General features: G+C 40.2%; 1 protein-coding gene and 1 long non-coding RNA gene across 9 annotated transcripts; both read right to left on the reverse strand.

Annotated features, from left to right (window-relative positions):
* Window positions 1-25,228: 25,228 nt before the first annotated feature.
* LOC107808986 (uncharacterized) lies at window positions 25,229-26,778 on the reverse strand. Of its 2 annotated transcripts, none has more exons than XR_012710441.1 (2): window positions 25,944-26,778; window positions 25,229-25,820 (listed from the first exon to the last, which is right to left on the reverse strand). It is a non-coding gene; the product is annotated as an uncharacterized LOC107808986 (long non-coding RNA). The 2 variants fall into 2 exon arrangements; XR_012710440.1 differs by having other exon boundaries at window positions 25,901-26,778.
* A 1,409-nt stretch (window positions 26,779-28,187) lies between these two features.
* LOC107808987 (uncharacterized) lies at window positions 28,188-33,513 on the reverse strand. Of its 7 annotated transcripts, XR_012710444.1 has the most exons (7): window positions 33,187-33,513; window positions 30,754-31,209; window positions 30,477-30,675; window positions 30,299-30,385; window positions 30,083-30,212; window positions 29,507-29,978; window positions 28,188-28,389 (listed from the first exon to the last, which is right to left on the reverse strand). XR_012710444.1 is itself a non-coding variant. In XM_016633561.2 (6 exons), the coding sequence occupies exons 5-6, from the start codon at window positions 29,970-29,972 to the stop codon at window positions 28,331-28,333; spliced, it is 525 nt and encodes a 174-aa protein (XP_016489047.1). In that variant the 5' UTR covers window positions 29,973-29,978; window positions 30,083-30,212; window positions 30,299-30,675; window positions 30,754-31,209; window positions 33,187-33,513; the 3' UTR covers window positions 28,188-28,330. The 7 variants fall into 5 exon arrangements, 4 of the variants coding, with proteins under 4 accessions (XP_016489047.1, XP_075110994.1, XP_016489046.1 ...); XR_012710442.1 differs by having other exon boundaries at window positions 30,299-30,675; XR_012710443.1 differs by lacking the exon at window positions 30,083-30,212 and having other exon boundaries at window positions 30,299-30,675.
* Window positions 33,514-72,089: the final 38,576 nt, after the last annotated feature.

The following is a 72,089-nucleotide window of genomic DNA, read 5'->3' on the forward strand; positions in this document are numbered from 1 at the left end:
GTCAACCGGATGTTGACTTATGTGTTAGAGAGCTCGGATGTGAGTTCCGATGGTTTGGTTAACTTTGGGAGGTGATTTATGGCTTAGGAGCGTAATCGGAATTGGTTTTGAAGGTTCGGAGTAGAATTAGGCTTGAATTGGCGAAGTTGATATTTTGGCGATTTCCGGCTGATAGGTGAGATTTTGATATAAGAGTCGGAATAGAATTCCGAGAGTTTCAATAGCTTCGTTGTGTCATTTGAGATGTGTGTGAAAAATTTCAGGTCATTCGGACGTGGTTTGGTTGGGTTTCTGATCAAAAGAGTGTTTCGGAAGATTTTAGAAACTTAGGCTTGAATTCAATGAGTTTTGAATAATTTGATATTGTTTGAGGTGTTTTGATGATTGGAACAAGTTTGAATAAGGTATTGGGTCATGTTTGTACTTTTGGTTGAGGTCCCGGGGTCCTCAGGGTGATTTCGGATGGTTAACTATAAAGCCACAGAAAATTTTGCTTAGTAATTTAAGATTTCGTGGTACCAAGGTAGGCCAAATATTTTATCTTGCATGCAAATGAGGATTAAGGAGATTATGGATATCAATTGGATATGTTAATAAGTGTATAAGTCATAGTAGAAGTGAATTGGGGTCTAAGGAGAGTCCTAAGTCTAAGCCAAGTTGGAAAATTTCATAAGAGACGAAAGTTGCAAATGAGTGCGCACAAGACCTCACTTTGGACAATCATATCTATAAGGATTTGTGTGATGCACAACCTATCAAATAAAAGGACTTTGAGTCTAGTTTCCAACGCTTCAAACCGTTCGTCATTCGGGCATTCCTACCAAATTTTATGACCAAATTACCAAAAGCAGCGCAGAATTTTACACTATCGCGTTGCCCCATGCGGCGCGGCTGTGTAAATTATCAGAGCACCTTCAGTTTCGTTTCTAAACACATTTTTCATTATCATGCCGCCCCATGCGGCGCGTCTGTACAAAAATCGGGATTTTTGTTATAAAACGACCTCATTTCGTCAAATAGATTTAAAGGACCATTTCTTGAGCAAAAATCAGATACTTTTAGAGTGAGAGAGTGCCCTAGAGTGAGAAAGTATCCCTCATCAATTCTTCTACAACTCTTGATCAAATCTTAAAGGATTAACAAGGAAAACCACACTAGGCCTTCATCCTTGAGGTAAGATTTTATACCCTAACCTTTAATTTCGAATCTAGCTAAAGATGGTAATTATAAAGAATGTTTATGGGTATTGGAGTTGTTATCTTGCTTGCATGTGTTGTCAAAGGTTATAGAAACATTGTTGAGCTAAAGATGGTAAAGTATGGGTTGTAGGTTGATAAAATCCTCTATAAAAGGACCATAAAGATTTAACGCACATATGGTGTCTGATAAAATGCTCGAATGAGCTAGAATTATAAATATCTTCCTAATTTGTGTTCAATTATGTTATGTCTCGAAGTAGATTGGCATTGCTAGAATTTTTGGAACGTTGTAGTAACTTAAGAAAAAGCTCTTTGAGGTATGTATGGCTAACTTTAACTCTTGTAGAATCCCCTTGTTATGACGAGCATACGGTATGTGTACCTTGTATGAAAATATGTGTATTGATTGTCTTAGTTGATTTCCACACCACCGTGTTATATGTGATTGTGAAAAGTGATTTGATGTGTCTACCTTATTATGTGCTAAGCTTGTAAATGCTTGAGGATGACAATATGGGAGTATGTGTTAACGAATGAAAGAACGTTAATGTGTCCAAATGTGGGAATGTGTATAATGGCTAAAACCCTGCGTGGTAAGTAATGAAAGATGGTATTGTAAAATGACGTAAATGAGTTGAACGATTACGACAACACCTTGTACATGAATTACTGCTTGGTGACATCTATGGTGTCTTGGGCCCAAATGTATGAATTGTTGATATGAACTTGTGCTTCCTTGAAATGAGGATTCTTGTGATTAATATGCTTTGAACGTTGTTGGTTAAGTCTCGCGATATAATGGTGTAAGTAAATGGCAACAAACCAAGTGTGTGTGTGTGTGAATGTGTGAATGTGTGAATGTGGTAAGAACTGTGTAACAAATGATGGAAAGAAATCGTAGTTGATGCAATTGAAACAACTGTGGTAATATCATACGTGACTTGTCGCGGACAATTATCGTTGTGACTTAAATTATATACGGGCTGTTGCATATGATGGAAATGGTATTGATGTTATGAAAATTCTTTGTGAATTATTGTTGTTGTCATGTGAAATTTGATTGTCCGGTGGGATCGGGTTGCGCGCCGCAACACGAAGTTATAAGGTGTGGGTTGTGGTGATAAGGGTGGCCGAGGTAATAAGGGTGGACGAGGTAATAAGGGTGGAAAATTGATCGAAATCACTATTGAAATAAAAATATGTGAAAGTTGTGAAACCATTGATGTGATGAAATAATGTTGAAAGGCGAAAATGAGAGATTGTGGAACTCGTTTGGCTTTGGTTGTTCCTTTCATGTGCATTGGATTGTTGATTCTATTACTGTTTGTTACCTATATATTTCTTGATTTTACTTGGGGTAAAGTTTGTTCATACATACCAGTACAATTCAAATGTACTGACGTCCCTTTTGCCGGGGGCGCTACATTCGTGTTATGATTATAGGTGGTTCTATAGCAGGTACTCCAGTCCACCAACAGTAGCACTCCTTCACTTTCCGTCAGCTGTATTGGTGAGCCCCTTTTTCCTCTCGAGGCCCTGCGTGGCTCATGCCGCTTTTCCTCCCGGAAATATTATTTTGGTATTTGCGTAAGGTATAGCCGGAGCCTTAATACCGGCAAGTATTGTAACATTCTTTTGTATCCCTAGAGGCTCCGTAGATAGGAAATGTGGGTTATGTACTTATGTATTTTGTATTTGGGCAGTGTAACATGTAAATCACGCTAAGTAACTATGTATGTTATGTAAATCTCGTAAGAATGTGTTCAAATTTACAAATGGCTATTTCACTTGGTTGACGGATAAAGGAAAACGCGGGGTAACACGTGGGATAGGAAAGGCACCCAGGTCCGCTTGACTGGGGCTACCCGGTCGAGCGCCGGTCGTGCCCCTCGGATTTTGGGGCGTGACAAACTTGGTATCAAAGCCTAATGTTTTAAAGTGTCCTAGGATGTCTTGGAGCCGTGTCTAGTAGTGTCCTTCTTATCGGTGTGTTGTCGACCACATCTATAAGTTGGAGGCTACATGGATCTTCAACACTCCAGATCGTGCGATAAAGCTTTACTATAAGATTGTCTTATAACTCGTGCGTTGAGATTCAAGGTAAGTTTAGACGCTCTTTCGTCTATTTCAAGTAATGTTGTCATACAAAATGACCAGTGGGCAAAGGCCTGAATATTAAGGAGATGGCATATGTGTTATGTTGAACGAATGGTACAAATATATGAGGTACGTACATAGTACCAGAAGCATACTTTATTCGAGAAAGTGTTAAAAATGATTGTAACCTCCAAAGAAACATTGAATTGATAAGTGCTATATAAGCTTGAATAGCACAGGTGGGTAGTGTGAGAAGTATGTAAATGATCCTAAGGTGTGAAAGAAAACTGGTTATATAAGCACGTGATATATGGGAAACATGACCAGGAGATTGATGATGACAGTGCAAGTCTCTCCTAGGAGACAAGAAGTTATGAAATAAGAGTCAATTGTACCCATAATGAGAAGACCCTTATGCTACGAATGTTATAAGAACCCCATAAGTGTATGAATTTTTGTTACACTCCTAAAAGATATTGGTATGAGGAATTGGAATCTCAAGCTCGTGTGGTTGAATAAGAGCAAAGGACTTATGAGGTTAATACCATTGTGACTTAAATCTTCCTAATACTCGAACATATATGTGAGGGATAGAGAAATGAAACATATGTCCATGAAGTTGCTAAATTCAAGACTTATGTCAAAATCCGGGACATTCGCCCTATGTGGGGGAGGAAGGGTCATAACCAGGCCAATTAAATACAATGAAACAAGAGTAAGACCATGTAGCTTTGATGTTTGAATATTTTTGTTGAAGATAGGCGTAGTCTAGAAAGGTGATAATGGATAATGTGATTATCTGAAAGGATATGCTAATGATAGACCACTAGTACCTCCAAAAAGGTGGAAGGTTAAGGAAGGTAAATTCTTCATACATGGCAATGTGAATGATAGGGTCAACGATCCTAGAAACTAAGAGTAGGTTTGTAAAGGGGTTCTATACTTGTTAGAGGGCTTGGGACAATGCATCCCAAGGAAGTACTATAGATCAAAGGTGAAAGTTTTGCGAGTTTTTAGAATGGGTTAATTATGGAATTGCGATTCAACTAAAGTTCCAAGATGTTAAGAAAGGTGGAACGAGTGGGAGAAATAAATGTGATGCTATAATAACCCAAGAGAGTATTTGGGCTTGATGGAAACCTTACAAGCAAATAAGTGTTAAGTGATATGTGGATGAACACATTTTCCCACGAATATCCTAACAAGAATTAAGAGGTGAGCAGGTTAAAAAAATTAAGGAAAAAGACCATGTAACATGTGGAAGAGTGCGTGGCTATTCACTAGCTAGGAATAATGAGGCGAGAAGAAATAAGAAGAAAATCTATAAATTGAGATGTCCATGGTTATCGCAAAACAGTTCATATCAGAATGGTGGACTCGCCTGGAGCACAAGTGTTAATAGAAAGTATAAAGGACTAACTGTAATGCTATCGATTTGGGTGACATTGAATGGTAACTAAAGGAGCTAGAGATAGTTCATGTCTACATATAATGGAAAGTAAGACTACTGGTGCTGAAGTTGCGATATGATAAACTCATTAAACCAGGCACAATGTTATTACGAGTTCACGGGAGGTAGACAAGTGTGTGGCAAAATAAGGCTATCAATTATGCACTATGAGCAAAATAGAATGGGAATGAATATTCCATTTAGAAAGAAAAGAGGGTACCAATATATTGTTCGGGCCAGTGGCGCTTTCTGAATTGAATATGTACGAAGGGTGTTGATATGGGTTTTGGGTGGTGTTGAACAGTAAAGAGAGGTCACGAGAATGTTTCCAAGGGAAAGTGGAGTGGTTTCTTAAATCCTATAAGGCACACAAGGAGGAAAGAGGTTGACCAGGAAAGGTCTAAGCACAATGTTACATTACACTTGATACAATGTCATGCATGTTAATGATATTAAGGTGTGTGCGCAGGCTAGGAGATGTTATTCCTTTGAAATAGAAAGTTCTATAAGAAAACTCATCCAGTAATGTCTTTTGTTGAGAATTTGGAAGAGCAAGTTGCAAGAGAAATGTGATATAAATGGTTCACTATTGATGGAACATGGCCAGGTGATCACTTATGCCTCTAGGCAACCCAAGAATCATGGAAAGAACTATCCGGCACATGGTTTAGAACTTGTGGCGGTAGTTTTTGTATAAATATTTGGCGACATTATGTGTATGGGGTCCACGTTGATGTATTTATGAACCACAAGAGCCTTCAATATATTTTTAAACAAAAGGAGTTGAATCTGGGACATAGAGGATGGCTCGGGCTACTCAAGGACTATGATATTGAGATTCTCTATCACTCGGGAAAGGCCAATGTTGTGGCGGATGATCTTAGACGGAAATTTATGGGTAGCTAGCTCACTTGGAGATATATCAAAGGCCGTTGGCCAGGGAAGTTCACCAGTTGGCTAGTCTAGGAGTTTGTCTTGCGGACTCTAGTGAAGGGAGAGTAATTGTGTAGAATAAGGCTGAATCGTCGCTTGTAGCGGAGGTCAAAGAAAAGCAATACAACGATCCATTATTGGTACAGCTGAAGGAGGTAATTTATAAACACAATATCACATCTTTTCTTTTGGCATTGATGATGGTACCCTACGGTGCCAAGAGCGCCTATGTGTTCTAGATATTGATAGTCTTCGGGAAAGTATTTTGGCAAAAGCTCACACTTCTAGGTATTCCGTACACCCAGGTTCTACTAAAATGTATCATGATCTCAAAGAAGTTTATTGGTGGAATAACATGAAAAGAGATGTGGCGGACTTTGTGGCAAAATGTCCGAACTGTCAGCAAGTGAAGGCTAAACATCAAAGGCTTGGAGGATTGTTACAAAGCATAGAAGTTCTAATGTATAAATGGAAAATGATCAATATGGATTTTGTGGTAGGATTACCTTGCACTATGCACAAGTTTGACTCAATTTGGGTGATTGTGGACACACTCACGAAATCAGCGCACTTCTTGCCAGTCAAGTCCACCGATACTGCAGAACAGTATGCTCAGTTGTACATCAAGGAAGTAGTTAGACTTCATAGCACTCCAGTTTCTATTATCTTGGATTGAGGGGCTCAGTTCATAGCAAACTTTCGGACGAAATTTCAGCAAGGTTTAGGTACTCAAGTAAATCTCAGTACGGCCTTCCATCCGTAGACTGACGGTCAGGCAGAGCGGACTATTCAGGCGCTTGAAGATATGTTGCAAGCTTTTGTTCTAGCTTTCAAAGGTATTTGGGATGACCATTTGCCTCTTGTTGAGTTTGCTTACAATAACAGCTTTCACGCTAGTATTTAGATGGCCCCATTTGAGGCATTGTATGGAAGGAGGTGTAGATCTCCGATTGGGTGGTTTGAGGTTGGTAAAGCCGAATTGTTAGGGCTAGATCTTGTGCATCATGCTATGGAAAAAGTTAAAGTCATTCAGGAGAGGATGAAAACTGCTCAGAGTCGTCAGAAATCCTATGCAAACGTGCGTCGAAGAGAATTGGAATTCCAAGTAGATGATTGGGTGTTCTTGAAAGTATCTCCCATGAAGGGAGTCATACGATTCGGTAAGAAAGGGAAGTTAAGTCCGAGGCATGTCGGACCGTATAGAATCATTCAGAGGATCGGTAATGTGGCATACAAGCTTGAGCTGCCACCCGAGATGTCGTTAGTACATCCGGTCTTCCATGTGTCTCTGTTGAAAAAGGTAGTGGGAGATCTGTCCGTTATTGTGCCAATTGGAGCTATTGAGGTTAATGAAGAACTATCTTATGAAGAAATTCCAGTTGCCATTCTTGATAGGCAAGTCCGGAAATTGAGAACTAAGGAAATTGCCTCTGTAAAAGTGTTATGGCGGAATCAGCAGGTTGAGGAAGCCACTTGGGAAACCAAGGAAGAAATGAGAAAGAAGTACCCACATTTGTTTGAATAGTTATGTAATAGCTTTCATACATTTGGTTCCTGTAAACTTTTATCTTTTGGATTTGATCTATGTTAAACTATTCCATTTTGACTATGTATGTTGCCTATGCGGCTATGGTTGGTGTTGAACAAGTTATCTTATGTCTATGGAACATGTATATGCTGTTAGGATATGTATCTGGGGCCCTCTGACAGGTGGATAGTCCTAGTTACAAAGGAAACTCTGGCAAAATTTTTGGAAATTTAAGGAGTTAGCCAAATCCGGGACTGATGATATATTTCATAATGTGAAAAAGCAGAAGTTAAATAAGGATGGCTAATGAATTAAACTTGATCCTCATTCAAGGACGAATGATCTTAAGCGGGGGAGAATGTATAGCCCCAGAAAATTTTGCTTAGTAATTTAAGATTTCGTGGTGCCAAGGTAGGCCAAATATTTTATCTTGCGTGCAAATGAGGATTAAGGAGATTATGGATATCAATTGGTATGTTAATAAGTGTATAAGTCATAGTAGAAGTGAATTGGGTTCTAAGGAGAGGCCTAAGTCTAAGCCAAGTTGGAAAATTTCATAAGAGACGAAAGTTGCAAATGAGTGCGCACAAGACCTCACTTTGGACAATAATATCTCCAGTTATATAAGGATTTGTGTGATGCACAACCTATCAAATAATATTTATTTGAGTCTAGCTTCTAACGCTTCAAACCGTTCGTCATTCGGACACTCCTACCAAAAGTTATGACCAAATTACCAAAAGAAGCGCAAAATTTTACACTACCACGCTGCCCCATGCGGCGCGGCTGTGTAAATTATCAGAGCACCTCCAGTTTCGTTTCTAAACACATTTTTCATTACCACGCCGCCCTATGCGGCACGGCTATGCAAAAATTGGGATTTTTGTTATAAAACGACCTCATTTCGTCAAATAGATTCAAGGGACCATTTCTTGAGCAAAAATTAGATATTTTTAGAGTGAGAGAGTGCCCTAGAGTGAGAAAGTATCCCTCATCAATTCTTCTACAACTCTTGATCAAATCCTAAAGGATTAACAAGGAAAACCACACTAGGCCTTCATCCTTGAGGTAAGATTCTATACCCTAACCTTTAATTTCGAATCTAGATAAAGATGGGTAATTATAAAGAATGTTTGTGGGTATTGGAGTTGTTATTTTGCTTGCATGTGTTGTCAAAGGTTGTAGAAATATTGTTGAGCTAAAGATGGTAAAGTATGGGTTGTGGGTTGATGAAATCCTCTATAAAAGGACCATAAAGATTTAACGCACATATGGTGTTTGATAAAATGCTCGAATGAGCTAGAATTATGAATATCTTCCTAATTTGTGTTCAATTTTGTTATGTCTCGAAGTAGATCGGCATTGCTAGAATTTCTGGAACATTGTAGTAACTTAAGGAAAAGCTCTTTGAGGTTTGTATGGCTAACTTTAACTCTTGTAGAATCCCCTTGTTGTGACGAGCATACGGTATGTGTACCTTGTATGAAAATATGTGTATTGATTGTCTTAGTTGATTTCCACACCACCGTGTTATATGTGATTGTGAAAAGTGATTTGATGTGCCTACCTTATTATGTGCTAAGCTTGTAAATGCTTGAGGATGACAATATAGGAGTATGTGTTAACGAATGAAAGAACGTTAATGTGTCCAAATGTGGGAATGTGTATAATGGCTAAAACCCTGCGTGGTAAGTAATGAAAGATGGTATTGTGAAATGACGTAAATGAGTTGAACGATTACGACAACACCTTGTACATGAATTACTGCTTGGTGACATCTATGGTGTCTTGGGCCCAAATGTATGAATTGTTGATATGAACTTGTGCTTCCTTGAAATGAGGATTCTTGTGATTAATATGCTTTAAACATTGTTGGTTAAGTCTCGCGATATAATGGGGTAAGTAAATGGCAACAAACCAAGTGTGTGTGTGTGAATGTGTGAATGTGGTAAGAACTGTGTAACAAATGATGGAAAGAAATCGTAATTGATGCAATTGAAACAACTGTGGTAATATCATACGTGACTTGTCGCGGGTAATTATCGTTGTGACTTAAATTGTATACGAGTTGTTGCATATGATGGAAATGGTATTGATGTTATGAAAATTCTTTGTGAATTATTGTTGTTGTCGTGTGAAATTTTATTGTCCGGTGGGATCGGGTTGCGCGCCGCAACACGAAGTTATAAGGTGTGGGTTGTGGTGATAAGGGTGGCCGAGGTAATAAGGGTGGACGAGGTAATAAGGGTGAAAAAGTGATCGAAATCACTATTGAAATGAAAATATGTGAAAGTTGTGAAACCATTGATGTGATGAAATAATGTTGAAAGGGGAAAAGGAGAGATTGTGGAACTTGTTTGGCTTTGGTTGTTCCTTTCATGTGCATTGGATTGTTGATTCTATTATTGTTTGTTACCTGTGTATTTCTTGATTTTACTTGGGGTAAAGTTTGTTCATACATACCAGTACAATTCAAATGTACTGACGTCCTTTTTGCCGGGGGCGCTACATTCGTGTTATGATTGTAGGTGGTTCTATAGCAGGTACTCCAGTCCACCGACAGTAGCACTCCTTCACTTCCCGTCAACTGTATTGGTGAGCCCCTTTTTCCTCTCGGGGCTCTACGTGGCTCATGCCGTTTTTCCTCCCGGAAATTTTATTTTGGTATTTGCATAAGGTATAGCCGGAGCCTTGTTACCGGTAGGTATTGTAACACTCTTTTGTATCCCTAAAGGCTCCGTAGACAGGAAATGTGGGTTATGCACTTATGTATTTTGTATTTGGGCAGTGTAACATGTAAACCACGCTAAGTAAATCTCGTAAGAATGTGTTCAAATTTACAAATGGGCATTTCACATGGTTGACGGATAAAGGAAAATGCGGGGTAACACGTGGGATAGGAAAGGCACCCAGGTCCGCTTGACTGGGGCTACCCGGTCGAGCGATGGTCGCGCCCCTCGGTTTTGGGGCGTGACAACGGGAAGAATTGGGACTTAAGAGATTTCAGAAAATTGCTGCTTTTGGTGTTTTCGCACCTAAGGCTTGGGGACCGCAGGTGCGGTGCCACACGTGTAAGTGAGAAGACCACAGATGCAAGATTAGGGCTGAGGTCAGGAACCGCAGAAGCGGAGTTTTGGGCCGCATCTACGGAATCGCAGATGCGGAAGGGCGATCGAAGGAGCGGATTTGGGCTGGTTAAGTGAGTTCCGCAGAAGTGGACTTGTGACCACAAATGTGGTACCACAGAAGCGGTAGAGGGGTCGCAGATGCGAAAACCCCTGGGCAAAATGTATATATATATTCTTTCTTCGCGATTTTTGAAGGGTTTAACCATTTTAACTTCGGATTGAGAGCTTTTGGGCGATTTTGAAGGGGGATTTCAAGATAACTTCATTGAGGTAAGGATTTTGGACCAAAAACACACTTCTATGGTAATATTTCATGGATTGGGACTGAAATTTAAGGAATTAAAGGACTAAAAATGGAGGTTTAGGGCTTGAGTTTAAGAGGGCTTAAATTGAGGATTTGAGGGGTCATTTGAGCTCCGATTCTTGTGTTTTTGATATGTATGAACTCGTGGGGAGACGAGGAATCTAATGACGTGAAACTTTTTGAGTTTTGAGAAGTGGGCCCGGGGCTCGGGTTTTGCTAACTTCATGATTTTTGGTATTTTTCATTTGTACTTGGGCTTTGTTCCCTTAGTATATTATGACGTATTCGTTCTGATTTTGGTTAGATTCGACGCACGTGAAGGCCGATTCGAGGGGCAAAAGCATCGCGAGCTAGAGAGTTTGCCGGTTCGAGGTGAGTAATAATTGTAAATGATGTCCTGAGTGTTTTAAACCCTGGATTGCACATCGTAATGCTATATTGAGATGAGACACACGTTTGATGACGAGCATGGGGTCGTGCACTATTGGGGATTGTGACTTGGTCCGTCCCGATTGATGATTTTACTGCGTATTTGACTGAAACTTATTTGCTATCATTATGATTTGGGCTGATTGCCATATTTGGGCTTCGTGCCAACTATTTGAACCCTTTGGGGATTTTTATCACTATTTCCTCACTGTTTTGACTTATTACTTAAACTCAATTATGTTATTTTCTACCATTTCACTACTTAGCCATTTTTACTCAGTTGTGAGACTTAAATGATATTTTTGGGCTGAGAAATACTGTTTTACTATTGCTCGAGGGGCTTGTGATGATTTTCGGACTGAGTAAGGCCGAGGGCCTAGTTGTGAGGATACACTAATACCGATATGAGGCCGAGGGCCTGAGATACATATATACGCCATGAGGTGGCTTGGTTGATATGAGGCTGAGGGCCTAGATTTGATGCCACGAGATGACTTGATATTGCGCTTGGGCCGTAAGGAGCCCCTTCCGGAGTCTGTACACCCCCAGTGAGCGCGGGTACCCATTGTGATCTGAGATTGAGCCCGAGGGGCTGGTAGTATTCTGAGATTTGAGCCCGATGGGCTGGTACTGTCCCGAGATTTGGGCCCGAGGGGCTGGTACTGTTCTGAGCTATTGCAGAGGGGCAATTTTATTGACACTATGCCCGAGGGGCGAACTTTCATTTGCTTACTTTATCTTAACTATTTGTCATTTACCTGTTTTACTGGTTAAAAGAGGACTTTACTTGATTTTTACTGGTTTCGCTGATTTTAAGTGATTTATTACTTCATTATAGACTGCCTTGTGTTTTATCGTGATTTCTTACTATCAGACATTATTTATATCTATTACTCACTGGGTCAGAGTACTCACATTACTCCTTGCACCATGTGTGCAGATTCAGGCATCGCTGGTTCTGCTCCTAAGTGTTGATTCCTCTAGTTCCAGACGGTATTCGGAGACTACGAGGTAGTTGTTGGCGTCCGCAGCCCTGTGTCTCTATTATCTTGTCATTTCTATATCTATCAAATATTTGTATTATTATTGGATTTAGTAGACTTGTATCTTGGTCTATAGATGCTGGTGACTTGTGACACCCCGGTTAGGGCTGTGTCAGGTTGGATTCGTTTTTGTTGTCTACATTTCCGCTATTTGGTGCTATTGAACCAAGTTTAAACTATTTTATGCTATTCAACTGTTTTAAAATGAGAATTTAGGTCAATTGGCTGGCCTTGTCTTCACGAAAGGCGCCATTCTCTCACATATGGTGAGGACACGAGCTATCGGACGGGGTGGACGACCCCTAGTGCCACCAGCTGAGACCACCATAGGCCGAGGACGCGGTCGTGGTCGTGGCAGAGGTAGAGCAGCGAGGGCAGCACCTATTGATCCACCAGCTGCCCCAGCTCAGGATCAGGCTCCAACAGCACCAGTTCAGGCACCAGTTGTGCCCATCGTGATCCTGGGTCTTCAAGAGGCCTTGGTATAGATCTTATCAGTTTGTACTGACCTGGCTCAGGCGGTTTTAGCCACTACAACCGTAGCTACTTCACAGGCCAGGGGAGGCAATCAAACCTCTACTCGCACACCTGAGAAGGTAGTGCAGGGACGTCAGACGCCGGGGGCACCTCCAGCCCAGCCGGTTGCACCAGCTCAGGAGTTTGTTGTGCAAGTTATGCCGGATGATGAGCAGCATCGACTTGAGAGGTTTGGTAGACTCCAGCCTCTGACATCTAGCGGAGTAGAGGGCAAGGATACCCAGGGTTTCTTGGATAAGTGCCAGCGGATGCTTCGTACAACAGGGATTCTTGAGACTAGTGGTGTGGCATTTACCACCTTTCAGTTTTATGGGGATGCCTTCACTTGGTGGGAGGCGTATGAGAGGCGTAGGCCTGTTGGAGTAGCGCCCCTTACTTGGCAGTAGTTCTTTGTTCTCTTCCTATAAAAGAATGTGTCGTAGTCCCACAGAGAGGAGTTGCGTAGACAGTTCGAGTGGTTGCGACAGGGGAATATGACTGTGTCACAATATGATTCGAGGTTTTCTAAGTTGGCTCATCATGCCATCTAGATGGTTCCAACGGATTGAGAGAGGATCAGGAGATGTGTTGATGGCCTTACTTATCATCTCCGTATTCTTATGACCAGAGAGAGAGTGATGGGTGCTACCTTCAAGAAGGTTATTGATATCACCTGTGAGATTGAGACTGTTCGCCGTCAAGAGCGAGAGGAGAGGGAGGCCAAGAGGCCTCGAGGATCTGGCAACTATAGTGGTGCTCCTTCGAGGGGCCAGTTCCAGCACAACAGAGGCCGTTCATTCAGGCCTTCTCAGTTAGCTCGCCTAGGTTATCGGGGGCATCTTCTGGTCATGGTTATCATAGATCTCAGCAGGTCCAGTCCTCACTCAGTGCTATTCCAGCTCAGAGTTCATCTCGTGCCCCATCGGTTCAGGGTTCTTCTATGCCGAGTGCATCAGCTAGTCACCCCGGTGCGAGGGGTTCCCTTCAGTCCCCTTCTCCAGCACTCGGGAGTTATTATGAGTGTGGCGAGATGGGCCACATGTGGAGGAAGTGTCCTCATCGTTTTGCTAGTTTGTCCCAGCAGAGGGGTCAGTCTTCGGCTTCAGCGCCAGTTTCTTCACCACCACCCGCTCAACCAGCTAGGGATGGAGGTCAGTCGGCCAGGGGTCTCCCTAGAGGGGGTGTCGATCAGGGGGCGGTCAGACCCATTTCTATGTCATCCTAGGTAGATCAGATGCTGTTATTACAGGTATTGTTTTAGTTTGCCATAGAGATGCCTCTGTATTATTTGATATCAGTTCCACCTTTTCTTATGTGTCATCATACTTTGCTCGTTATTTGGGTATGCCCTGTGAGCTTCTTGCTTTACATGTTCATGTATCTACCCCGATGGGCGATACTGTTGTTGTAAACTGTGTGTATCGGTCATGTGTGGTGACTATTGGGGGTTTGGAGACCCAAGTGGATCTATTACTATTGAGTATGGTGGATTTTGATGTCATTTTGGGCATGGATTGGTTATCTCTGTGTCGTGCTATTATGGACTGTCATGCTAAGACAGTCACATTGGCTATGCTGGGTGTGCCACAGATCGAGTGGCGAGGTGTGATTGATTATGTTCCTATTAGAGTGATCTCTTTCTTGAGAGCCCAATGTATGGTTGGGAAGGGTTGTCTTTCATACCTAGCATTTGTGAGGGATGTCGGAGCTGAGACTCCCAGTATTGATTTTGTTCCAGTTGTGAGGGATTTCCCGATGTGTTTCCTGTAGACCTGTTGGGCATGCCACCGGGCAGGGATATTGATTTTGGTATTGACCTGGTGCCGAGCACTCATCCTATTTCTATTCCGCCGTACCGTATAGCACCAGTGGAGTTGAAGGAATTAAAGGAGCAACTTCAGGAGCTCCTAGATAAAGGGTTCATTCGGCCTAGTGTGTCACCTTGGGGTTCACCGGTTCTGTTTGTGAAGAAGAAGGATGGCACAATGAGAATGTGCATTGATTATAGGCAATTGAATAAGGTAACAATTAAGAACAAGTATCCTTTGCCTCGCATTAATGATTTATTTGACCAGCTTCAGGAAGCGAGGGTGTTCTCCAAGATTGATCTTCGTTCAGGTTATCACCAGTTGAAGATCAGGGACTCGGATATTCTTAAGACGGCTTTCAAGACCGATATGGTCATTATGAGTTCTTGGTGATGTCTTTTGGGCTGACCAATGCCCCAATAGCGTTCATGCATTTAATGAACAGCGTGTTCCAGCCTTATCTCGATTCATTCATCATAATCTTCATTGATGATATTCTGGTGTATTCGTGTAGTCAGGAGGAGTACGCGGAGCATTTGAGAGTTGTATTGCAGAGATTGAGGGAGGAGAAGCTTTATGCAAAATTCTCCAAGTGTGAGTTTTGGCTTGGTTCAGTGGCTTTCTTGGGGCACGTATTGTCCAACGAGTGTATTCAGGTAGTGCTATATTGAGGATGAGACACACGTTTGATGACGAGCATGGGGTCGTGCACTATTGGGGATTGTGACTTGGTCCGTCCCGATTGATGATTTTACTGCGTATTTGACTGAAACTTATTTGCTATCATTATGATTTGGGCTGATTGCCATATTTGGGCTTCGTGCCAACTATTTGAACCCTTTGGGGATTTTTATCACTATTTCCTCACTGTTTTGACTTATTACTTAAACTCAATTATGTTATTTTCTACCATTTCACTACTTAGCCATTTTTACTCAGTTGTGAGACTTAAATGATATTTTTGGGCTGAGAAATACTGTTTTACTATTGCTCGAGGGGCTTGTGATGATTTTCGGACTGAGTAAGGCCGAGGGCCTAGTTGTGAGGATACACTAATACCGATATGAGGCCGAGGGCCTGAGATACATATATACGCCATGAGGTGGCTTGGTTGATATGAGGCCGAGGGCCTAGATTTGATGCCACGAGATGACTTGATATTGCGCTTGGGCCGTAAGGAGCCCCTTCCGGAGTCTGTACACCCCCAGTGAGCGCGGGTACCCATTGTGATCTGAGATTGAGCCCGAGGGGCTGGTAGTATTCTGAGATTTGAGCCCGATGGGCTGGTACTGTCCCGAGATTTGGGCCCGAGGGGCTGGTACTGTTCTGAGCTATTGGCCGAGGGGCAATTTTGTTGACACTATGCCCGAGGGGCGAACTTTCATTTGCTTACTTTATCTTAACTATTTGTCATTTACCTGTTTTACTGGTTAAAAGAGGACTTTACTTGATTTTTACTAGTTTCGCTGATTTAAGTGATTTACTACTTCATTATAGACTGCCTTGTGTTTTATCGTGATTTCTTACTATCAGACATTATTTATATCTATTACTCACTGGGTCAGAGTACTCACATTACTCCTTGCACCATGTGTGCAGATTCAGGCATCGCTGGTTCTGCTCCTAAGTGTTGATTCCTCTAGTTCTAGGCGGTATTCGGAGACTACGAGGTAGTTGTTGGCGTCCGCAGCCCCGTGTCTCTATTATCTTGTCATTTCTATATCTATCAAATATTTGTATTAGTATTGGATTTAGTAGACTTGTATCTTGGTCTATAGATGCTGGTGACTTGTGACACCCCGGTTAGGGCTGTGTCAGGTTGGATTCATTTTTGTTGTCTACATTTCCGCTATTTGGTGCTATTGAACCAAGTTTAAATTATTTTATGCTATTCAACTGTTTTAAAATGAGAATTTAGGTCAATTGGCTGGCCTTGTCTTCACGAAAGGCGCCATCACGACCGGGTTCGGGGTTAGGGTCGTGACAAGTTGGTATCAGAGCCTAGGTTACATAGGTCTCATGAGTCATGAGCAGGTTTAGTAGAGTCTCGCGGATCGATACGGAGACGTCTATGTTTATCCTCGAAAGGCTGCAGAACCTTTAGGAAAAAAAACTTCATATTCTTGAAATTCTTGTCATGCGAACTTGTTGATCCGAGTACTAAACTTCTATTATGCCATTCTCTCACATATGGTGAGGACACGAGCTATCGGACGGGGTGGACGACCCCTAGTGCCACCAGCTGAGACCACCATAGGCCGAGGACGCGCTCGTGGTCGTGGCAGAGGTAGAGCAGTGAGGGCAGCACCTATTGATCCACCAGCTGCCCCAGCTCAGGATCAGGCTCCAACAGCACCAGTTCAGGCACCAGTTGTGCCCATCGTGATCCTGGGTCTTCAAGAGGCCTTGGCATAGATCTTATCAGTTTGTACTGACCTGGCTCAGGCGGTTTTAGCCACTACAACCGTAGCTACTTCACAGGCCAGGGGAGGCAATCAAACCCCCGCTACTCGCACACCTGAGCAGGTAGTGCAGGGACGTCAGACGCCGGGGGCACCTCCAGCCCAGCCGGTTGCACCAGCTCAGGAGTTTGTTGTGCAAGTTATGCCGGATGATGAGCAGCATCGACTTGAGAGGTTTGGTAGACTCCAGCCTCTGACATCTAGCGGAGTAGAGGGCAAGGATACCCAGGGTTTCTTGGATAAGTGCCAGCGGATGCTTCGTACAACAGGGATTCTTGAGACTAGTGGTGTGGCATTTACCACCTTTCAGTTTTATGGGGATGCCTTCACTTGGTGGGAGGCGTATGAGAGGCGTAGGCCTGTTGGAGTAGTGCCCCTTACTTGGCAGTAGTTCTTTGTTCTCTTCCTGGAAAAGAATGTGTCGCAGTCCCACAGAGAGGAGTTGCGTAGATAGTTCGAGTGGTTGCGACAGGGGAATATGACTGTGTCACAGTATGAGTCGAGGTTTTCTAAGTTGGCTCATCATGCCATCTAGATGGTTCCAACGGATTGAGAGAGGATCAGGAGATGTGTTGATGGCCTTACTTATCATCTCCGTATTCTTATGACCAGAGAGAGAGTGATGGGTGCTACCTTCAAGAAGGTTATTGATATCACCTGTGAGATTGAGACTGTTCGCCATCAAGAGCGAGAGGAGAGGGAGTCCAAGAGGCCTCGAGGATCTGGCAACTATAGTGGTGCTCCTTCGAGGGGCCAGTTCCAGCACAACAGAGGCCGTTCATTCAGGCCTTCTCAGTCAGCTCGCCTAGGTTATCGGGGGGCATCTTCTGGTCATGGTTATCATAGATCTCAGCAGGTCCAGTCCTCACTCAGTGCTATTCCAGCTCAGAGTTCATCTCGTGCCCCATCGGTTCAGGGTTCTTCTATGTCGAGTGCATCAGCTAGTCACCCCGGTGCGAGGGGTTACCTTCAGTCCCCTTCTCCAGCACTCGGGAGTTATTATGAGTGTGGCGAGATGGGCCACATGTGGAGGAAGTGTCCTCATCGTTTTGCTAGTTTGTCCCAGCAGAGGGGTCAGTCTTCGGCTTCAGCGCCAGTTTCTTCACCACCACCCGCTCAACCAGCTAGGGATGGAGGTCAGTCGGCCAGGGGTCTCCCTAGAGGGGGTGTCGATCAGGGGGCGGTCAGACCCGTTTCTATGTCATCCTAGGTAGATCAGATGCTGTTATTACAGGTATTGTTTCAGTTTGCCATAGAGATGCCTCTGTATTATTTGATATCAGTTCCACCTTTTCTTATGTGTCATCATACTTTGCTCGTTATTTGGGTATGCCCCGTGAGCTTCTTGCTTTACATGTTCATGTATCTACCCCGATGGGCGATACTGTTGTTGTAAACTGTGTGTATCGGTCATGTGTGGTGACTATTGGGGGTTTGGAGACCCAAGTGGATCTATTACTATTGAGTATGGTGGATTTTGATGTCATTTTGGGCATGGATTGGTTATCTCTGTGTCGTGCTATTATGGACTGTCATGCTAAGACAGTCACATTGGCTATACTGGGTGTGCCACAAATCGAGTGGCGAGGTGTGATTGATTATGTTCCTATTAGAGTGATCTCTTTCTTGAGAGCCCAATGTATGGTTGGGAAGGGTTGTCTTTCATACCTAGCATTTGTGAGGGATGTCGGAGCTGAGACTCCCAGTATTGATTTTGTTCCAGTTGTGAGGGATTTTCCCGATGTGTTTCCTGTAGACCTGTTGGGCATGCCACCGGGCAGGGATATTGATTTTGGTATTGACCTGGTGCCGAGCACTCATCCTATTTCTATTCCGTTGTACCGTATAGCACCAGTGGAGTTGAAGGAATTAAAGGATCAACTTCAGGAGCTCCTAGATAAAGGGTTCATTCGGCCTAGTGTGTCACCTTGGGGTTCACCGGTTCTGTTTGTGAAGAAGAAGGATGGCACAATGAGAATGTGCATTGATTATAGGCAATTGAATAAGGTAACAATTAAGAACAAGTATCCTTTGCCTCGCATTAATGATTTATTTGACCAGCTTCAGGAAGCGAGGGTGTTCTCCAAGATTGATCTTCGTTCAGGTTATCACCAGTTGAAGATCAGGGACTCGGATATTCTTAAGACGGCTTTCAAGACCGATATGGTCATTATGAGTTCTTGGTGATGTCTTTTGGGCTGACCAATGCCCCAACAGCGTTCATGCATTTGATGAACAGCGTGTTCCAGCCTTATCTCGATTCATTCATCATAATCTTCATTGATGATATTCTGGTGTATTCGTGTAGTCAGGAGGAGTACGCGGAGCATTTGAGAGTTGTATTGCAGAGATTGAGGGAGGAGAAGCTTTATGCAAAATTCTCCAAGTGTGAGTTTTGGCTTGGTTCAGTGGCTTTCTTGGGGCACGTGGTGTCCAACGAGTATATTCAGGTTGATCCGAAGAAGATAGAGGCGGTTTAGAAATGGCCCAGACCATCCTCAGCCACAGAGATTCATAGCTTTCTTGGTTTGGTAGGCTATTATTGCCGGTTTGTTCAGGGATTCTCATCTATCACATTGCCCTGTGTTGGTTTTGCCATCAGCTTCAGGTTCATATACTATGTATTGTGATGCTTCGAGAGTTGGGATTGGTTGTGTGTTGATGCAGGAGGGTAGAGTTATTGCTTATGCTTCTCGTCAGTTGAAGCCCCATGAGAAGAACTATCCCGTTCATGATTTGGAGTTGGCTGCCATAGTTCATGCATTAAAGATTTGGAGGCACTATTTGTATGGCGTATGTTGTGAGATGTTCACTGATCATCGCAGTCTTCAGCATTTGTTCAAGCAAAAGGATATTAATTTGAGGTAGCGGAGATGGTTGGAGTTGCTTAAGGATTATGATATCACTATATTGTACCATCCCGGAAAGGACAATGTGGTGGTCGATGCTTTGAGCCAAAAGGCAGTGAGTATATGGAGTTTGGCATATATTCCAGTTGGGGAGAGACCTCTTGCAGATGATGTTCAGGCCTTGGCCAATCGGTTTGTGAGATTAGATATTTCGGAGCCTAGTCGGGTATTGGCTTGTGTGGTATCTCGGTCTTCCTTATATGATCGCATCAGAGAGCGCCAGTACGATGATCCGCATTTGCTAGTCCTTAAGGACAGAGTTCAGCATGATGATTCTAGAGATGTGACCATCGACAATGATGGGGTGTTGAGGATGCAGGGCCGGATTTGCGTGCCCAATGTGGATGGGATTCGGGAGTTGATTCTGGAGGAGGCCCATAGCTCGCGGTATTCCATTCATCCGGGTGCCGCGAAGATTTATCAGGATTTGAGGCAACACTATTGGTGGAGAACAATGAAGAAAGATATTGTGGGATTTGTAGCTCGGTGTCTCAATTTTCAGCAGGTGAAATATGAGCATCAGAGACCGGGTGGCTTGCTACAGTAGATGGATATTCCTGAGTGGAAGTGGGAGAGAATCACTATGGACTTTGTTGTTGGACTTCCATGGACTTTGAGAAAGTTCAATGCTATTTGGGTGATTGTGGATCGGCTGACCAAGTCCGCGCACTTTATTCCTGTGTGTACTACCTATCCTTCAGAGCGGTTGGCAGGGATCTATATCTGAGAAATTGTTCGCTTGCATGGTGTCCCAGTTTCCATCATTTCAGATAGAGGTACTCAGTTTACTTCGCAGTTTTGGAGGGCCGTGCAGAGAGAGTTGGGTACTCAGGTAGAGTTGAGCACAGCTTTTCATCCTCAGACGGACGGGCAGTCCGAGTGTACTATTCAGATATTGGAGGACATGTTGTGTGCTTGTGTCATTGATTTCGTAGGATCATGGGATGAGTTTCTACCGCTTGCAGAGTTTGCTTATAACAACAGCTACCAGTCGAGTATTCAGATGGCTCCATATGAGGCTTTATATGGGAGGCGGTGTAGATCTCTAGTTGGTTGGTTCGAGCCCGGTGAGGCTATGCTACTGGGGACTGATTTGGTGTAAGATGCCTTGGAGAAAGTGAAGGCGATTCAAGAGAGGCTTCGTACAGTGCAGACGAGGCAAGAGTTATGCTGATAGGAAGGTTCGAGATATGTCTTATATGGTTGGCGAGAAGGTTCTGTTGAAGGTTTCACCCATGAAGGGTGTTATGAGATTTGGGAAAAAAGGGAAATTGAGTCCTCGGTTCATTGGGCCTTTTGAGGTGCTTCGGAGGATTAGGGAGATGGCTTATGAGCTTGCGTTGCCACCCAGCTTGTCGAGTGTGCATCCAGCATTTCATGTTTCTATGCTCCGGAAGTATAATGGGGATCCGTCTTATGTTCTGGATTTCAGTACGGTTCAGTTGGATGATGATTTGACCTATGATGTGGAGCTAGTAGCTATTTTGGGTCGTCAGGTTCAGAAGTTGAGTTCAGAGGATATAGCTTCAGTGAAAATGCAGTGGAGAGGTCAGCTCGTGGAAGAGGCTACCTGGGAGACCGAGCGGGAGATGCGGAGCAGATATCCTCACCTATTTGAGGCTTCAGGTATGTTTCTTGACTCGTTCGAGGACGAACATTTGTTTAAGTTGGGGAGGATGTGACGATGCAGACAGTCGTCTCATGAGTTACCATTCTATTTCCCCATTTCTACTTCTTTATGCTTCGTTATCCGTGTTTCATGTGATCGGGTTGATTAGTTTGAGTTCGGAAAGGATTTGGTAAGAAATGAGACAGTTAGTCTCTTTTAAGAAGGTTTAAGTTGGAAAAGTCAACTGGATGTTGACTTATGTGTTAGAGAGCTCAGATGTTAGTTCCAATGGTTCGGTTAACTTCGGGATGTGATTTATGGCTTAGGAGCGTGATTGGAATTGGTTTTGGAGGTTCAGAGTAGAATTAGGCTTGAATTGGCGAAGTTGATATTTTGTCGATTTCCGGTTGATAGTTGAGATTTTGATATAAGGGTCGGAATGGAATTCCGAGAGTTTCCGTAGCTTCGTTGTATTATTTGGGATGTGTGTGCAAAATTTCAGGTCATTCGGACGTGGTTTGGTTGGGTTTCTGATCAAAAGCGTGTTTCGGAAGATTTTAGAAACTTAGGCTTGAATTCGATGAGTTTGGGTAATTTGATGTTGTTTGAGGTGTTTTGATGATTGGAACAAGTTTGAATAAGGTATTGGGTCATGTTTGTGCTTTTGGTTGAGGTCCCGGGGGCCTCAGGGTGATTTCGGATGGTTAACAGGAAGAATTGGGACTTAAGAGATTTCAGAAAATTGCTGCTTTTGGTGTTTTCGCACCTATGGCTTGGGGACCGCAGGTGTGGTGCCGCACGTGCGAGGGAGAAGGCCGCAGATGCGAGATTAGGGCTGAGGGTCAGGAACCGCAGAAGCAGAGTTTTGGGCCGCATCTGCGGAATCGCATATGCGGAAGGGCGATCGCATGAGCGGATTTGGGATGGTTAAGTGAGTTTCGCAGAAGTGGACTTGTGACAGCAAATGCGGTACCGCAGAAGCGGTAGAGGGGTCGCAGATGCGAAAACCCCTGGGCAAAATGTATATATATATTCTTTCTTCACGATTTTTGAAGGGTTTAACCATTTTAACTTCGGATTGAGAGCTTTTGGGCGATTTTGAAGGGAGATTTCAAGAGAACTTCGTTGAGGTAAGGATTTTGGACCAAAAACACACTTCTATGGTAATATTTCATGGATTGGGACTGAAATTTAAGGAATTAAAGGACTAAAAATGGAGGTTTAGGGCTTGAGTTTAAGAGAGCTTAAATTAAGGATTTGAGGGGTCATTTGAGCTCCGATTCTTGCGTTTTTGATATGTATGAACTCGTGGGGAGACGGGAAATCTAATGACATGAAAATATCTTAGTTTCGAGAAGTGGGCTCGGAGCTCAGGTTTTGCTAATTTCGGGATTTTTGGTATTTTCGATTGTTTTTGCTTGGGCTTTGTTCCCTTAGCATATTATGACGTATTCATTCTAATTTTGGTTAGATTCGACGCACGTGGAGGCTGATTCGAGAGGAAAAAGCGTCGCGAGCTAGAAAGTTAGCCAGTTCGAGGTGAGTAATGATTGTAAATGATGTCCTGAGGGTTTGAAACCCCGGATTGCACATCGTAGTACTATATTGAGGTGAGACACACGTTTGATGACGAGCATGGGGTCGTGCACTATTGGGGATTGTGACTTGGTCCATCCTGATTTATGATTTTACTGCGTATTTGACTGAAACTTATTTGCTATAATTATGATTTGGGCTGATTGCCATATTTGGGCTTCGTGCCAACTATTTGAATCCTTTGGGGATTTTTATCACTGTTTCCTCACCGTTTTGACTTATTACTTAAACTCAGTTATGTTATTTTCTACTATTTCACTACTCAGCCATTTTTACTCAGTTGTGAGACTTAAATGATATTTTTGGGCTGAGAAATACTGTTTTACTATTGCTCGAGGAGCTTGTGATGATTTTCGGACTGAGTAAGGTCGAGGGCCTAGTGGTGAGGATACACTGATACCGATATGAGGCCGAGGGCCTGAGATAAGAGCCTGGGTGATTATACTGAGATTGATATGAGGCCGAGGGCCTAGATTTGATGCCACGAGATGGCTTTATATTGCGCTTGGGCCGTAAGGGGCCTCTCCCGGAGTCTGTACACCCCCAGTAAGCGTGGGTACCCATTGTGATCTAAGATTGAGCCCGAGGGGCTGGTACTGTTCTGAGATTTGAGCCCGAGGGGCTGGTATTGTCCCGAGATTTGAGCCCGAGGGGCTGGTACTGTTCTAAGCTGTTGCCCGAGGGGCGGTTTTGTTGACAATATGCTTGAGGGGCGAACTTTCATTTGCTTACTTTATCTTAACTATTTGTCATTTACCTTTTTACTGGTTAAAAGAGGATTTTACTTGATTTTTACTGGTTTCGTTGATTTTAAGTGATTTACTGCTTCATTATAGACTGCCTTGTGTTTTATCGTGATTTCTTACTTTCAGTCATTATTTATATCTATTACTCACTGGGTCGGAGTACTCACATTACTCTCTGCATCATGTGCAGATTCAGCCGTCGCTGGTTCCGCTCCCGAGTGCTGATTCCTCCAGTTCCAGGCGGTATTCTGAGACTACGAGGTAGTTGTTGGCGTCCGCAGCCCCGTGTCTCTATTATCTTGTCATTTCTATATCTATCAAATATTTGTATTAGTATTGGATTTAGCAAACTTGTATCTTGGTCTATAGATGCTCGTGACTTGTGACACCCCGGTTAGAGCTGTGTCGGGTTGGATTCCGTTTTTGTTATCTACATTTCCACTATTTGGTGTTATTGAACCAAGTTTAAACTATTTTATGCTATTCAACTGTTTTAAAATGAGAATTTGGGTCAATTGGTTGGCCTTGTCTTCACGAGAGCCGTTATCACGATCGGGTTCGGGGTTAGGGTCGCGACAATTTGTCATCTAAAACCACTAATGGTACGTACTTATAGGATAAATTTAACTTATACATGCTGATCATATAAGGGTTCTGTTACATTATAGTATAAGTTAATTTATTACAATATGTTACTCCCGTCTCATATTATCATCGTGGTTACTAAAAATATATAATTGTCTCAAATTAATTGTCACTTTAGAAATTAAAGATCAAATTGATTATCTTTTATCTTTATTACCGTTAATAATAATTATCTTTGAAGACTACAAACACTTCTGTTCAAATACCAATGAAGAAATATTAAATATTAAGACATGAATAAGATAAAGTAGTCAAAATCTCATAATGTTCTGCACATATGTTCAAGTGGTCTTCTTCTATTTGATTTTGATCTATCCCATAAGTTTACTGAAAACCAAATGATTTACTTTTTTGGTTTAAGGGATAACTATTATATTAAGTTAAGGCGTAGTAGTACAGGGAGCATTAAAAAGCGTAGATACTAACCTAACACTATTAGAAATTCGGCAAAAACCGACCAAATTTGGTCGGTCAAAAAAACGGCCAAAAATCGATCAAAGTTGGTCGGTTTTTCAAAATATTTTAATTTTTAATTTTTTTTTATGAAACCGACCAATCGGTTTTCTTTGACGCAAAAATGCGGGAAACTATTTTTGAGTCCCGCGAAATTTATTTTTCAAGAAACCGACCAACTTTGGTCGGTTTTTGCAATTAAAATAAATAAAATTAATATTAAAAAAATCGACCAACTTTGGTCGGTTATTTTCGTGCGAAAATACAATTAAAGAATATAAATAAAAAATAAGACAATCTTAAAACAAAATGCACCAACGGTCTAGTGGTAGAATAGTATTCTGCCACAGTACACACCCCGGTTCGATTCCTAGATGGTGAATCTTTTGATTATATAATTAAAATACCGACCAACTTTGGTCGATTTTTTGTGCAATATTTTTTTTTGAATTTAATTGACCGACCAACGTTGGTCGGTAATTTCCGATCAACTTTGGTCAGTATATTAAAACGACCATCAAAAATACCATCCAATCGTATTTGGTCGCGTTTTAGTCTATAATTAGACATAACCAACAAAAGTTGGTCGGTTTTTTTGGTCGGTATTTACCAGATTTCTAGTAGTGTAAGGGGACTACCAAGTAGTGGATCGTTACAGGGGGGATCTAGGGAAATTACTACTACTAGTAACATCCATATTTCTGAAATTACAAACAGGTTGTCTAAGAGGAGCTTGTGGACAAGTTGCGTGTTGTAGAGCTGATGGTGCAACCCTTCTAACAAAAAGTATGCCTGAGCGATCTTCCTCCAGAGCTAGTTGTACAAAAGACGGTGGTTGTGCAAAAACAGTGATACCTGCAGTGTTATCCATATGACATCCATTCTTCGCTAGTATATCAGCTACTTGATTTTGCTCCCTGTATATATAAAGTATGACAGGATCATCCAGCTGCCCGAGCAAAAACCTACAATCATATATAAGATTAGTATATAAAGGGTGTCAAGTCTGTAATGTATGAATTACTGTTTGAGCGTCTAGGTTCACTTCGTTAGGTTTATATCCATGAATATATGCCAATTGCATATACCGCACGTAGTTCAGATTCAACACTCCCATGCGAGAAATAATGTCCTGAAAAGCCGATAAGCCAGTTTCTGAAGGAGTTACGTATGACACAGCCATTCCCTCCCTGGCCGGTATCTCAGTGGGCTGATCCGTCAGTGTTTAGTTTGAAAGGAGTATTGCTAGAGGGTTGCCATTGAAGTTGTATGGGGATATGTTTATGCGAGGATGGTGGTAAGATAGCAATATGGAAGAATTCGGCCGCCATGTTGAGGATATGAGAGGAAGAAAGCGGTTTTACTGTTGAGTGAAAAACAATAGCATCAAGATAACCAAATATGCCAGAGAGAGAACGGTATGAGAATGGAATTTAGGATATTTAGGGAGTTAGGGGCATCGTTATGTAAGATAAGTTGTTTAGCCACTAAAAAGGAGAGTCGTCAAGTCCCTGTAGTTCAGCAATTTTCGGGATCATTTCGAGAAATGAAAACCAAATGATTAGTTTCACGGACAATATTGGTCAAGTTTCCAGCAAAAAATCTTGGGCTAAGATCTGTAGGCCATCCAGAGCAAATTTTAAATTACTTGAAATCTACCTTTCAACTAACACCTTGTCGAATATGAAAACAATATCAAGATAGGGTAGATATAAGTTTGTTAAATAAAAAGGGTACGGGTTTAATGAAATTGACTTATCACCAAATTTCTTTCTAGAGAATGAAGGAGTGTGGTCAAGTTTTTGGTAAGGAAATAAATGCTTTTGATGGATAGCAAAAACAGTTTTTTTTTAGGTATTAAGTAGAAAGTAAAAAGAGTATCATTCTCCCTAAAATAAGTGCTTTGATTTTTTAGGACAAGAGTACCCATATGAAATATATCCTTCGTCCCAATATATCCTTTAATTTAAAAAATGAAGGACTTTTAAATTATGATTTACAATAAGCCTTAGATATTTGTATAGCCGTAAATCATCTCATTAAGGGTAAATTTGGAACTTTGAAGCTAAATTATTTTAAAATATAGAAAGATAACATTTTTTTGGGATAGATTAAAAAAGAAGTGTGCAAGCAGCAAGATAAAATAGAACAAAGAAAGTACTATTTACCAAACTATTTATACTAAGCTGTAAATTTCCCCTATGCTATACCTGGTGCATCGCAGGCCTAAAGTGTGAAGCAGGGCTTGCGCGATGGTTGTGCCGTACACAAGGGCTTGCCCGCATGATGCTCACACGGCACATGCACTAGAGTGTGCAGCTGCAATTTTCTGCAATATTCAACTTCTTTCAAATGCGGTCAAACTCATTCGAGCCTGTGGAGACCAAATAAAGCCACACCAAAAAGTTCCAAAAACGTATACCAACCTATCCAAAGTATCAAAATATTATATAAAGCAGAAATACTCAAACGGGGGATTGAATGGATATTTAATGAACATTAGTCCATTATGGAGTGCCTTGAGCATATTCTCCTCCTATTGGAATTTTATAATATAGAAAGTAATCGAGTCTGTATCAACTAGATTAAAGTATTTTGATGGCTTTCATAGTGTTGAGTTATATGTATTTTAATGATCAACAAATGTGCAATGCACTTGTGCTTAGAACCAGAGTCACACAAGCGAAGTTGGTCACTTCTTTGGACGGCTATAGCTTGTGGTAAAAGAATAAAGATATTGTTGTGCGATATTTTAGGAAAAGATCTATATACATAGAGTTGTAGTAGGTTAGTAATGTATACATAGAGTTACCCAAAATACTCTTATTATTCATTGACATCACATTAAATTTAGGGACTTTTTTGTCTTTCACCAAAATCCCCCTTTTCTCGAAAATTCCTATTGTTGTCTTGAAGATAAAATACAAGGTAACTGTTTACCGTGAAAATGGTAATAACAATTAAATTTGTTGATAGGACTCTAAAAATACGTGATCTGTTTTTATGCTAGTTGTTTAAGTAGTTGATGCTAGGTATGTGAAGTTCAAATATCGGAATGTGAAGTTCAAATATCGGAATGCGAACTAAAGTAGAGTTATGATTAAACCGGGGAATTGGCTATTCGGGCCTCGGACTAACCGAAGAGGGGCCTCAAGATCGATGCCTGGGCTCGGGCTCGAGCTGGACGGTTTGCAGGTCCTATTGCAACGGTTTTGTTAGCTGTAACAATTTAATTGAATTGAAAATAATGTCCCCTGTTGTAAATAAAGATTTACATATATATACAATAAACTATAAAATACTAAAATTTATATAAATAACATCCGACAAGCTAATAATAAATCCATAGATAGTGATGAAACCAATAAGTACATACATTTGATATTTCAAGATCAAAAGTTTTAAAATGTTTTGATAACAACCATTCCTAGAAACCGCCACATGCATCTACAACAATCAACAATTTAAAAATCTCTTAAGTAAGGTCAAGATCTTCATTATTGCCTCCGCCTTCCATTACTTCATCTACTCCACCTACAAAAGAGTATAAATAAAGTCATTATCCCTTCAAGAGAATCCTATCTAAAAATTCTCTTAGATACAACAACCCAAATGTTACTGCTATCTACAAAATCTCAGGTTTTGCAGTAAGTGGTGTGAATTGTGATATTCCAATCACAATTCTATTCTTTTGGTTTTATATTGTGGCAATCACAACTTTATACTAGGAGACAATATAAACTAGTAATGGATAGTCTTTTGTTACATGTTCCAATTGATATTGTACATAAATATTTCATTGATCTTAAAAGTTTCTTCTTTTTTTGCCTTCTTCTGTAATTGAAGTTTTCTGTATTCATTTACCAAATGTATAAAATTCTCTTTGTACTTTCAGTTCAGTTATACACTGCAGGAGCTGCTCTTTCTATCAGGCAAACTTGAGCTAGTTATTCAAAAGCTGCATCATGTGATCTTTAAAACTTAAAAGCATATATCTTTCGTAACTTAAACAACTTCAAGATAATAAGTAGGCCACAGATAGTGAAAAGGGAGAAGCATGCCAAATTTCTAACATTGCTAAAAACCAATCACATTGAGATCACTCACCGACGTTTACTAAAATATATCCATTCAAATCAAAAACTGCGGCTGGTGCAAAGAAGTCAACCCAAATGTCAAGCTTTTATAACTACTGCACTGGCAACCGTTGAATTACTCCTATACTGCGAGTGCAAAAATATGCTAGAGCAATTGTCAAGAGTGCATGCCGTGGAAACAACTACCTAACAGAACCACCATGGTTCAAGACATTATTCAAGAGGCACCCAGCAAGATAATTCTAGATGTGACTCGATTTAAGAAATATGGTTATCCAAAGTCTGTCCTATCTCCACATATAAAAGTGGATTGAGTACACATAGTAAACTGAAGCTAAGCTAGAATAATGTCAGCTAAGTTCCCATGTAAACTGGTTAGAATGTGGTTTCTTTCTTTTCATTTTGGTGTGGAGTACTGAAGATGAAATATACCAAAATTTATATTTTCAACATTGCCAGAAAGAGAGAGAGCAAGAGAGCGCACAGAAAAGCAACATAAAAAAAGAGGAGTAGAAGAGGAAAGAGAAGACGTGTAACATTTGCTATGGAGTAACCTTGATTGTTACTGCCAGCGGATGGACGATTGATGGTTGAATAACACCTTGTTGTGCAGAAGCAGCTTCGCCAAGTGCGTGCACCGAATATTAGCATGTCAGGATCAAGTCTTAAATCGGGGTTGAGACGTTGAAGTAGTGTAACGACATTCATCGTAATATCTTGTTCCATAGCATCCTTTTGTGCATTGAGCTCTTCCAGCAATTTTTCCTTTTGTGCATTGAGCTTTTCCAGCAATTTTTGTTGCATCCTCTCTTCCATTTCCTCCATTTTTTGTTCCATTCTCTCATCAGTAGCATTTACGGAGGATCCAAAATCTCCTTTTTTCTTTTTTAAGACAGTTTTGTTAACTCCTCGTCCATACAATCTTACCCGACCTGGGTGCTCAGGTCCTATGACTGATGCAAACGCGTCAACTGAATCACTTCCATTTCCACTTTCTTGAGTTGACTGTATTCTCTCCATTTCAGCCTACAAACCAAATGCAAGAGAACAGAGTTTAAGTAAATAAAACTAACTCGATACTTAAGAACAAATAAATAATCACGATAAACTTTAAATTAGAAATTTCTTACAATTTTACTAATTGTATTCTCATAAGAGTCTTTGTATACTCGACCAGGTTTTCTTTTTCTTGTAGCCACAAGATGTCCTTACTTGATAGAGTATCCAAAGTATCTTATCAGCCATTTCCTTCTTTTTTTCCTAGTAACATGAAAACTGGTATAATAATTTTTTCATGCAAAGTTAGAAAGTTCATACTTTAAGAAAAATAAGAGAAAAAATCAAACCTCGATGATTCGAGCAAAACTTGTTTTGCCAGCAGTGTGTGGATGCTTCAACTTTTTTCGATTCTCGATATTGGTTTCAGTCGTTTTCTGCAAATAAACAAGCAAATAAACGCTTATTGAACATTAGGAACTTCAAACCTTGACATATCTCCAAATATCATTTTTTGTATCTACTTTCCTCCAATCAAATACAGTAAGAGGACAAAAGGTCTCATTCCTTCCCAATGTGCCGAGGAAGCTACCCAACTCTTTCACAACTTCATCAGTAGGACCAATGGGTTGATCGAACTCATTTAGCACGATTATTTTATGGTCCTTCCTACCGTGCACACTTTGCATTTGAGTAGGGCCTCTTTTTCTTTTTGGCGCGGAAGGGCCTGCACTAATACAAAACAAGGATAATCACCAATCACTACTGTTAGTTAATTTTATAATTAAAATTTATATATACTTGCCTGGTTCCTCGGATTGTTCAATTGCTTCATGATTGGTAGAATCTTCAGATGGTTCATGCACAGCTTGTGATGTAGGAGTGATGGAATCCATTGGCACTTGCCGCACTTGTTCTTGTACTCCTTGTGCTGTAGAAGAGGTAGAAATCAATGGCACTTGCCGCACTTTTTCTTGCAATTGAGATCTTTGCGAAACCTTCTCAGCTTCTGATTGTCTTTCTTCATTTTCATGAAAGGTTCTTTTTGTTGTCAACGATTGATTTCGCAAAAATGCAAGTGATCGAGATTCTGATTCTCTTTCTTCATTTTCATTAGACCTTATAGCTTGAGAGGTTCTTTTTGTTGTCAACGACGAAACCTTTTGGTTTCGCAAAGATACAAGTGATCCAGCTGGAATGCGGTTGGATATTTTTTTGTTTTTGCTGGAGCACCCTTCTTGATTCATGACTATTAAAATCTCTGCCAGATCAAAAAAGCAAACACGACATAGTATAAGATGAGTACATATTAGTGAAAAAAGGAGATACATATCCTCTGACAACTAATGCTGTCGAGAATCTGCTGAGTGATATAAGATTTCTTAGCCCTAGGTTGAGATTGAGCGGAAATTGGAGATATGATATTTAATTTCACATCGAAGGCTGAATAATTAGAACGTGAACAACATTATATATTGGTTCAACAAAAGATCATACAAAATATTATTGATAGGTCTAATACTGAAACAAATTTGCATGACAAAAACAAACATATTTATAGATTTTAAGATATGTGCACTATCGTGCAAAGAATTCTTAATTGTCAATACAATTTAATCGGTTATAACATATTACCACTCTATTTTTAAGGTTACCCTGCTATTAGACTTGATCCGGAGACTAGCATGTTGTTGTGGGTCAATTTAACATGTTATTGTAAAAAAATTACATTGTTGTTGCACAAACCATTCTATCAAGTTCTCTACATTACTATATTATTTTTCTCTGAAAATGGTAAGAAGATAAACACCAAAAAGGAAAAAAGCAAAATAGTCATCTTACTGTAGCAATCTTTCCGGAACATAAAGAGCATATGGCAGAGGATAGTCATCTTAAAGAATCAGAGGAGTAGAGAAGAGAAGAAATGCTTGATTAAGTACTTCAGGATAACATTAACAAACAACTACTACTCTACTTCAGAAACACATTACACACAGCTAGCAATCACTTCAGTATACTCCCATATTTAGCAAAGGTTAGATTCTACAAGAAGTCAGTAGTCACATTTATCAACAAAAACAAGGAAATGAAAAACAGATTCAGAGAAGAGGAAGATAAGGTCAACTGGTCATTTTGCTCCATCACCCAATGGTCCCAGGGAACTAGCTCAGAAAAAATGGACCATCCGCTATCAAACTCAAGACACACAACGAATATATGTTTGCTTCAATCTATATATGAGACAGGACAGAATAATTTCCAAATTGAATTGCTTAGCAGATGATCAGTAACAAGGCAAAAATGGAATCGACATAGCAAGTGTACTCAAACATGTGAAAGAAAATCGCGGAGTTAAAGGTTTCCATGGCGCTGATTAAATAGAACCTAATTCTATACTAGTAGAAGACTGCGATGTTCTTATACCAGCTGCCCTTGACGGAGTAATTAACAGGTTCTTCTCATGCTATTTCTACGAAACTAAGTAGTTATTAACAAGCTCTTGTCATTTCAGATTTATGATACATTTAAATCTATTTAAATGGATAATGCAAAAGACATTAAAGCCAAATTCATTGTTGAGGCTGCTAACCATCCAACTGATCCAGAAGCTGACGAGGTCAGTGTTTTAGTTCAGTTATTATATGAAACACAGGACAAGAGAACAACAAAAGTTAAACTAATTTTGTTCATGCAGATTATCTCATGGATTTACAGATAATGAGACTGGAATGGTCAAGGTATGCACAACAGATTTGAGGTACCCAAACATTTAAATGTTTACCTACTATTAAAAGGGTACCGCAGTGTACTAAACTCACACTATACCGACGTTCGTGTAAAAAAGGGGCACAGATTTAGCACCTCATTTCATCAACTACAAACTCAACTTTGTTTGTAACTTTATAAATACATGTTTCTAAAGGTCTTAAACTATTTAGGAACAGGAAATTACAGAAGAAGCCTCAAAACACTTCTCTCAAACAGTAGAAAATACAGGAATTACAGGCAAACACTTCTTTCAAACACTCAATTGGTGGAAATCTTAGCAATACCATTGCTTTGACCAAAGAATTTTAAACAAAAACCAGAAATTTAAGCCTTCAACCCAAAAATTTAAACAGAAACAAATTAAAAAAACCAACCCAGAAATTTAACAAAAGCTCAAGTTGAGCCTGCTAAAACCAACTCAGAAATTTAAAGAAAAACAAATTTAAAAAGCTGCTAAGAATATATTTACCGATTCAGATTTGGAGAAACTCTAAAGGTTTAGCACGCCGCCTCTGGTGCGGCCGATTATGGAGGAGTTGTTGAGCCCGGAAGCGATTTTTGATCGTCGGAACAGAGGAGATTTTCGACTATGGACGAGCCTGGAGGAGATTGTCGATTTTTCGGAGCCTGGAATCTCGATCGATCTCCTCAAAATTTCTGATGAAACTATGGAGGATGAGCCTGGTAATTTCCGATGAAACTAATCGGAGGAGCCTCGTAATTTCCGATGTGAAAGAATTAGGGGATTTTTTCGGATGGAGTTAACATATTTGGTATATTTTAGGGGTTTACACATATATATTTTCGATGAAAACTAGATATAAACTAAAAAAAATAAAAAAAACAGATTGTTGACCCCACCTTATTTTAGCGGGTATTAAAATTTTGGGTGGAAAATAATGGAGAGAACAAAAATGACCGTAACAATACATATCTATTGCTACGGTTACATAAACCGTTGCAATATACACATCTATAGGAACAGTTAGTGAGACTATTGCAACGGTTCAGTTGCTAAGTGTCCCGGTAGTTCCAACAATTGATTGTAACGGACCGTAACAATAGCATACCTATCGCAACGGTTATGGATCCGTAGCAATAAAAAGCGTTGCCATAGCTGCAATTTCTAGTAGTGAGGGCTAACAGTTAGGATATAATTAAGGGAGGCTCTTTATGGCCAATGACAAGCAATAGATAAAGAACAAGTATGAACACAATAAATGAAGGTAATAATCTCGAGAGAGTGTATGAGAAAGCAAAGAGAGTACTCTTCTATATTTCTTGTGAAGCGGATGAAACAACAACGTTTACAAAGTGTCAAGGATCCCGCTTATATAGGAGGGGAAATTCCAACATAGTACAAAATGCATTAATTATAAAGATAGAGGGATGGGACAACTAGATAGCCTTAGGCTCTATCAATATCAGTTGCGTGCCTTGGGAACTCCCCTCTCTCCTATTATAGCCGTTAATACGCACTGCCCCCCCCCCCCCGGGGGCCGAAACCCGATGGCTCCCGAAGGTGAGTCTCGACCTCGGCTTCGAACCTCGAGAAGCATGTTCGTGAGGCGATCTAATGACGGGGAAATCGGGCCCCCGGTTTTACCGCATACAGATAGTCTTCGTGTTTCTTAGAGTAAAAGTGATAAGAAACGAACTTGAATTTCTTCGTCCTTCGATATTCTTATAATCAGCTACGGCCACAAGATGCCAATATACGACACGCACGCTGCTCCTGCAGGTTTCCGCATTGACTATGGCAGTTGGCTGCCTCTTGGCCTCCTTCAATGCACATGCGGTGCTTTTATAAATACTCCCTTTCTTCTTTTCTATAACCCATTGCGTGCCCAAATCCCTGGAAAAGGTTTGCTCTTTCTCTACTCTCGTTCTTTCTCAGGAACACAACTTTTTTTCTTCCTCCAGAATCTTCTAGGTATGGTAAAAACTCCCGCCTCTGCTTCTCAGGAGGTTGCGGTCTCATCCTCTTTGCTTCTTTCTTAAGGTGAAGTGGCCACACCTCCTCGCGCTGAGGAATGCGTCCCAGGGTCTTTTGCGATGACCTCCGATATCAAGGCCGAGAGACCTTCCTCGAAGCCAAAGCTTCGCGAGCCCGTGACTCGGTATATCAGCTCGGTAACAGAAGTCGGAGAGTGAGGGCTGGCTGCCGCTGGGGGGATACCATGCTTGTGGAGATCCCTGCTCGGGAAGAAGATATTACGGCTCATAAAGCCGGCTTTCTGAGTACCTTGGGGCCGGTGAGGCCATCCTCACCCCCGATCGACCCTGTGATTCTCGACTTTTGTGACGGTATCAGGTAACCCTTGGTCAAATTCATCATTCGTTCTGGCGCGTTGTTTATATGTTCAGGCATTACACAAACATGATAGAGGAGATGCCCTTCACCCTCAACCACCTGATTAGTATGTATAGTCCTCGTCTCCTCCGCAGGGGCCTAATCAAACTTCACTGTCGAGCCCCGAGGTCCCTCTTTGCCTGCATCAAGGAGCTCGGGAACGAGGGATGGGCAAGCTGATTCGTCAGAGTGAGGACTTCTGACCTGATCCTGGCGGAAAAGATGCCATTTCTCGAGAGGTGGAACGCTGGGCGTAAGTAAATGTGTTGTCGGGTCTTCCTTCGCTTCTCTTTGACAATATTTCTCCAAGCATCTAACTCTATTTCTATTGCTTTTTTAGCCGTAGCAACCTACCCTGGTGATGTTTCGGACCTCCAAGATTGGGTCGGCCGCTTATACTCGATTTGCCCATATGACGAACGAGTATGGCGAGATTTATCCCGAGCCCGGTGGGAAGCCAAAGATCATGGTAAGCTCCGAACCTTGTTGCATCCGTATCCTTTGATGCAAATCGCTATTAGTAGCGTTCTTCATTCTTTGTGTTTAACTTCTGCATTTGTGTAGGTCTAGGGGAAGTCCCTTTGACGAAGGAGGCATCACCCATTGATGGGGACGCCCTAGTGCCTAGGGAGAAGAAGAGAAGGTAGGGGGTGGTCGGGCCGCCAGAGTTCAAGAAGGTTAAGGTGGAAGGATCCAAGGTCGACCCGGTAGCTCTGACCCCGGAGACGGCGGGAAACCCTCGAGTTGAAGGCGAGGGGGAAATTAGCTTCCCAACGGCACCCGAGAAGTGTATAGACGCAGCCGATCCTCGGGCCGTGGGGATGGGGGCTTCCGAACCGGAGCCTGATGCCGCTGCGGTCCATCTTTGTAGTGGGGAAGCAACAGATGGAGTATCGAGTACTACCCCCGAGTTGGCTGGCGGCCAGGATTCTCCCCGGGTCGAGGTGCCTTTGGTAGGTAGTTCGGAGGGGCCCAGCTCTGGGATCCAGGGTGAACAAGGGATGTAGACTTTGATTGATCTTGTCAACTCTGTGATCGTTATTGATTCTCCTCAGGGAGTGATCCTACCGCCTCATGGAGTGCAAGATGCCCCACGTGAAAAGCCCTCTAATACAGGGGCACCAGTAAAAGGCGGAGATGCGCTCGAGAGATTACCGACCGTTCTCGAGGGAATTCCTGAGGTTGATGCTTCATTCATTTTTGGCGAGATGGCAGACTTTGCGAGCGGGTAATTTTTGCTAACCCTGTCCGCCGCTCTAGGATACTCCGATCTTTGTTTTTCTAACTTGTCCTTTTTCGTGGCTTCAGGCCAAAGCGTTTTACAGCCAGGCTTTAACCCAATACCAGGATGAGGTTGATGTTCTAAACGTCAATACCACACAAGAGGGGGGTGATTTGTGCGGTACCCAATTTTCGCTCTAGAAGAACCTGGTTCTTCTAGGTGTTCTAACTACTACTGTTTGTGGAACAAAAGGTACATAAAATAAAGAACACAGAGATTTTTACATGGAAAACACCTGGCTCAAAGGTGAAAAAACCACGACCTACTACTTAGTAGGATTTTCCCAAACTTCCACTAAAATCACTGAGCCAAAACAACATTTACAAAGATTCTTTGTAAACTTAAGGATTAACTCTAATCCCGTTGTAGCACACAGCCTCAACTGTTGCAACAACTTCAAGTTAGCTTATAACTTGAACACTCAAAGTACCTAATACAATTACTTCTATGAAAGCTAAAAGTTACAACTTTAAACCACCTACTACAATTGAACTAGAATAAGAAAAATACAATGGAACTGGTTCTTCTATCTCGTTCAAGTAGCTTCAGGAGTGCACACTAATATCTCACATAAATTGCTTGCAAAATCGCCTTGCTCTTTTGCTTTCAATTTAGTTTAACTTCTGCTTTTGTTCAATACCTGTAAAAGAGATCAATCACTGTCATTTAATAGGTTAATAATCAGAGTTTGATTGGGACTCAATTGCTGATCTTCTATCGTAGTTGAGTCCTTGAAGATCCCAAACTCCAACACTATCTTTTATCCGGATTGTGTTCTCTTTATATAAGGAGACCTTCTCCCCTTATCCAATATGCAACCTTTTCAATCAGGTCACGAGATATTGTTGATGACTTATCTTCTTCATGCTCATCTCCTTCATGTGCATCTCACATGTTTAGATCAAGACTGTGCTTCACCAGATTGACCTGGTCCATGACTAAGTTTATTTGTCATTCTTCAAAACTTTACCTGTTCCTGGGCCAACAAATTCCCCCTTTTTGATGACGACAAACTCTGTGCTTTTTACTGATCAAAGAACCTGTAAGAACTCAGCTTAACCATTAACCCTAAACTTAGAAAATTTACTTATCATCAAGGACCAGGTTAATTAGGTTATAAATATCACTTATTTCAGAATAATGTATAAAGCACAATATCTCTTCCCCCTTTTGGCATCATCGAAAAGTTGCATACACAGTGTGAATTCTAGATTTTAATAAGTACTCATGGTCACTAGGGCAACTGCAAGTGAAAACATGGTGCAATTATCAATATCAACAAACATATTTAAACTATTAAGGTCTGAATCATCATAGAACAAGAGAAAACAGTTGTTGTCATTGATCATAATATGTTGCCATTAACAGTCCACAAAAAGAAAGAAAAACTTTCAAAACATTAGCAAAAACAGAAAAATCCCTAATCTGGGGTCACTGGGGTTCACTAGGGGTACTAGACAGGTTCAGAAGACAAGTGCTAGGAGACCTAAGGCTTGGAGGAACTAGAGGGTTGAGTTTGGAGAAGGTTCAGCATATTTTGAAGGATTCCACCACTCTTCTCCTTTTCTTTAGCTAGCTCAGTTCTAAGGTCATCCTTCTCAGTTTCCAATTCAGCCATACGAGTCTTGAGCCTAGCAATTTCAGCATCCTTATTTCCACATTCCTGAACCAAAGTCCTAACCTTGTTGTTGATGGGTGTCTTCAGAGATGAACCAGGTTCAACTGGGATGGCATTGACTGGATAGTCACAAGCCAGAAGAGTCTTAATGCCAAAATGTTCCTTACTTGATGCCATTTCCCATTTCTTCAAAGGCACGTTTAGCCTGTCTAGAACAGTGGTCAGTATGAAGCCATATGGAGTAGCATGAGCCTTGGAGCCATTGATGACCCTGTCTAGCAATTTTACAATGAGAGCAGGCCAGTTGATCTACTTTCCTCTCTCAAGGCACTCCATAAGAACTAGGTCCATGTAATTTACAATATGTCTTCTCTCTTGTTTGGGCAGTAGACACTTGTTGACAAACTCAAACAAAACCTTGTGCTCAGCCCTCATCTCACTTTTCTGCACAGCCTTGGCTTCATTCACATCCTCTGAATCACAGAACCTTTTGGTGATCTCAAGAGCAGTAGGTAGGGAGTCCAGGCATGGCCACCTTTGCCTAGTGTAGTCATCAAATCTTTCAGAGGGTATATCCAGAATTTCTCCCAGTTTCTCAGCATCAAATTGCACTGGGACTCCCTTCACCAAGCTACTGACAACCCCATCCTTAACAGCAGCATTAGCCATGAACTCAATTAGTTCATTTCTAGCTAGTCTCCCATTCATCTGAAGGACCATGTCCTTCCAACCTTGAGCAGCTAAAGAGTTAACCAACCTCATCATCCCTGCTTCCACCAGGTTCTTCAACAATCTACCTTTCAAAAAATTTCTCCTGCCAAAGATGACAAACTTGTCCTGTTCCTTCTCAGATTCCTCTTCTTCTTCTTCTTCTCCACTCCACTTTTCATCATCTGAAACTTTTGCTTGTTTAGCTTTCACTGCAGATATTGTCCTCTTGGCTAGTGAGGTTCAGCAGACACATGTATAGAAGAAGACTTTTGGAAGAAGTCTTGGACATTTTAGGTTTTGGCATAGGAACCTCCACTGTTGCACCCCTTTCTTGATGGACCAGTTCCATCTCCTCTTCCTCTACAACCTTAGAGGATTCTGCAACCTTTCCCTTTCCCTTCTCCATTTTCTTTTTCTTGCTTTCTTCTAGAGCCTTTTGTAAGTCAGCTTCACTTTGTTTTACCCTGCTTCTTGTGGCTCTTCCCATAGGCATTGAAGAGGCAGTAGGTTTTGGGGATGAAAATTTTCTTTTCTTGGATGGCTTGGGAACATTTGGGGCTTTTGGTAAGGTAGATTTGCGTTTCTTTGGGTCATAACTTGCCCCAATCTTTCTCAGTAGATTAGCTAGGGTCTCTTCAGTAGATAAAACGGGTTCATATCTCCTTTTGCTCAGATGAACCAACCCTTCAGTAGCCTCCCCAGACCCACTCCCCCCCTGACTTCATGCCACTCTCTTCTAACCTCTCTTGTGCAACCCCACATACAGTAAGAACTGTTCCCTCCCCATTTCCCCTCTCTTCACCACATGCACCCTCTCTCTCTTTTTCTTTTTCAGACTTTTTTTTACCTCCACTCCTACTCGTCTTAGCCAACTTAACATCCCTAATGGGTCCAACCAGAACAAACCTAGTTTCTAATTTTTCAATAACAGATGAACTTACCTCAATAGGGAATTCTTGAGTCTTCTCAGTGAGAAGACCCATGTCCATCTCCCTCAGTCGCGGATTGAAAAGATTCAGTCTCAGAGCTAGAATCATAATTTTGAGCTGGGCTTTCTTTCACTTGGCTAGCTTTCAACCTTTCGTTTAAAACCTTCCTCAGAGCCCCACATGCTACAGTTTTTTGGGCAAGCATTTTCTGCCTTCGAAACCTAGGTTTTGGAGATTCACTGGGTGGAGTAGTTGAGGATGAATTTGAGGGAGAAGGTGGAGGAGGGATTCCAGGATGATCTTGTGGGTTAGACATGGTTGTTGATTTCTTGAGAGAATTTGGGAATTTTGGAGAGGAGGGCAATTAGGATTGAAGATGAATTTTTGACGGTTTTAGAATTTTGAAGAGGGTTGGAGATGTGATGTGTATTTAAAGAGAATTAGACATTAATTAGGTAATGACAGCTTTTCAGGGGTCAAATAGAAGTCTAATCAAACTGAAATTCCAACATTTTAATGATAGATTTGGCTTCCCTAGATTTTTGGCAAAAATCACGGTTTTAGATTTCTAAATGGACGAAACTGGTTCAATGCTTCAACGGATAGAATTTTCAAGGAGTTTGGAGAGTATAGGACTTCTACTCATGATTGAATTATTAATCTTTCTAACTGTGTAAAGTTTTGAAAACATACCTGTGCTTTCATATGAACTCACATTGATGAACCAGGTTCTTCGTTTAGAATTCTCTAGAACATGCCTCAAATGCCATAATAGAAAAAACTTTGTAAGAGATTAGTGAGTCATATATATACATGTCACAGGAGTATACTAATTAAAGTATGAAACTGAGTAAGAATTAATCTAGATATTTACACAAAGTTAGAATATTCCTAGCCAAAAAAAAATTTCATTGTGTATGCTGAGCTGGACCTATTAGGTGATCTTAATCATCCCTAATTCCAACCTGTTTCTTTCAAAGTTTTCTCCACTCAGTGCTTTAGTGAAGATATCAACAATTTGCTTATCAGTAGCACAGAATTCTATGGAGATTAAACCTTTCTCAAAGTTATCTCTTAAGAAGTGGTGCCTAACATCTATGTGTTTAGTCCTCTTATGATGAACAGAGTTCTTTGTCATACTTATAGCACTAGTGTTATCACAGAATATAGGAATGCAACCAACTTCAATGCCAAAATCTACCAGCTGTTGTTTGATCCATAGCAATTGAGCACAACAAGAGGCAACATCATACTCAGCTTCAGCAGTGGATAAGGCCACTGAATTTTGCTTTTTAGTAGCCCATGACACAAGACATGAACCAAGAAAATGTGTCATACCTGAGGTGCTTTTCCTATCCACTAGGAAACCTGCATAATTAGCATCAACATATCCTACTAGATTGAAATTACTACCTTTGAGGTACCAAAGACACAGATCAGTGGTGCCTTTTAGATATCTTAGTATCCTCTTAATAGCAGTCAAGTGAGACTCCTTTGGATTTGCTTGAAAACGGGCACAAAGCCCTACACTGAAAACAATATCAGGTCTGCTGGTAGTAAGATACAAAAGTGAACCAATCATACCCCTATACAACTTTTGATCAACTGATGAACCAGGTTCATCAATGTCTAATTTAGTGGCAGTTGCAATGGGTGTGTCTATTTCTTTTGATTCTTCCATTTTAAACTTTTTGATAAGCTCTTTTGCATACTTCTGCTGATGGATCATGGTTCCATTAGGACTTTGTTTGATCTGCAAGCCTAAGAAGAAGTTAAGCTCACCCATCATACTCATTTCAAACTCACTCCCCATTAATTTTGCAAAGTCCTTACTTAGCTTATCAGTGGTGGCCCCAAAGATTATGTCATCAACATATATTTGTACCATAAGGAGATCCTTACCTTTTTCCCTTAAGAATAAAGTACTGTCAATTTTACCTCTTTTGCAACCATGCTCTAGTAGAAATTTGGATAGTCGTTCATACCACGCTCTTGGGGCCTACTTGAGTCCATAGAGAGCCTTGTCTAACTTGTACACATGCTCAGGACATTCTTTGCTCTCAAACCCTGGAGGTTATTTTACAAACACTTCTTCTTTCAGGTAACCATTCAGGAAGGCACTTGTGACATCCTTCTGATGAAGAGTGAATTCCATGCGTGTTGCAAAGGCTATGAGGAGTCTTATTGCCTATAGTCTTGCAACTGGAGCAAAAGTCTCATCATAATCTATGCCTTCCTCTTGGTTGTAACCTTGGACCACCAGTCTTGCCTTGTTTCTTGTAACGGTTCCATCTTCATCAAGTTTATTTTTGAAGACCCATTTTGTGCCAATAACTGATCTGTCCTTGGGTCTTGGAACTAGATGTCAAACTTGACTTCTCTAGAACTGATTGAGTTCATCTTGCATTGCATTCACCCAATCTGCATCCTGCAAAGCCTCAACAATATTTTTAGGCTCAATAAGAGATAAAAAGGCATTAAAAGCACACTGATTCTTTAATTGTTATCTAGTTTTGACTCCAGATGTTGGATCAGTGATAATGTTCTCAATAAGATGAGAAATTTGATACTTGTGAGGTTTCACAACCAATTGATTTCTGCTAGATGTTTCTCCCATGTTCTGTTACTGAGGAACATGGTCATAAACAAGTTCTTTTAGGGGATTTATTTCAATTCCTCCTTAATTAGTTCCCCCTGTCAGGTTGCCCTGGATGGAAGGACCTGTTCCTTCTTTTGGTGCCACTTTGACTTGTGCTGAGGCTTCAGTCAGATCCTTTACCAATCCAATGACTTCATATTCGTGTTCCTGTCTTTCAGAAAGAATGTTAGTTTCATCAAATACTACATGTACACTTTCTTCTACAGAGAAAGTTCTTTTATTGAACACTTTTTATGCTTTGCTATGTGAAGAATATCTCAAGAATACTCCCTTATTACTTCTGAGATCAAACTTACCTAGAGAGTCTTTTCCATTATTGTGCACAAAGCACTTGAAACCAAATGCCCTAAGATGGGATATATTTTGTTTTCTCCCTTTAAGTAACTCATATGGAGTCTTCTCTATAAGAGGTTTAGTCATGCATCTATTGATAATATAACATGCAGTGTTTACAGCCTCTGCCCAGAAGCTATAGGGCAGTTTACTAGAAAGAAGCATAGTCCTAGCCATGTCTTCAAGAGTCCTATTCTTTCTTTCAACTACTCCATTTTGTTGAGGTGTCCTAGGGGCAAAGAAGTTATGATCTATACCATTTTCATCACAAAATTTAGCAAACTTAGCATTCTCAAATTCAGTTTCGTGATCATACCTAATTGATGCAAGTTGATTTCCTAATTATTTATGAGTTTTTCGAACAAAGGCAGTAAACATGTCAAATGTTTCATCTTTAGATGTTAGAAATAGTACCCAGGTAAATCTAGAATAGTCATCAACAAGTACCATTACATACTTCTTTCCACCTCTGCTCATGGTTCTCATTGGACCACATAGATCCATATGGACTAGTTCCAACGACTTGGTTGTGCTTACCATTTTCTTGCTTTTAAAAGATGATCTTACCTACTTCCCTCTTGCACAAGCCTCACAAACTTTGTCTTCCTTGAACTTGATGTTAGGTAACCCTATCACCAAGTCCTTAGAGACCAATTTGTTTAGCTGATTCAGACTGGCATGACCAAGTCTTTTGTGCGACAAGAGGGGATCATTATCCAGCACACTTAGGCAGGTTAGTTTATTTTCTGAGAGAGTGGACAAATCTACAATGTAAATATTGTTAACTCTTTTTCCCTGCAAAACAATCTTGTCAGTGGTAAGATTAATCACAAAACATTTAGTAGAGGTGAATGCTACAAGGTTATCTCTGTCACACAGTTGTGACACACTGATAAGGCTGTATTTCAAGCCATCTATCAAGTAGACATTCTCAATAGAGTGAGAGTCTGTCTTACCTACCTTTCCAACCCCAATGATCTCACCTTTCTTCCCATTTTCAAAGGAAACATTGCCTCTCTTTAAGTCATTAAGTGAAAGGAACTGGTTCTTACTTCCAGTCATATGTTTTAAGCAGCCACTATCCATGTACCATATTTGGCTGCTTCCCTTCACTTGGACCTGCAAAAAGAAATCAGAGGTTAGTCTTAGAAACCCAAACTAGTTTGGGTCCCTTTCTATGGGCAAAGGGATAAATCAGATTCCTTCTAGCCCACCTAGGCAGCCTATTTTTTCTTGAACAAAAGTTTTGTTCTTTTGACTAGCCTTTTCTTTTGCATTACATTCATTTTTGTAATGGCTAGTCATGCCACAACGTGTGCAAATTTTGTTTTCAGGAAGAGTGAGGTACTTGATTTTAGGATCCCGCTTAGGTGATTGAGTCCCATAACCAAGTCCTCTTTTGTTGCTACTGTGATGTTCTTGTAGCCAGGACAGTGCATCAGAAGCCTTGTTCCATTTGTAAGTTCTATCTAGTTCATGTTTTACTTTCCCTAGATCTTCTTTTAGTACTCTAATTTGCTCATCTTTCCTGTATGGCTCATCCTTCATTTTTCCTAAGTTTTCTTCTAGGGTGAGATGAGTGTGATCAGCTTTCTTCTTTCCTGTTCCTAGTTTCAGTTTTAAGTTCTCAGACCTAAGTTCTAGGACACTAGTGTCAAGTTCAAGAACCTGGTTCTTCAACTCAGTATTTTCACTTTCACTCTTATTAGCCCTAGACTCTAGATTTTTGCACTTGGATTTTAGGATCATACATTCCCTAGACAACTCTTCCTTTTCATTGTTAATTATCTCAAACTCATCAATGAAATCCTGCAATAACTCAGACAATCTTTCTTTAGACAAGAATTTAATCTTGTCTTTGAGATGAAGAATACTTACCTTTTGTTCATCATCTGATTCTCCTATGGCCATAAGAGCTTGTTCATCTCCAGCTTCATCTTCTGAGTCCTCATCTAATGTTTCTCCCCAGGCAGCAACCATAGCCTTTGTTGATCCTTTGTTCCTTTTTGGTTGAACTTGTTCCTTCTTCCTGCTCCTTCGTTCAGCCCTTTCCTTCTTTCACTCAATTTTCCATTGAGGGCAGTTCTTAATCATGTGATCAGTCTTACCACACTTGTAGCAGCCCTCATTGGTCTATTTCTCAGGAGCCCTTGGTTTGTTGAAGGTTGTACCTCTTGAAGAACCCTTTCCTCTCATCAAGTAATTTTTGAAATTTCTAGTGATCATAGACATTTCATCATCCTCCAGATATGAACCTTTAGCAATTCTGAGAGCCAGACTTCTTTCCTTCTTGGGTGCATCCATTTTTATAGTCTGCCTTCTTAGTTCATAGGCAGTAAGGTTTCCTATTAGTTCATCCACCTTGAGGGTAGTAATGTTCTTTGATTCTTGAATAGCAGTGATTTTGCTTTCCCAAGAGACTGGTAGAACCCTGGTCAAAATCTTCTCAACTTTGTCTTCTTCGAGAATAATCGTTCCAAGAGATTTAAGTTCATTTATCAGTGTGGTGAACCTTGTATACATCTTTTGGATGGTTTCTCCTTCCTTCATGGTGAAGTTCTCGTACTGGGAGTACAGTAGTGTTCTTCTGTACCTCTTCACTTGAGGTGTTCCTTCATGATCCACTTGCAAAGTCTTCCAGATTTCCTTAGCAGTAGTACAAGTTTGAATTCTACTGTACTCATCTGGACCTAGTCCACACACAAGCCATTTCTTGGTTTGGCATTTTTCTCCCACTTCTTCAGGTTTTCAGCAGTGCAGTCAACCCTTGTCTTAGGCACATCCACTCCTTTAGCATTCTTCTTTGTAGTTGCTAGAGGACCATCAGTGCCTATGTCCTAGAGCTCATAGTCTTCTCCTATGATATGATCCCTCATCCTGTTCTTCCACCAAGAATAGTACTTACCATTGAAAAGTGGAGGCCTAGCAGTGGATTGCCCTTCCCAGTTCCCAGGTGGTGCACTCATGTTGATCTTTTCCTAAGGTGTTAGCCTCTTCAAGGATAACCATCTCTGATACCAATTGATGTTCTAAACGTCAATACCACACAAGAGGGGGGGTGATTTGTGTGGTACCCAATTTTCGCTCTAGAAGAACCAGATTCTTCTAGGTGTTCTAACTACTACTGTTTGCGGAATAAAAGGTTCATAAAAAAAAGAAGACAGAGATTTTTATGTGGAAAACACCTGGCTCAAAGGTGAAAAAACCACGACCTACTACTCAGTAGGATTTTCCCAAACTTCCACTAAAATAACTGAGCCAAAACAATATTTACAAAGATTCTTTGTAAACCTAAGGATTAACTCTAATCCCGTTGTAGCACACAGCCTCAACTGTTGCGACAACTTCAAGTTAGCTTATAACTTGAACACTCAAAGTACCTAATACAATTGCTTCTATGAAAGCTAAAAGGTACAACTTTAAACCACCTACTGCAATTGAACTAGAATAAGAAAAACACAATGGAACTGGTTCTTCTATCTCGTTCAAGTAGTTTCAGGAGTGCACACTCAAATCTCACATAAATTGCTTGCAAAATCGCCTTGCTCTTTTGCTTTCAATTTAGTTTAACTTCTGCGTTTGTTCAATACCTGTAAAAGATATCAATCACTGTCATTTAATAGGTTAGTAATAAGAGTTTGATTGGGACTCAATTGCTGATCTTCTATCGTAGTTAAGTCCTTGAAGATCTCAAACTTCAACACTATCTTTTATCTGGATTGTGTTCTCTTCATATAAGGAGACATTCTCCCTTTATCCAATATGCAACCTTGTCGATCAGATCACGATATATTGTTGATGACTTATCTTCTTCACGCTCATCTCCTTCACGTGCATCTCACATGTTTAGATCAAGATTGTGCTTCACCAGATGGACCTGGTCCATGACTGAGTTCATTTGTCATTCTTCAAAACTTTACCTGTTCTTGGGCCAACAGAGGTGAACCGTCATGAGCATGAGAAAACCTATCTTACCGAGCAGGTTATTCATTTCCCATTTACTATTATCTGAATCTTTGTGAGATTCTAGTGTTTTTAATATCTCGGACTTGATTTGTGTAGTTTGAGAAGGAAAATGCCCTGCTGAGAGAGGAGCTTCGAGCCATAGATGTTGAAATTTCTGAGCTCAGTCAGTGTATAAGGGAAATAACTTCCGAGAGGGACACCTTTCAGGGGAAGGTAACCTCAGTCGAGCATCAGCTCCAGGATGCGAACGAGGACAGTGACAAGTACAAAGGTCTCTATTCCGAGTTGGTAGCTGCACTATCTTAGATCAAACCCGAAGTCGAGGCGCTTGTATCCTCGCATGGGAATAAAGCTATTGTCACAAGTGTTCGTGTTGAGAGGGCGTCTGAGGAGGCTAGCCCAAATTTACCTCGAGCTGCGGATCGTGCTTGGCCAGATTCTCGAAAGAAGACTATTGGAGGTATGCCGGATGACAGCTCGGGTGATGCTAAAAATGAGGGTAGATCCCTGAAAATGGAAGATACCGTTGGGGGACGCGTAGCTATTGGGGTGCAACCATTAGGGGAGCCATTGAGAATATAGGCTCGACAATGGATTATGATCCTATCGATTTTCCTGTTTGTGTATAGTACTTTCATACTGCCATATGTATATATTAAACCCTGTGGCTTTGCTTCTTGCACTCCCCTTTTTGTCTGAAATTTGGCCGGGTGATCCTGTTTTTAGAGTTTGGCAAGAATCCTTAGATTCGTGATACGACCCTAGGGCTCATTAGGTAGGAGCCTGGTCGATGCGACCTTTAGTATAAGCTGGAGTTAGAGCTCTTATGCTTTTGCTCAACTGTTTTGGGTTTAGTCTCCGAGTCGGGCTTTGACTCGAGCTCATTCGACCCTCAAGCTTCTGTGTTTGCATGGGCGGGCGACAATGGTTCTTACGCTTTGCCCTTGGGCATTTGTATTTTAACTATTTTGGGTTCAGTCTCCGAGTCGGGTTTCGACTCGAGCACAATTGACCCTCAAGTTTTGTATTTGCGTGGGCTTGCGACAACGGCTATTACGCCTTGGGTCGAAGCGAACTTTTACATGTATGGCCCCGAGGCTCATTAAGCTGGCAACAATGGCTCTTACACTTTGCCCTTAGGCATGTATAGTTAACTATTTTGGGTCCAATATCTGAATCGGGTTACGACTCGAGCTCATTTTGACCCTCAAGTTTCCAAACTTTAAGCTAGCGATAATGGATCTTACGCTTTTGGTCATTGCGACCTTTTAGTGTGTGTGGCCCTGGGGCTCATTAGGCTGGCGATAGTGGCTCTTACGCTTTGCCCTTAGGTATATGTAGGCTTTGTTTTCCTCTCGTTAAGGACTTTTTGAAATGATTTTGCTTGACCCATCGTCGGTTCGGGAAGAAACTCGATTTCAAGTCATTTGCGGCGATGTTCGAGCACCTCGGAAGGTTTGGCTCATAGTCTGAGTAGCTCAAAGCCTTGTGATTTGGAGCTGACATGGTCGAAGCTCTTTTGCCTGTCGAGGGTAGCCTGTTTAACCGGTTCTTTTCAAAGTAGATTCGAAGTAATGGCCTATGATTTTGCAGCGACGGTCAGGCATCCCCGAGTCGCGTTAATTTGGCTGGTATAACCATATGACCGTAGTCATTTGTGTTTGGCCGGAGCCATTTTTTGGTCCTGAGTGTAGTGGTTTAGGCGTCTATACCGAGGGTATGCCCTTTCAGGGAGTCTTACAAATGCGATATATATAGCCTAAACTTTGGGGTTGAGTTTATGCCTATAGTAAGGTCTTATAAAATTTTCATGCCTTTTGAGGTCTTACAGTTTTGTTGATACTTGGTACAAGTATGATTCATGCCTTGCTTGAGGTCTTACAACTTGTGTTGTTGATACTCGGTACGAGTATGATTCATGCCTTGCTTGAGGTCTTACAGTTTGTGCTGTTGATACTCGGTACGAGTATGATTCATGTCTTGTTTGAGGTCTTACAGTTTTTGTTGTTGATACTTGGTACGAGTTTTACGAGACCGAGCCTGCCCGCTCGGGTTCTTATGGCCTCAGGTTTTTTAACGAACGGTGATTGGTGACAGTCTCCGAGTCATCGAGTTTGCTTTGGCTTGGGAGACACTCCTCATGAGCTCGGAATGCCTCATTGAAGGCTTATGATTTCGAAGATTCCGACCCTGAGGTCATGCAGGTGCCGAGTTATTGACGCCAGTCTCCGAGTACTCGGGGTGCATTTGGTGGAGGAATCTTTGTTGAGAAAATATTGAGTTTCCTTTGGAGTATGAGGTTCTTTGGCAAAGACATTCTCTGATTGCTTGGCACAAGTACATGTCGTTTTGTTGCCATGGGTCCGGCTGATACAAGCATGGTTTATTCGACCGTTTGGCCCGATACATCATTTTCCTATTGGAATCCTGCTTGGCGCTCCTTGGTTCTTCTGAGTGGGTGACCTTTCAAGGGGTGCCCTCTAGTGTTCGGGGTTGATTGTAAAGGAAGCCATGAACGCTTGTTGTATTCCCCTTATATAGCATGTAAGTGTTGCCTCGTTAAAAACCTTGCCGTTAAAACCCTCTTTGGGACAAAATACGGTCGAAGGAAAAGAGTGCAACGCTTGCTCGAGGGTATTTACAGAATTTTTTAATCGGAGCCCTAGCAGTAGTACCGTTTTAGCATCGATATATTCCAGTTGCTCGGAAGCTATTCGCCCTCCATGGTGCCGAGCTTATAAGATCCCTTGCCGACTACTCCGAGGACATGGTATGGTCCTTCCCAGTTCTATCCCAGCTTCCCTTCATTAGGGTCTCGGGTGTTGAGAGTGACCTTCCTTAGGACTAAGTCCCCGATCCCGAAATACTGGAGATTTGTTCTCCTGATATAATATCTTTCGATTCTCTGCTTCAGGGTGGCCATCCGGATCAACGAGGTTTCTCATTTTTCATCCAGTAGTTCGAGGGACGTTGTCATGGCCTTATTGTTTGAGCCCTCATTAGTATGCTGGAATCTGGCGCTCGGCTCCCTGACTTCCATTGGTTACAAAGCCTCGACATCGTATACTAGAGAGAAAGGTGTTTCCCCGATGCTTGATTTTGAAGTTGTTCGATATGCCCATAGCACTTCGGGCAGCGTTTCTCTCCATTTTCCCTTGGCGCTCTCCAACTTCTTTTTTAAGTTCTGAATGATGGTTTTATTTGTGTATTCGGCCTGGCCGTTTGCACATGGATGGTAAGGCATCGATATGATTCTCTTGATTTTGTGATCTTCAAGGAACTGTGTTACCTTGCTCCCGATGAACTTCCTCCCTTTATCGCACGTTATTTCAGATGGGATTCCGAATCGGCATATGATGTGATCCTATATGAAGTTGATGACTTCCTTTTCTCTTATTTTTTTGAGGGCTTGCGCTTCTACCCATTTTGAAAAGTAGTCAGTCATAAATAAAATGAATCTAGCTTTACCTGGTGCCGTCGACAAAGGGCCGACAATGTCCATTCCTTATTTCATGAATGGCCATGCTGATAAAATGGAATGTAGTTGCTCGTCGGGCTGGTGAATCATGAGAGAGAATCTCTGGCATTTGTCACACTTTCGGACGAATTCTTTGGTGTCTTTTTCCATGCTGCCCCAATAGTAGCCTGCTTTGATCACCTTCCAGACTAAGGAGTCGACGCCGAAATAGTTTCCACAAGTACCCTCATGAATTTCTCGGAGTACATAATCTGTGTTACCTGGCCCTAGGCATACCGCTAGGGGGCCATCGAAAGTTCTCATGTACAGAGTCTCATTTTCGTCGAGCGAGAATTGGGTATTTGAAATGTTGCCACCTAACGATTTTTAAGGTGCGTTAGGGCACCTAGAGCGATTAACTCTTAGGTTGGTTTGCATTACCAAAGATTAGGGTAAGGGCTCGAAATAACCTTGAGGGGAAGGTGTTAGACACCCCTCTTGGTCCACAACTATGGGTCCCGGCCAAACTTATGTTTACAAATTAGTCCATACAAATAGTTGAATCAAATAAGTTGTAAAGCTCATTGAACAAGTCAAGTAGTGAAATAAAGGTTTGAACAAATTATATAAAACAAAGTTTCAAATAAGGAGAGGATCTAGGGTAAGGAGGGGTCCTAGGCTGTTTATCCTATAGGATCACCCAACGCAATGTCCGGTAAACACTCCTTAATGAGGGGCTACACGTAACATTAATGCGTATTCATCATATCACATGTCTACCCTTCCCATCCCCTTATTGGTCATGTAAAGCGAGTGTTTGGTCACTGATTCCTATTGCATGCTGCTACCCGTCCCTTCTTAATAGTCCCAGGGGGAGTTAGGACCTCTACCTATAGGTGGTTCTAGACGTACCCCCTAAGGTTTTAAAGGCAAAAACTAAGGCGACAGTCAAAAAGCATCTAGGACTTTCACATAATGGGATCAAGTAAAGGCTAATAGTTCGTACTCAAACAAACATACAGGCAGCACGACTCAGACACAAATAAGGTCTTTATTAATCAAAGTCCTTAGGCAAGATTTTTAAGTGATTATGCAAAAATAGACCACTTTTAGATCCAGAAGTTATAACCTAGTAGTTGCTTAGGGCCACTTCTTTAAAAGCTTATTAAAAACGGAAACGTTGAATGACAGAAACAACTTCAGAGAAATGCAGGCTTTGAAAATGCCCTAAGGCTTGCCTATATGCAGTACTGTGTCTATGTTAATGCAGAAAAAATGAGTTTTCAAAATAGACCCTTTTAATACCTATAGGCAGGATATCTAATAAGACTAAAGCCATTTTGAAGGAACTAGTTTCAGGAATGTTGACACTTATTAAGACTAGTTTTAAAAAGCAAATTAGGTGAAATGAAATTGATCTATTGGGCTAATTAGAATTACCAGACAGAATTGCGAGTATAGATCCCTATAGACAGGATATCAGGCGTATTACTGTTTTTAGCCAATTTGCAGCAACATATGAAAGTCTTATTAAAGCTGAATCGGAATTAGGTCCTATAGGCATGGTATCTATACTCGAATTGATTTAAAACATGATGGCTTGGAACCTAGAAACATGGTTTCTAACATGATAAATGCAGAATTTATGAACATGGTTTCTATCTGATGCAAACGATGTTAAAAGTGAAGTCCTTATAGGCATGGTCTCTATTTGATACAGAGGAAACTAGAAGTAGAATCCTATGGGCATGATTCTCTATTATGATGCAAATGAAATTAGAAGTAAAACCCTATAGGCATGATTCTATTATGCAAAAGCAACCAGATTTAACAAGAATAAAACCATATGGACACGTTTTCTAGTGAGTATAACAGGCAGATTTGAAATAATCCTAAGAGAACGATTTCTACCCATGTTACCCCATAAAGTATACATCTACCCACCCTTTTACTAAATACCCCAAATATATGTTTACAAATTATTACAGGCCAATAAATGAATTACATAAGCGAAATGGAAAATCAAGAAGCTATTCTATAGAGAGCCTGCAATTAGGCCCAAGTTTCCCAAAGCTCCAATGGTCTTTCAAACCTTATTTCCATAGACAAATTAGAGTCTAGGTGCATCAAAGTTCCCTAAGGGTTTTAAGGACCCCGGACAATGCTTACACCTAGACTTAGTAGCCAAGCATTGGACCAATGCAGTGGAAAGGCCAACCTCAGTATGCCAGAGTTCAGAGGGCTCTCAAGAGGATCCCAAGGTAGTACACAGACTAGAGGGGGCAGAACTTATTAACTAAGAGTGAAGTGAAAGTGCAGGACACAAGTTGAAAGAAGTTTATTAAAAATTGTAAAAGTTTGTTTGAAAGCAATTAGTAGGGTAATAGAGATTGTTGAAAGGGAAAGGGCTTGGGTACACAGGCATTTGAGTGTAAACATATAACCCTGGCAAAGGGTATTTAGATTGGTTTGGACATGCTCAACAATAATTGAAACTTGCATAATCACAAACTAATCAGGGAGAATATAAACACATAGGGGGATAAGGATTTGGGACTCATAAGAATAGTAAGCATACAGTAGATAAAAACAATTATCTAGGCATGCTTGAATCACACAAGAGAACACATGAATTTAAAGGGAGGGGAGTCATACTAGCATACCTAACTACAGACCTCACAACAGAACCACAAATAAAAGCAGGCTAGAAATAAAAGAAACTGAAACAAGAAGAGAAACATGTTGTTGTTGAGGCTTTTAAATTAAACTAGGACATACTAGTGAAGATAGAAGTAAGCAGAATGAAAGAACCAAAGAACACAGTTGATTAGTCTTGGCTTGCAGCCGGCTAATAGTAGCAAAATAGCACAAGAGAGAGGGAGAGCAGAGATTTTCTAGTAAGAGAGGTAGTTTTGAAAACCAAGTGTTCGTGTCTTTTTTGTGAAAGACTTATAGAATTTATAGTTGAAAGTAGGTAGTAGAATAAGGTAAAAATCATAGTAGTACATTTAAGAACTCAGAATCAATCCATTAGAGAATCAAGGAAGTACTTCCTTAAGTTAAGGGAATCAAGGTCAAATGGGAAGATTTAATACCATATAAGGGAGGAAGAAGAATCAGTGCATAATTAAATAAGGAAGGAGCCAGGGTTCAGTAGGCATAAAGTAGTCAATTAGGACTAAATTCAGAAAGACCTAATTAAGGAAACACTAAGTAAAACAAAGTACCATAGTAAATAAGGTAATGAAATCAGTTAATTCAACTAGACGAGTAGGATTCTAGGGTTTTAAAGGAAAATCTTTCAATTACCAACAATTAAGGAAAATCAGAATCAATCACGGGGAGTCATGATTCTGCATACTTCAACATATAAATAGAGACGAATGAACAGAAGTAGCAAACAAACAAGGTCAATTATATAGGCAGAAAGATACAAGAGATGAGCAAACATAATCATATAGAGGCGATATAAGCAGGCTAAAGATTCAGCAAAACATATTCGAAGCATGGTGACCACGAGAGATTAACAAGAACCAGGTAAACAGGCTAACACAAAAACGAAGTGAAGAGAATCATGCTAACACACATAGAAACAAAGTAGAAAAAACCATGAAAACACACAGAAACAAGGTAGAGAAAACTATGCTAACACACAGAAACAAGTAAAGAAAATCATGCTAACACACAGAAACAAGGTAGAGAAAATAATGCTAACACACAGAAATAAGTAAAGGAAATCATGCTAACACACAGAAACAAGTAAAGAGAATCATGCTAACATACAGAAACAAGTAAAGAAAAATCTTTAGAAATTAGGGCTTTTAACAGAGTTGAGTTAAAAAGCAGTAGGAACATAGAATCAGTCAAAATAAATAACGGAAGAAGGTTTAATCATAAAAAAATTGGTCGAAGCAGGTATAGAAAGAACTTCGAGAAACCCTAGGTTTCCAAAGAAAGTAAAAACGGTTTAGAGTAGAAGATCTTTCAGAAGAAAGCTAGTGAATAAGCAAATCATAGGAGGAAATAGGCTTAAAGCATGAAAATAAAATAGATCTGAGAGATCCAGAAGAGAGTTAGGGGTTTCAGAAGTAAACCTAGGTAGAAATCGAAAGAACTTGTTGTAACTTCACAAATCGCAACACACATGGTGAGATTTTGCCCAAAATCACACCAGAGAAGCCTTGAACAACAGAATCAGAAACCCTAGGTCCAAATCGACATGGCCCAGGACCCTTGAGGGACTTAGAGATGATGAGCAAGGCGGCGGACTGACCATTGGAGGCTTGGGATTTGAGAGATAGTCGCTGGAGATGACCGGAGAAGGAGGTGAGTGGAGGAGTCTAGGGTTAGGTTTGAGAGAAGAGTGGAGATGAGAGAGCATCTGCAGGCGACGAATTGGAGAAATGATTAGGGTTAGGGGGGTTGGTTAGAATTAAAAAAGGAAGGGAATTGTTTGGACCGTTGATCTAGGAGATCAACGGTCAGGATTCAAATGGGTAGGTTGGTTTCGGGTTTGGGTAAGGGTTAATAGGGTATGGGTCGGGTTATTAATTGTAAAATTGGGCTGGGAATTGGGGTCCGATTTAGCTATAATTGAAAGCCAAAATTGGCTATGATTTAAATAGCTAGTTTCTCCCTATTTTTATTTTAACAAATAATAAGTAATTTTTGGAAAATAATTTAAGGTGCCAAAATGTTTTAAAATACATAATTGACATTTTAAAAATATGGGAACCAATTTATGCATATAAAATATAATTATACCTTAAAATGGGCTAACATTGCAATTATATGCAATTTAGCTTAAAAAAATACTAAATGTGATTGTAAAAATACATAAAAATCACATTAGCCATATTTTGGCATAGATATAGAAATAAAATAAATGAATTATCAAAAAAATAATTTAGGAAATAATTATTGGGGAAAGGGAGAAAAATAAATCAATTTAAGCCCTTAAAATTATGGAAAAAATAATAAAAACCTTGTGCATGCTTATATATGCATATATATGCTATTTTGATGTTATTTTGCATACTTAAAATATATAGGGAAAAATTGAGTATCAACAGCTGCTTTGGTTCGCAGGGCCCTTGATTCTTTTGGATCTGCGGGCAACTTCATGTCCTTTAAATAATCAATATACTTATTCCTCCAATCCCATGATAGGCTGGTGGAATTAATCTCTGTGTGAACTTCCTCGACCACTGATTTAAACAATTGGACAACAGCCCCAGGGAGTAGGTCCTCTTCTTCAACAGAAGATCCCAGATTCGTAAGGGCATCGGCCTTGTTGTTCTGCTCTCGAGGTACATGGACTAAGGTCCATTCTTTGAAGCGGCGCAGTGTGACTTGGAGTTTGTCCAAGTATATGTGTATCCTATCTTCTCGAGCTTCGTAGCTCCAATTCACCCGGATTACTACGAGGAGTGAATCACATTTCGCCTCGACGGTCTCGACTCCAAAGCTTTTGGCCAGTTCTAAACCTGCAATCATAGCGTTGTACTCAGCTTCATTGTTAGTTAATTTTGCTGTTTTTATGGATTGTCTGAGTACGTCGCCAATGGGTGACTTTAGGACTATACCGAGCCCGAATCCTCTTATGTTTGTGGCATCATCTGTGAACAAGGTCCATACCCCGGAAGACGTGCCTGATTTTAATAAAAGTTCCCTCTCTACTCGTGTACGAGGGAGGGCAAAAAATTAGCCACAAAGTCCGCCAGAATTTGGGACTTAGTGTCCGTTCGAGGTTGATATTCGATATCATACCCTCCGAGTTCGATGGCCCATTTGGCCAATCAACCCGATAGCTCGGGTTTGTGCAGTATGCTCCGGAGGGGGTGCATCGATAGAATGCAGATACTATGATATTGAAAATAGGTCTTCAGCTTTTGTGAGGCGCTTATTAGCGCGAGAGCCAATTTTTCTAGATGGGGATACCTGGTTTTGGCGTCCCCCAAGGTCCGACTTACATAATAAACAGAAAATTGCGTACCTTGCTCTTCTCGAACCAGTACACTGTTTATCACTATTTTTCAGACACGGCCAGGTACAGATATAGTGTTTCATCCTCCTTTGGCGTATGCAGCATAGGTGGACTAGTCAGATGTCGTTTTAGTTCCTCCAAGGCGTGTTGGCATTCCGGAGTCCATTTAAAGTTGTTCGTTCTTTTGAGTAAAGAGAAGAAATCTGCCCAGGGCTGCTATCCGCCTTGTTAGCCGTTGTACGACCTTTACATTGTTCACCACCGTGATTTCTTCGATGGCTTTTATTTTGTCAGGATTAATCTTGATCCCCCCATTTGATACCATGAAGCCCAGGAATTTGCCCAAACCCACTCCGAAGGCACACTTCTCGAGGTTGAGCTTCATGTTGTAACTTCCGAGGATGTCGAAAGTTTCCTGCAAATGAGTCAAATGGTCCTCTACGTGCAGGGACTTAACTAGCATATCATTAATATATACCTTACATTGATTTACCTACTTGATGCTCGAACAGTTTATTAACTAGGCACTGGTACGTTGCCCCTGTGTTTTTTAGCCCGAAGGGCATTACATTGTAGCAGTAGGTACCATACTTTGTGATGAACGAGGTTTTTTCCCTGTCCTCGGGGTTCATCTGGATTTGATTATACCTCGAGTAGGCATCAAGAAAGGTGAGCGTCTCGTGGCCGGCCGTAGCGTCGATCAGACGATCGATGTTGGGCAATGGGAAGGAATCTTTGGGACACGCTTTATTCAAGTCTTTATAATCTACGCACATTCTTAGCTTGTTTCCTTTTTTAGGCACCACTACTATGTTGGCCAGCCATTCGAGGTACTTCACCTCTCTAATGGATCCTATTTTAAGAAGTTTCGTTACCTTTTCTTTGATGAAGGCATGTTTTACCTCGGACTGTGGTCTTCTCTTCTGCTTCACGGGTTTAAACTTGGGATCGACGCTTAGCCTGTGGGAGGTTATTTCTAGAGGAATTCCTGTCATATCTAAGTGGGACCAAGCGAAACAGTCGATATTGTTACTAAGAAATTGAATGAACCCTTTCCTGAGTTCGGGGGTTAACCCCGTTCCCAGGTATACCTTACGATCAGGGAGTTGTTCGATTAAAGTGGTCTGCTCCATCTCTTCGACTGTTGATTTAGTTGCGTCCGATTCTTCGGGGGCGACGAAGGTCCGAGGAGCGGAGAAATATTCTTCGTCATCCTTGGGGGTCTGTGTGTTCCTCACCTCATTTAAGATCTGGTGCGTGGGGATCGGCACCTTATGGTGAACTGCGAATATTTCTTTCGCCGCCCACTGTTCTCCATGTATGGTTGTTATGTCGTCCTTCGTGGGAAATTTTATCACCTGGTGTAAGGTTGACGGTACTGCTCTCATGTTGTGTATCCAGGGCCTGCCAAGTAATGCATTATACCTCATGTCGCTTTCGATGACTTGGAACTCGGTGTTCTGAATCGTGCTGGACGTGTCGATCAGGAGGGTGATCTCTCCTTTCGTTACTTCGCCGGTCATGTTGAAGCCGTGGAGGACTCGAGGGATAGGGGCGACCTGATCGAGTAGCCCCAGTTGTCCTCCTACCTCTGATCTAATTATGTTGGCTGAGCTGCCTGGGTCCACGAGCACACATTTTATCCTGGTATTGTTTAAAAGAAACTAGACCACCAGTGCGTCGTTGGGCGGTTCTATCATGGCCTCGAGATCCTCCTCGCTGAATGTGAGGGTGTCTTCAAGCACGTGGTTTCGGGTCAGTCCCTCTTCTGTGGTGGACGTTCTTGTCCGTTTGAACATTGGTCCTTGGGGGAGATGGGTTCCTCCAATAATCATATGGACGTCGTGTCGGAGAATCTCCCCTTCCACCCGGGTTGAGTTTTGCGGTGGTGTACCGGTATTTGGAGCAGTCATGTCCTTTTCTTTGTGATTTTCGAGGTTGTTGTTCTCAACTCTGTTCACTGAGCCAGACATTTTGTCCTGAAATCGAAGATCTTGGACAAGAAAAAGTGTGAAAGATAACTTGCGTTATAGGACGAAACCAACAAAAAAATAATCACTATTATTTTTAGCCCCACGGTGGGCGCCAAACTATTTACCGTGAAAATGGTAATAATAATTAAATTTATTGATGGGACTCTAAAAATATATGATTTATTTTTATGCTAGTTGTTTAAGCAGTTGATGCCAGGTATGTGAAGTTCAAATATCGGAATGCGAACTAAAGTAGAGTTATGATCAAACCGGGGGATTGGCTATTCGGGCCTCGGACTAACCGAAGAGGGGCCTCGAGATTGATGCCTGAGCTCGGGCTCGAGCTATCAGGAATAATCGGAAAAGGGCTAACAATTATGATATAATTAAGGGAGGCTCTTTATGGCCAATGACAAGCAATAAATGAAGAACAAGTATGAACGCAATAAATGAAGGTAATAATCTCGAGAGAGTGTATGAGAAAGCAAAGAGAGTACTCTTCTATATTTCTTGTGAAGCGGATGAAACAACATCGTTTACAAAGTGTCAAGGATTCCCCTTATATAGGAGGGTAAATCCCAACATAGTACAAAATGCATTAATTATAAAGATAGAGGGATGAGACAACTAGATAGCATTAGGCTCTGTCAATATCAGCTGCGTGCCTTGGGAACTCCCATCTTCCCTATTATAGTCGTTAATAAACATTGCCCCTCGGGGCCGAAACCCGACAGCTCCCGAAGGTGGGTCTCGACCTCTGCTTCAAACCCCAAGAAGCATGTTCACGAGCGATCTAATGACGGGGAAATCGGGCCCCCAGTTTTACCGCATATAGTAACCAAAAAAGTTTGAGGCAAATTAAGATGAGTTGACTCCATTTGGACTGTAGGTTAATTCTATAAATTTTCACAATAATCCACTCCAATTTTCTCGAAGATATAGAAAGTTATATTTTAAGCTTTTTCCATGCCGGAGCTAAGGAGCACGCAGAGCAAAAGGGTAGACAATGGCGTATGTAGTAAAATCTCTCTCTTGTTGTTTTCTCCTGCTATTCCAAAGATTCATCCTTACACCATTTATTTTCAATATTAGTGCCGGCTTTGCACAAAAATCTCCATCGCTGTTAAAGTAGAAGCGGTGCCAGAATTTCAAGCTTGTGGGTTAAGAAATTTAATTGTTTTAAGTTACTAGGTTCTAAAATAATAAGTTATATATATTCAATGAATTTTTTAAAACAAATACATGGTTCAAACTAAAATTACTGGGTTCGGCCGAACCCGCACTCAGCTCTCTAGCTCCACCCCTGTGTTGAAGAAAATCACTGATGTCGTTCGGAAAGATCAAAATAATAACAATTTGGGTGTAGACATGTTATTTTTGACCCTCCCCAAGATTTTTCATATTTTAGCGTAAATATTCAGTTTAGGTTTAGTATCGCTCTCTTTACTTTATTTTATCTAAAAAAAAAAGAAACTACAAAAATATTTTTCCTTATTCTAGCTAATTGATATTTTGTCTAGTTAGTTTTATTTTTGAAAAATACAAAAATAGTCGTGGCATTTTATTTTCCAAAAAAAAAAATAAGAAGAAAAGTTCAAAAAAATATTTTACATTTTAGTATATATTGAGTAGTATTTAAATTTCATTAATATGGTAATTATATGTCTTCTCTAAATATTTTTATTATCTTAAATATACTAGTATCTTTATAAAGTTATTTTTAATTCATTTTTAAAATCAAAGGAAAAGAAAAATGAAAAAAAAGATTTTGATTTAGTCTTCCTACCCCAAAGTTAATTTAGCCCAAATTCATAATCTAAATTCCTTCAAGCCCAAAACATTGAGCCCATTCCTCATTTGACCTAATCTAATTCATACCCCTATAAAATAACCCTTTTAACTCCTAAAACGATAAAAGACTGAGACTACACTAAAAAGAGAAACGGCGATCCTTCCCTTCGGTTCTCCTTCTTCATTTTCTAAAAGACCACAGACACAAAAGAGGAGGCCATCGTCTCCAACAACAAAAGGAGAACGAGCAGCTACCCATCTTTGGAATCTAAAGAAAAAAGCCTCTCCCCTCATTCTCCTATTCTCATTTTCTCTCTCACGGATGTCACTCCAAAAGCTGAAATCAAGTTATGGTTTTCATTTTTTGAACTTCAGATCTACAACAAACCAAAAATCCCAAAACAAAATAAACAAAAAGTAGAGATATAAACAGATTTTTACACTCAAACAGCTCAAAAAAAGGAAAGTTTTTTTTTTGTTGTTCATGTCGACTCAAGGGAGCTTTCTCTGTCATTTCACTGGATTTCGAGTTGGTTCTTTAATTCGAAATTGAAGTCGAGTTGTTTCCTGTAATTTCCCTGCTATTAGGTATGTTACACTCATCCATGAATTGTTTTTGAATTCTTAAACGAAAAACATGAATTGTTCGTCATATGTTTGAGTATGATTTTCTAGACCTAGCCTGTTAGCCATCGAGTTAATTTAATAGTTCGCTCTCGATCTTTCTTTTACAATTGTTTAGTTGAATACTGTAGTCGTTTGCTTTTGATTAGTTGTTTAGCTATTTCCTTTTAGTTTAATAGTTCAATTTATTTGCTTCTGTCTCTTAAGTAAAGGTCGTAGGTCTATAGTCATTGAGTTGGTCTCTAGTTTAATTTATTAGAACTCATGTTAATTTGTGAGTTTGCTGGACATTGCAGCAACGGTTTGGTGTTGCAAACAAGTAAATTGTCCCCATCTTTTTTGCAAGAAAGTTTAAGTAAATATCTCGGTTATGTTTCGAGTTGCATTTTTTATTGTTTGTTTACTTAATTAACTATTCAGAGAGTCAAAAGGAGTTTTTGTTCAGTTTGTTTTCATTGATTTAGTCAACTTTTACTCCGAAATTTGATAGCTGGACAAATGCCATTGATTTAATTTCTTTTAAAATTGAAACAATTATATTTGCTATTGAATAAAAACTAAGTCGTACCCATAAAACGATTAGTTGCACTCTGCCTTCTTTTATGGAAGAGAAGTGTATTATGACATTTTAGTAGAATAATTGTTGCTTGAACATATTTGAAGATTTTCATGAAATTCTCTTGCTCTTGATTTGAGAATTCTAGAGTCCGGTATGCATTTCAGATTGATTAACCCAACTGTATTGTTGCCACATCTACTTCAAATAAGTATCTCGTGTAGCATTGAACCTTTACACCTAGCTACGTAATGTAGAATAGTTTAGAGTCATCACCACAACTTCAGGTACACTTCAAAGTTACGCCTTAATCAAATATTCCTAGAAATGCTTTAAGCGCGATTAATAAACCATCATGACTATGGGTACAGTTCCCGTGACATAGTTACAATGCCTAATTCCAAAATTCGGGTGTACATTTATGTGACCCAAATCCAAATCTCAACAACGTTAAATAAAAAATGTCGAGAGCCGCGGGTGCATTTATGTGACGTGGTTCGAGACGTATTTTAAACAACGTTGCAATTTTCCTTAAAAATAATTAAAGCACAATAGGTTTTAAATATGCAATAAGTCAGATAATTAAGCCAATAATAACAGTTGAGCGACCGTGCTAGAACCACGGAACTCGGGAATGCCTAACACCTTCTCTCGGGTTAACATAATTCCTTACTCGAATTTATGGTTCGCGGACTGCAATACAGAGTCAATCTCTTCCTCGATTCGGGATTTGAACCGGTGACTTGGGACACCATAAATTATCCCAAGTGGCGACTCTGAATTTTAATAATAAATCCCGTTTCGATTGTCACTTAAATTGGAACAAACTCCCTTATATACCCTCCCTTCCGGGGTGTAGGTAAAAAGGAGATGTGACAGCTCTGGCGACTCTGCTGGGGATAAGAACCCAAAATCTCTGGTTCAGGATTCAGAATTTGAGCTTAGATGAATTGTTATATTTGGTTTTATCTGTTACCTAATTTTATTACATGTTTTGGCCTAATGTGCTAAATGTTGCTTTTACCGCTTTGGTATTATCTGAACTGTACATAAACGGTTACAAAACCCTTCTTTTCTCATCTTCGAGGATGTGCTCGCTGGTCAAGACTCCTTATTCTGTTAGTGTCATACCTTGAAACAGGAAAAAGGCTCGGACAAGTTACTAAGCCAGATGGCCTTTTGGTTCCCGGTACGTAGCCCCCTCCTCGGCTCGAGTTGTCCGCTCGGGTACACAATCTAAAACACATACCTAGGTTTTGAACCTAGAATAACTCAGCCTCATGCCGGATCCCTAGTAGGAACGTTTGTTTGCATCGTGTGCATTTGACTTTGGAGACTCAACACAGAGGTTGGGTCTGTCTAGGACAGGTGTACCCGAAATGAAAAGACCATCCTGATGCATCTTACGTGCTACTTGCGTATCTGTCTATTTCGGCTTGCATGCTGACTGGCTTCTACAATAGGGAACGAAAATGAAAAAAAAATAAAAATCGAAAAAAAAGAGAAAAGAAAAGTGAGTGAGAGGTAGGTATTTGAATTACCTTGAAATTCTGTTGAAATTTTGAAAAAAAAGAAGATAAAAGTTGTTTCAAAATAAGTCATATTTTTCTGTTCCGCCAAAAATAGGCGAACTACGCGGGTCTGATTCTCACCGGATGTGAGATACGTAGGCAAACCTCATCGGTTTCGGTCCATAATTTTCAAAAAAATCCAAAAATATTTTGCTTTACTTCCTCTCTTGAAATTTTTTTTAGACCCCAATTTTCAAAAAATCCAAAAATATTTTCCATTACTTGCTTCTGTAGAAAGACTTTCTTTTAGACCCTAATTGTTTTTCAAAAAAAATATACAAAAATATTTTCTTTTAATTTCTTCCAAAAAATCCAAAAATATTTTCACTCTTCTTTCAAAATTGAAAAGAAAATTCAAAATTCAAAAATAATTTTTTTAGAAGCATTTCTTTCATAAATTCAGAATAAAATTCCAAAAAATATTTTTTTTCTTCTTTAAAAGTTTTTCTTTCGAAATTCCAGAGGAAAAAATTCAAAAAAAATATTTCTTCTTTAGAAGTTTCTTTGCAAAAATGTTGGAAAAAAAAATCAAAATCCAAAAATATTCTCTTTCTTCTTTATAAGTCTTTCTTTCGAAAAAAAATAAAATGAAAAATTCAAAGTCCAAAAAAGGGAGTTAGTTTATTTACTTTATTCATGATCTTCCCGAACTACGCAAGATCTGATTCATGTTCCCACATGATACGTAGGCAACCCACATCAGGTTCGATCAACCGTTTAAAAAAAATGATGAAAAAAAAAGAAAAGAAAAACAAAGGTGAAAAAATATTGATAATAATAAGGACCGACTGAGTCCATTCTAACATGTTTTGTTTTGAATTGTGAAAAAAGTTGAGCTGGTCGGTTTGTGGTAAGCGGCCAACACAAGATCCAAGGAAAAATGATAACTGACGTCGAAGCTGTTACAAGTGCTCAAGAGACTCAGGGTCAGAGGGTTCAACAAGAGTCTACTGTGGTTGAGGAAAATAGAATATTGAAACAGCAAATGACCGAAATGTGTCAAGCATGGGCCAGTGGTCAAGGACAACCTCGTCATGAGTCACAATTTGCTACACAGCAAGAGCAGTACCACTTTCCTGAGTACCACTCGTACTCGTTTGATCTTCCTGCAAACATTAAGAAGCCTGCCCGAAAAATGGTACAGGAAGAAATGACCCAAAGAGTGAAAAGCATAGAACAACGGTTGAAAAACATGCAAGGGTTGGCAGGTCAAAAGAGTGCTGCCTTCAAAGATCTATGTATGTTCCCCGATGTCCACTTGCCGCCTGGTTTCAAGACTCCCAAATTTGAAAAGTATTGTGGACATGGAGATCCATAGCCCACCTGAAAAGGTATTGCAATCAACTAAGAGGTATGAGAAGAAATGAAGAATTGTTGATGGCTTATTTTGGGGAAAGCCTTACGGGAGTAGCCTCCGAATGGTTTATGGATCAAGACACGTCTCGCTAGTATGTCTGGGATGACATGGCACATGCCTTTGTCAAACAGTTCCAATACAACATCGACATCGCCCCGGACCGCATTTCCCTTGAAAACCTGAAGAAGAAACCAACTGAAAGTTTCAGGGAATATGCCATCAAATGGAGAGAACAAGCAGCCAGAGTTAAGCCACCCATGGACGACCACGAGCTAATCACTGTCTTTCTTCAAGCTCAAGAGCCAGATTACTTTCAAAACATGATGTCCGCAGTTGACAAATCCTTCTCGAAAGCAATCAAAATGGGAGAAATGGTAGAGAATGGTCGTAAGACAGGCAAAATTATAAGTCAAGCAATTTTTAAAGCCGCAACTCAGGCTGTCTGGATTGAATCTGATAATTTTAGTGACACGAATGAGAAGGTTGAAGAAATTATGATGACATCAGGGTCGAGAAGAGGTCCTAGGAGAGCGTCTCGAAGGTATGACCAACCTCGTCTGTTTTCCGAAAACTCCCCTAAGCATTACTATCCCCCTCAGAACCCACAACACTCTGTTGTTCTACCTCAGTATGTTGCCCAGCCACCAAAACACCCCAGAAGGCGAGCACGAGCATCACAAAATCTCCAGCAACCTCCACAAAATTTTCAGGTGCCCTATAACCCACATCCAAGCCAGAGGTATAAAGGGGAACAAAGGTTGAAAGATAATTTTACACCAATAGGAGAGTCCTATGCAAGCTTATTTGAGAAGTTAAAGCATTATGACATGATTGCATCTATTCCTCCAAATCATGTGGAGCCACGTGCAAGAAGCTTTGACCCTTCTAAAAGGTTTGAATACCATTCCAATGCCTAGGGGCACAATGTTGAAAGCTGTCGGGATTTGAAAAGAGAAATAGAAAGGATGATCCAGGAAAATCTAATTGTGATCCAAGATAGTGACACCCAGAATATCACGCAGACCTGTACTAGTCCGAGAAGTGAGAGCACCAGGTTGGAAGATGCTGGTTCGAGAGGACCTGGTCCTTTACCTGCACATCATGATGCACACTTTGTGGGGAAGATGCCTGGTGACATGGAGTTTGAGAATCCTCTCGGGAACTTGCTAACTGAAGATAATGATGTTGAAATTGGAAAGGCTCTACTGATTCTGATGAGCAAATTTGTGGCTAAATGTCAAGCCTAGCAATTGAAAAGTCATTCCCTCCTCACTAGGAAGGAATCTTGATAGCTTTTTTTGATGTTTTTTTTCTATTATCTGGGTTATTTCAGGGTTGTGATCCAGAATTTATTTGTTTTATTGAGTCAAACCCTTCTATCCCTCCATTCTGTTTGTGTGAGTCTTGTCTGTCTGTTCTGTTGCTATTTTTATTAGCCGGGTTATTTTAGGGTTGTACTCGGATTTTAGGTTGCTTGTTTAGTTGTCAAACTCTTCTATCCTTATTCAATAAAATATAGTTTGTCCTTTTGTGTCATTCTATTTCTAGTTCTTTTCTCGCTAGTTCTAATGACATGACATGCATGCGAAAATTTTGGCCAGATCTTAGAAACTGGTTTAATCTGGAATTGGATAACAAAAAAAAAAACACTTTTGAGGATGAATAAATAGTTTAAGTACTTTGGAACTAAAGTCGAGTAAAATTCACCTTCAAATCATTGTGAAGATCGGGCTTGAGGAAGAATCAATTGAAGTTTGTTGGAAAGTTTGACATTAAGGGATGGAAAGTGTCTTGTGACCACGACACACCAAGAAGGCAGACATGTTCGTCAATGCTGGGATCGCGAAAAGATAACATGATTGGCATTCTCAAGGCTAGGAGGCCCTTTTTCCGCTACCTAAACACTTTATATCCTTTGCCACCCCTTTGAGCATGTGTTATTTTCTTTGGCCACCCTCTTTTGGAATTAAGTTTAGAGTCGGAAAAAAATGAAAAATGAAAAAAGAAAAGAAAAAAAGAGATAAAAAGATAAAAAGAGTCCATGTCCCAAGAGTACAAACTGGGGCAATTCTTAGAAAGTTCAAAAAAAAAAAGAAGAAAAGAATTGTCTGCCTCCAAAAAGTAGAAGCTGAGGCAACTTGTTTTAAAAATAAAAAAAGGAAAAAAACAGAAAGAATGATGAAAATTATAGTTAGGTCAGATGTTTGAACTACGTTCGACCTGGTTCCTTAAAAAAGGATACATAGGCAGCCTCACGGTTCGGTCCAACCAAATAAGAATTCAGAAAAGCAAAACAATTCCAAAAAAAAATCCTCAATAGCTGAAACTGGGGCAGAGATTTTTATTTCACTTGTAAAAGAGTCGGTTCCAAGAGTTGTAAGTCCATAACCCCTCATTTTGAGTCTACTTTGAGCCTTTATGCCGACATTTTTCCCCGACCCTATCCAAAAACCTTCCAAATAAAGACCTCCCCATACACCTTTAAGAATACCAAGAGGAGCATGCAATGAGCAACGACGGTCACGCGACATAGAACACTGTCAGGATGTTCGCACAAGAAAAGCGAAAGAAAAAGAAAAAGAAAAATGAGAGTCTTATTAGTGAAAACCCACGGGCACAGTAAGGCGACGATAAGTAGAGATGAATAAATGAGAGAGGCTTGTTGGTGAAAATTCTTCGGGGCACCATTAGTCGAAAGTGAGTCGTGAAGCTGATGCAAATGATTGGCACGGATAGGCCCGACTTCAAAGATCATAAGAATGGTAAAAGGGAAGATTTGGTCAGTTTGATAGATCGGCTGTTAAGTCCAAAATGCATGTCATGATTATTAATGCTAGTTATTGAAAAAAAAAGAAAAAAATATTCTTCCTTCTGTCCTTCCGACAGGGGCATTTCTTGTTAATATTTGTTTCTTTGCGTCATTGTGTCCTTCACCCTGAGTCAGTCCTTCTCAAAACAAGCAAGAAAAGATTTCAAAATCTGCTACCAGCTTTTCAATTGTACAAAGCAAATTTGGCCAGCAAACTCAGTTGTTAATGTCAACATGCCTTGAGGATTCATACAAAGGCTCCCCCAAAAGACTCTTGTCAGCCTGCTTGGCGCAAACAAAGATAACTTGTGATTCTCTCTGACAGACAAATTGCTCAGATATCAGAAAAGATCATCTAAGAAAAGATCTTCAGTTGGGATAATGCTGATTGAGCCAAAAATACAAATGGTACCGGGTGTGAAACAGTCAGAGTTGGTGCAGAACAAAAGTTTCTTGAGACCGACTCAAGATGATCGAGCAAAAGCCAAGTTGCTCAAGACTCAATGCCACAAATCGACCACCATTTTCAAAACCGACAAATTTTTCTTTGTATGAAACAGGAACAAAGCAGTGCAAGAAATGTGGTTGAAAAAAAAGAAGAAAAGAAGGGAAAAGAAAAGAGAAAAAGAAAGTAAAATAGTTAAAAGAGAAGAAAAAAAAATGAAAATGAAAAGAAGAGAAGAGCCGACAAAGGGAAGTTTCTCAAATTTTTGCCTTTTTCCATCTTGCTCATGTGCATAAAATCTTGTCATTTGGTCGTCACATTTTGTCTCCTAGGATAAAAAGTCCTAGTCTGATGGATTTTCCTCCCAATAGAAATCTTAGTCTGATGAATTTTCTCCTAAGGTAAAACCTAGTCTGATGAACTTTCTCCAAGGATAGATGTCTTAGTCTGATGAATTTTTCTCCTAAGATAGAAAACCTAGTCTGATGAATTTTCTCCTAGGATAGAAATCTTGGTCTGATGAATCTTTCTCCTAAGATACCAAAAGCAAAAAAAAGAAAAGAAAAAAAGACATAGTCTGATGAATTTTCTCCAAGGATAAATGTCTTAGTCTGATGAATCTTTCTCCTAAGATAGAAAACCTAGTCTGATAAATTTTCTCCTAGGATAAACGTCTTAGTCGGATGAATCTTTCTCCTAAGATACCAAAATCAAAAAAAAGGAAAAGAAAAAAGACCTAGTCTGATGAATTTTCTCCTAGGATAAATGTCTTAGTATGATGAATCTTTCTCCTATGATAGAAAACTTAGTCTGATGAATTTTCTCCTAGGATAAACGTCTTAGTCGGATGAATCTTTCTCCTAAGATACCAAAAGCAAAAAAAAGAAAAGAAAAAAAAAGACCTAGTCTGATAAATTTTCTCCTAGGATAAATGTCTTAGTCTGATGAATCTTTCTCCTAAGATAGAAAATCTAGTCTGATGAATTTTCTCCTAGGATAAACGTCTTAGTCGGATGAATCTTTCTCCTAAGATACCAAAAGCAAAAAAAAAAAAAAAGACCTAGTCTGATGAATTTTCTCCTAGGATAAATGTCTTAGTTTGATGAATCTTTCTCCTAAGATAAAAAACCTAGTCTGACGAATTTTCTCATAGGATAATAATTTAAAAAAAGAAGAAGGGGGAAGTCTGAATTTGAAAAAAAAAAAGGGGTCAATTTTTAGTTATCAATGTCTAGTTTTCTTGAAATCAAGGGCCCCACCTGGAGAATAGGGTCAGTTTTTACTTTAGTCAAGCTTAGTTTATAGGTTTCCTAGTCTATTCTTTAGTTTACTCTCATCATTGCATCAATAGTACAAGTGGTTTATAATTTTGCTAACAACTTACAAATCTTCCTAGTGCAAACTGGTGCAGAAAAATTTTCTTTTGTTTTGTCTGTTTTGTTGTAATCAGGCGCCCACCTGGAGAACAAGGGAAGACAACTCAAGTTTCAAGGGAAAATAGTTTTGAAGGAAGACAACTCAAGTTTCAAGGGAAAGCAGTTTCGAAGGAAGACAGTTCAAGTTTCAAGGGAAAATGGTTCAAGGTGCAAGGGAAAACAGTGTCAAGTAACAAGAGAAGACGGTTCAAGTTCAGCAATCAGGAGCCCACTTGGAAAGAAAGGGGGAATTCAATTCAGAATGCAATTCAGGTCAGCAACAAAAGAAGCTTGCGTCAAGAATGCGAGTCAGCAGTCCAAGATGATCAATGAAAAAAACAAAAAGAAAGATAAGAAGTGAAATCCAAATGCAGAAGTTAATGAAAGATGTGAGATGCTCAAGACAGAGTTGAGGTCACAAGCTCTGCATGTCCCGTCTTGGTTTGAAAAGCTGAAGAAGATTGAACCAACACCTGCGGCTAACAAGCATCAAGATTCAGATCAGGGTCCGCATGAAGAACCAACCAAGACTCAAGATCAAGCTTCAGAAGACTCATAGATAGGAATCTTGTAACTCGTAGCTGATAGGCTTAGTTAGTCTTTTTCATTTTTGATTTTGATGTAATAACGGGACTGCAGACCGGAACCTCAGCGGAACGGCACCTCGACCGGCTCTCCACCTCGGTACTCCATCACCTCATTCACTTCTGAACTACACGTGACCTGATTCCTTTATAGCCAAGGATATGTAGGCAGCTCAGATACCAGGGCTCGGTCACATTCTCCTTCCTCTTAGTTTTTGGTCTCCTTAAATAAGGGTCGGGTTAAAAAACTTGTCTAGTCATTCTTTGTTTGAAAACTCTTTGCGTTTCCAGTCAAAGAGGGGCAGCTGTAGACATGTTATTTTTGACCCTCCCCAAGATTTTCCATATTTTAGCATAAATATTCAGTTTAGGTTTAGTATCGCTCTCTTTACTTTATTTATCTAAAAAAAAAGAAACTACAAAAATATTTTTCCTTATTCTAGCTAATTGATATTTTGTCTAGTTAGTTTTATTTTTGAAAAATACAAAAATAGTCTTGGCATTTTATTTTCCAAAAAAAAAAAATAAGAAAAAAAGTTCAAAAACATATTTTACATTTTAGTATATATTGAGTAGTATTTAAATTTCATTAATATGGTAATTATATGCCTTCTCTAAACATTTTTATTATCTTAAATATACTAGTATCTTTGTAAAGTTATTTTTAATTCATTTTTAAAATCAAAGGAAAAGAAAAATGAAAAAAAAGATTTTGATTTAGTCTTCCTACCCCAAAGTTAATTTAGCCCAAATTCATGACCTAAATTTCTTCAATCCCAAAACATTGAGCTCATACCCCATTTCTCATTTGACCTAACCTAATTCCTACCCCTATAAAATAATCCTTAACTCCTAAAATGAAAAAAGACTGAGACACGTCTCGCTATTAGCTACCCATCTTTGGAACCTAAAGAAAAAAGCATCTTCCCTCATTCTCCTATTCTCATTTTTTCTCTCACGGATATCACTCCAAAAGCTGAAATCAAGTTATGGTTTTCATTTTTTGAACTTCAGATCTACAACAAACCAAAAATCCCAAAACAAAATAAACAAAAAGTAGAGGTCTAAACAGATTTTTACACTCAAACAGCTCAAAAAAAGCAAAGTTTTTTTTGTTCATGTCGACTCAAGGGAGCTTTCTCTGTCATTTCACTGGATTTTGAGTTGGTTCTTTAATTCGAAATTGAAGTCAAGTTGCTGTTCCCGCGCTACTGAGTTCCATATTTGATCTCAGCCTCTATCTGGGCTGTTTCCTGTAATTTCCCTGCTATTAGGTATGTTACACTCATCCATGATTTGTTTTTGAATTCTTAAACGAAAAATATGAATTGTTCGTCATATGTTTGAGTATGATTTGCTAGACCTAGCCTGTTTAGCCATCGAGTTAATTTAATAGTTCGCTCTCGATCTTTCTTTTACAATTGTTTAGTTGAATACTATAGTCGTTTGCTTCTGATTAGTTGTTTAGCTATTTCCTTTTAGTTTAATAGTTCAATTTATTTGCTTCTATCTCTTAAGTAAAGGTCGTAGGTCTATAGTCATTGAGTTGGTCTCTAGTTTAATTTATTAGAACTCATGTTAATTTGTGAGTTTGCTGGACATTGCAGCAACGGTTTGGTGTTGCAAACAAGTAAATTGTCCCCATCCTTTTTGCAAGAAAGTTTAAGTAAATTTCTCGGTTATGTTTCGAGTTGTATTTTTTATTGTTTGTTTACTTAATTCACTATTGAGAGAGTCAAAAGGAGTTTTTGTTCAGTTTGTTTACATTGATTTAGTAAACTTTTACTCCGAAATTTGATAGCTGGACAGTGCCATTGATTTAATTTCTTTTTAAATTGAAACAATTATATTTGCTATTGAATAAAAACTAAGTCGTACCCATAAAACGATTAGTTGCACCCTGCCTTCTTTTATGGAAGAGAAGTGTATTATGACATGTTAGTAGAATAATTGTTGCTTGAACACATTTGAAGATTTTCATGAAATACTCTTGCTCTTGATTTGAGAATTCTGGAGTCCGGTATGCATTTCAGATTGATTTACCCAACTGTGTTGTTGCCACATCTACTTCAAATAAGTATCTCGCGTAGTATTGAACTTTTATACCTAGCGACGTAATGTAGAATAGTTTAGAGTCATAACCACAACTTCAGGTACACTTCAAAGTTACGCTTTAATCAAATATTCCTAGAAATGCTTTAAGCGCGATTAATAAACCATCATAACTATGGGTACGGTTCCCGTGACATAGGTACGATGACTAATTCCAAAATTCGGATGTGCATTTATGTGACCCAAATCCAAATCTCAACAATGTTAAATAAAATATGTCGAGAGCCGTGGGTGCATTTATGTGACATGGTTCGAGACGTATTTTAAACGACATTGCAATTTTCCTTAAAAATAATTAAAGCGGTTATAAAGTTAAAAAATGCACATAGGTTTCAAAGTGTTTTAAAATCAAATAATAAGGCCAATAATAACAGTTGAGCGACCGTGCTAGAACCACGGAACTCGGGAATGCCTAACACCTTCTCCCGGGTTAACAGAATTCCTTACTCGGATTTCTGGTTCGCGGACTGTAATATAGAGTCAATCTTTTCCTCGATTCGGGATTTGAACCGGTGACTTGGGACACCATAAATTATCCCAAGTGGCGACTCTGAATTTTAATAATAAATTCCGTTTCGATTGTCACTTAAATTGAAAAAAACTCCCTTATATACCCTTCCTTCCGGGGTGTAGGTAAAAAGGAGGTGTGATATTGGGTATTTGTTATTATTTGATAAGAATGAAAATAGAGAAGGTTTTACGGAATATGTTGCGGAATGGTGATAATTAGGCTATGGTGGCAGTTGTACTAGGACAAAAGCTTTTGATTACTCAATGCTCAATTCTAGCGCTGTCAATATGGGCTGTGCCGGTCTAGCCCAGTCCGGCCCACGTGGCTTTA

Source organism: Nicotiana tabacum, chromosome 6, assembly GCF_000715075.1.
Source record: "Nicotiana tabacum cultivar K326 chromosome 6, ASM71507v2, whole genome shotgun sequence".
Lineage (NCBI taxonomy): Eukaryota > Viridiplantae > Streptophyta > Magnoliopsida > Solanales > Solanaceae > Nicotiana > Nicotiana tabacum.

What these genes read in the sequence shown, in the direction of transcription:
- LOC107808987 (XM_016633559.2), bottom strand. Translation starts at nt 31,195, where the DNA reads ATGAATCAAGAAGGGTGCTCCAGCAAAAACAAAAAAATATCCAACCGC. An exon ending in TGAACAATCCGAGGAACCAG is followed by an intron (nt 30,676 to 30,753) that starts GCAAGTATATAT and finishes GTATTAGTGCAG; the next exon opens with GCCCTTCCGCGCCAAAAAGA.